Genomic DNA, 72,089 nt, shown 5'->3' with positions numbered 1-72,089 from the left:
TCTGGAACAATATTCAAGGAACTTCATTTCCGGATTAAAGCGTGCTGCGGACAAGGCTCCACTAGTTCTTCACCTCAAAAATACGTGATTTCTATAATCGTGGAATTGAAAAGTTACCCCATCGCTGGCCTACTCTTGTAAATAGTGAAGGGGACTGTACAGAGTGACTTAAAAAAAAAACCATCACAACTCTGAAAATCGAGAACAATGCAAAGAACAAAAGAAAGTTACGCTCTTTCTGTCATCAACTGACGGAAGCTCCGAAGTTTCCTTTGGTGGCTAGCAGCGCCGTTGGCCATGCAACCTTCATTTCTCTTGTGATCTGAGGCTTTCCAGGCGAATGTGCTGTATCCATGGTTCTCGGGTGTCCAGCCAGATCCTATCGTCGACGTTCCACGATATTTCGGTGAATAACCGTTCCGCCATCATCAGGTGGTGCTGATGGAATTCTATCAGCACCAACTGATGACGGCGGAACGGTTATTCACCGAAATATTGTGGAACTTCGACGATCGGATCCGGCTGGACACCCGAGAAACTTGGATACTTCATTTCTGCTGTCAGTGTAAAGAAGGCGATTTCTCAACATAAAGCTTTTTCTCTTATCGAGTACAGCAGAAGTGAATCGACGACAGTTGTTCACCGTGCATTTCGAACCACGTATGGTGTTGAGCTTCCTGAAAGGTCGTGTATCGCATGTTGATATAAACAATTCACAAGGAAAGGGTGTTTGTGCAAAGGGAAAAGTTCCGGACGGCCACGCTCGAATGGAGAAAATGCTGCCCGCATTTAGGAAGCATTTGCTCGCAGTCCAGGAAAATCGACTCGCCGAACTAGCAGAGAGCTGCAAATTCCTAAACCGACCGTTTGAAGCGTCCTAAAAAAAGGGTTAGCAATGAAAACTTATCGTCTACAATTGATTCAAGCCCTTTCCGAAGCTGATAAGGTGAAAATAATAGAGTTCTGCGAGTTTGTCCTTGAGCAAATGGAAACAGATAACCGGTTCATTTCGAAGCTGGTGTTTAGCGATGGAGCAATATTTCACACAACAGGGAAATTCAATAGAAATAGTGTCCATATATGGGGCACAGAGAATCCGCGAGAAACAATTGATCATGAACGTGGCTCACCTAAGGTGAACGTTTGCTGTGCTATTCCAGCCAAAAAAAAAATTTGGTCCTTTTTTCTTCGAAGGTGCAACTGTAACTGGGTAAAACTATCAGAAAATGTTGCAGAATTAGCTGTTCTTCATCTCAAAGAAGAAGCACGTCAATTCATATTCCAGGAGGATGGGGCACCATCCAATTGGCATGGATTCTACAATTCCTTTGTATGATACCGGAGTTATGTGGGAGCAATTCTCTACACACAGATCATACACTTCCCTTAAATTACTATCCAGTGGTTTTTAAACATGGAATTGGTGTCTGATAGCGTCATATTGAACATTTATGAACTTGTTTTCTACTGAAAAAAACTTCGTTAAGTACTCTTCACACGGATTAATTACCCAAGGTTTGATTAATTATAAATGTTTCTTTGATTAAATACAGATTTTCAAAGTTGTGGTATTCTTTTTGAATCATCCTGTACTATGGATGAGCAAAGTCTTGGTTATGTGTACCTGTGATGTTTATTAAACTTATGGAAAACGCTCTGAATGCATGCATCAGCCCAGTACTTTAGCTGTAATGGTGTCCACAACGGGAACATATCATTTTCGGAACGACAACAAGCTGCCCCATTGGATGTCAATAGTTGGATGAAATAAGCCTTTATTCTGTAGTGTAACCCACTGGGCATGTCTGACTACGTAGCTATTTTCAATTAGTTGGCTGAAACTTATACCAGGTTTATAGTTTATATCCAAATGTAAAAGCCATTGACTGCTCAGTCGAAACCCTAAGCATGAAATAAATAAAGTCTTATACGCTACAGGCTGTCAAGCAATGTTATTCTCAAAATGTTCGTCTAAACTTTTCTTAGCTGAAGCCCAGTTTCACCAATATCAATTAAAATTGAGCACATCTTAACATATGATTGTCTCTATAAGTGTTTTTGTTTCTTACAGAGCAGTAAAACCACACTCTTAAGAGGACTATAACCTTTGCTGAAGGTTTTAAATTTGGGGTTAGTTGCTACACGCATATTATTGTACAATAGGTTGAGAATGGCAGGCCGCACAAATACCGGATTCAGGCCGCATGTGACCTGCTGGTCGCAGTTTGACGACCACTGCTGTATTAGATCTGTTGCATCTTCTAAGTGTTCTGCCAATAAAATGCAGTCTTGTCGCCTTCCCCATAACGTTAACCATGTAATCGTTTCAGTTTAAGTGTTCATAATTGAAATCACTAGGCATCTAGTTGAACTGACAGACTTCACATTTTTGCGATTTGGCTTGTAAGCGGAATATAACGAATTCCTTTTAGTACTCTTGTAGATGACCTCACACTTTTCAGTTTTTACTGTCACAATTCCTTTAGTATACTTCCCCAGCAGTGTCAAACAGAATATTGCATCCGCTTATTTACAATTTGTGGAAAGACAGTTAAGGCAAAATTAAATTTAAGGGAATTCAATATTCCGACATTCACATTGCCCAAGTGTGTCGAGAATACCAAACTGTAAGCATTAATCTTACCACTGACTATTCAGTGACCGACAGTCTTCACTTAACGATCGAGATTATCAACTTTTGCCTATATTTGTCACTGTTAGCAGACAAGCAACACTGCATCAAATAATCGCAGAAATGAATGTGGCACGCACGACAAACGTATTCATTGAGACAGTGCAGACGACCAACGCGAGTGACTTTACTACCTGCACTACATCGCCTACAGCTCCACTCATTGGCTGGACCCTAGACGACAGGGAAACCTTGGCTTCCTCAAATGAGTTCCGATTTCAGTTGGCGGGAACTATGCACCCACGGCCTAGGGGTAGCGTCTTTGATTAATAATAAAAACGTCCTCCGTCCTGGGTTCGACCCCGCCACCGCTTAAACTGTGAATAAACTCATTAGTACTGGTGGGAGAAGATTTCTGGTATAAGAAGTCACTCCTCATTCACCCAAAATACCATGTCAAAAGAGGACGACAGCGGGTCAGAGCACTCTCTTGCCCTTGGGGTGGGAAAAAAATGTGTGTGAAATCTTATGGGACTTAACTGCTAAGGTCTTCAGTCCCTAAGCTTACACACTACTACATTATCCTAAGGACAAACACACTCACCCATGCCCGGGGCAGGACTCGAACCTGGGGTGAGAAACTGCCATTAAAAGCGGATCAATGGCTGAGCATGCAGAAGGCAATGAAAAGCACTGCATTAATGGCAATGGAAAACACAGGATGTCGCCTGTAATTGAAAAGTGTCATGATGATCTCTCTATTGGCAAAAGATACCGGTCTGGCTCCCAATTCGGATCTCTGGGAGGGGACTCACCAGGGGCAGGTGACTACGATACAAATACTGAATAAAGAACGAAAGGATAACGTCCTTAGAGTTGGGGTGTGGAATGTCAGGTCGGAGGTCGTGGGGAAGCTACAAAATACGAAAAGCGAAATTCTAAGGCCTAGTCTAGATATTGAGGGAGGCAGTGAAGTGAAATGGAAAGAAAACTGATTTCTGAACAAATGAATCCAGGATAATATCAAGAGCCGCGGAAAATGGAATAACGGAGGTAGGATTCGCTATGAATAGGAAGTTAAGGCAGAAAGTGAATTACAGTGAACAGTTTGTCCTCATCAAAATCGACAGCAAAATAACACACCGACAACGATATTTCAAGTACGGATGCAAATGTTGCAATCCGAAGATGAAGAGATAAAAAAAAGGATATGAGGATATTGAACGGATAATTCAGTACATAAAGGAAGTTGAAAATCTAATAGTTATAGGGGAGTGGAATGCGGTTGTAAGAGAAGGAGTAGAAGAAAGAGTTGAAGCGGAATATAGGCTTGGCACTAGAAATGAGAAAGACTAAGTGAGAACGGCAATAAATTTCACCTAGTAATAGCGAATAATCTGCTCGCGAAGAAGTGGGGTACGGGAGTACTAACAAATGAAGAGGTACATTTGATGTTCTCTGATGTTATAGATTGGCAATAAGGAATGGTTTAGTAGGCACTATAGTTAAAGAGGAATGGGCATCACTAAAAAGGGCAATAACAGAAATTGGAAAGAAAAACATCGGTACAAAAACATGGGGAACAGAAGATATACTTCAATTGGTCGACAAAAGAAGGAAGTACAAAAATGTTCAACGAAACTCAGGAATACAAAAATACAAATTACTGAGAAATGAAATAAACAGGAAATACAGGGAAGCTAAAGCGACATAGCTGCATGAAAAATGTGAAGAAATCTAAAATTAAATGGTTGTTGGAAGGACTGGCTCAGCACATAGAAAAGTCAAAACAGCCTTCTCTGAAACGAAAAGTATGAGTGGTAACATTAAGAGTGCAATAGGAATACCACTGTTAAATGCAGAGGACAGAGCGGATAGGCGGAAAGTGACATGACCCCGCAGGCGTTAGCTGGGATTGATACCGGTGGAAACATCAGACCACGCCCGAAGGCCAATGCTTTGAGTACGCGTTAAGTTGAGGGGAGTAAGGGCTGGCACAGTTTCTCTAATAAAAGGATTTTTTTACCTTTAAAATTTCACAGCTTTGTTAACTTGATTTTAAAATAGTAAGTGAACATTCGATATTACGAACAACAAGAGTTTCAAGCGTTGTAAATCGATTCTGAGAGCTGTTCTTTGAGCTGTTAAAATTATACTTCAGGAACTTTCATTAACGAACTATGTTAGTTCGTAAATGAACTATATTAGTTCATTGTTGTTGTTGCTGTTGTCTTCAGCCCTGAGACTGGTTTGATGCAGCTCTCCATGCTACTCTATCCTCTACAAGCCTCTTCATCTCCCAGTACATAATGCAACCTAATCCTTCAGAATCTGCTTAGTGTATTCATCTCTTGGCCTTCCAATACGATTTTTACCCTCCACGCTGCCCTCCAATGCTAAATTGGTGATCCCTTGATGCCTCAGAACGTGTCCCACCAACCGATCCCCTCTTCTAGTCAAGTTGTGCCACAAATTCCTCTTCTCCCCAGTTGTATTCAATACCTCATCATTAGTTATGTGATCTACGCACCTAATCTTCAGCATTCTTCTGTAGCACCACATTTCAAAAGCTTCTATTCTATTCTAGTCAAAACTACACTACTGGCCATTAAAATTGATACACCAAGAAGAAATGCAGATGATAAACGGGTATTAACTGGACGTAACACTTGTGATCACATTATCACGCAGTTTGGGTGAATAATTCCTGAGAAATCAGTACCCAGAACAACCACCTCTGCCCGTAATAACGGCCTTGATACGCCTGGGCATTGATTCAAACAGCTTGGTTGGCATGTACAGGTACAGCTGCCCACGGAGGCTCAACACGATACCACAGTTCATCAAGAGTAGTGACTGGCGTATTGTGACGAGCCAGTTGCTCGGCCACCATTGACTAGACGTTTTCAATTGGTGAGAGATCTGGAGAATGTGCTGGCCAGGGCGGCAGTCGAACATTTTCTGAATCCAGAAAGGCCCTCACAGGACATGCAGTATGCGGTCGTGCATTATCCTGCTGAAATGTAAGGTCTCGAAGGGATCGAACGAAGAGTAGAGGTTCAAATGGCTCTGTGGGACATAACTGCTGAGGGCATCAGTCCCCTAGAACTTAGAACTACTTAAACCTAACTAACCTAAGGACATCACACACATCCATGCCCGAGGCCGGATTCGAACCTGTGACCGTAGCGGTCGCGCGGTTCCACACTGTAGCGCCTAGAACGGCTCGGTCACACCGGCCGGCAATGAAGGGTAGAGCCACGGGTCGTAACACATCTGAAATGTAACGTCTACTGTTCAAAGGGCCGTCAATGCGAACAAGAGGTGACCGAGACGTGTAACCAATGGCACGCCATACCATCACGCCGGGTGATAAGCCAGTATGGCGATGACGAATACACGCTTCCAACGTACGTTCATCGCGATGTCGACAAAAACGGATGCGACTGTCACGATTCGGTAAACAGAACCTGGATTCATCCGAAAAAAATTACGTTTTGCCATTCGTGCACCCAGGTTCGTCGTTGAGTACACCATCGCAGGCGCTTCTGTCTGTGATGCAGCGTCAAGGGTAACCGCAGCCACGGTCTCCGAGCAGATAGTCCATGCTGCTGCAAACGTCGTCGAACTGTTCGTGCAGATGGTTGTTGTCTAGCAAACGTTCCCATCTGTTGACTCAGGGATCGAGACGTGGCTGCACGATCCGTTACAGCCATGCGGATAAGATGCCTGTCTTCTCGACTGCTAGCGATACGGGGCCGTTGGGATCCAGCACGGCATTCCGTATTACCCTCCTGAACCCACCGATTCCATATTCTGCTAACAGTCATTGGATCTCGACCAACGCGGGCAGCAATGTCGCGATACGACAAACCGCAATCGCGATAGGCTACAATCCGACCTTTATCAAAGTCGGAAACGTGATGGTACGCATTTCTCCTCCTTACACGAGGCATCACAACAACGTTTCACCAGGCAACGCCGGTCAACTGCTGTTTGTTTATGAGAAATCGATTGGAAACTTTACTCATGTCAGCACGTTGTAGGTGTCGCCACCGGCGCTAACCTTGTGTGAATGCTCTGAAAAGCTAATCATTTGCATATCACAGCACCTTCTTCCTGTCGGTTAAATTTCTCGTCTGTAGCACGTCATCTTAGTGGTGTAGCAATTTTAATGGCCAGTAGTGTATTTATCGTCCATTTTTCACTTCCATACATGGCTACACTCCATACAAATACATTTCAGAAACAACTTCCTGACACTTAAATCCATACTCGATGTTAACAAAATTCTCTTCTTCAGAAACGCTTTGCTTGCCATTGCCAGTCTACATTTTATATACTCTCTACTTCGACCATCATCAGTTATTTTTCTCCCCAAATAGCAAAACTCCTTTACTACTTCAAGTGTCTCATTTCCTAATGTAATTCCCTCAGCATCATCCGACTTAATTCAACTACTTTCCATTAGCCTCATTTTGCTTTTGTTGATATTAATCTTATATCCCCCTTTCAAGACACTGTCCATTCCGTTCAACGGCTCTTCCTTTGCAGTCTCTGACAGAATTACAATGTCATCGGCGAACCTCAAAGTTTTTGCTTCTTCTTCATGAATTTTAACACCACTCCGAATTTTACTATTGTTTTCTTTACTGCCTGCTCAATATACAGATTGAATAGTATCGGGGACAGGCTATAACCCTGTCTCACTCCCTTCCCAACCACTGCTTCCCTTTCATGTCCCTCGACTCTTATAACTGCCATCTGGTTTCTGTACAAATTATAAATAGACATTCTCTCCCTCTATTTTATCACAGCCACCTTCAGAAGTTGAAAGAGAATATTCCAGTCAACATTTTCAAAGGATTTCTCTAAGTCTGCAAATGCTAGAAACGTAGGTCTGCCTTTCCTAAATCTACCATCTAAGATAAGACGTAAGGTCGGTATTGCCTCGCGTGTCCAACATTTCTACGGAATCCAAACTGATTTTCCCCGAGGGCGGCTTCTACCAGTTTTTCCGTTCGTCAGTATAGAATTCGTGTTAGTGTTTTGCAAACATGATTGACAGTCCAGTAATTTTCACACCTGTCGAGACCTGCTTTCTTCGGGATCAGAATTAGTATATTCTTACTGAAGTGTAAGGGTATTTTACCTGTCTCATACATCTTACTCAGCAGGTGGAAGAATTATGTCATGACTGGCTCTCCCAAAGCTATCAACAGTTCTAATGAAGTGTTGTTTACCCTTGGGGCCTTGTTTCGACTTAGGTCTTTCAGTGCACTGTTAAATTCTTCATGCACTATGATATATCCCATTTCATCTTCATCGACGTGCTCTTCCATTTCCATAATATTGCCCTCAAGTACATAGCCCTTGTATAGATCCTCTTTATACTCCTTGGACCTTTCTGCTTTCTCTTCTTTGCTTTGGACTAGTTTTCCATCTGCGCTCTTGATATTCATACAGGTGGTTCTCTTTTCTCAAAAAGGTCTCTTTAATTTTCCTGTAGGCAGTATCTGTCTTAGCCCTAGTGACACATTCTTACATTTCTCCTGTAGCCATCTTTGATTAACCGTTTAGCACTTCCTGTCGATCTCATTTATGAGACGCTTCAATTCCATTTCGCCTCCTTCATTTATCGCATTTATATATATTTTCTCATTTCTTCAATCATATTCTATATCTCTTCTGTTACCCATGGATTTCTACTAAGCCTCGTTTTAGCTACTTGATTCTCAGCTGCCTTCACTATTTCATCTCTCAAAGCTACTCATTTTTCTTCTACTGTATCTCTTTCCCCTGTTCTTGTCAATCGTTCTCTAATGCTCTCTCTGAAACTCACTACAGTCTTGGTTCTTTTAAGTTGTCTAGGTCCCATCTCCTTAAATTCCTAGCTTTCTGTAGTTTCTTCAGTTTTAGTGTACAGTTCATAACCAATAAATTGTGGTCACTGTCCACAACTGCCCCTGGAAATGTCTTACAATTTAAAAACTGGATCATCAGTCTCTGTCTTACTATTATATAATCTATCTTAAATCTTCCAGTGTCTGTAGGCCTCTTCCAAGTGTACAACCTTCTTTCATGATTCTTAAACCAAGTGTTAAAGTGCGCGTCATTTATGAAGGCAGTCGAGTTTAGGTTCGTTCTGCGCTTCTGATGTCACAAAACACAGTCAGCCAACGAACAGAGAACGACGTTGCCAGAGCTCGACTGCAGTGCAGAGCACGGACGAGTGTCTTCAGTTTTAGAAACATTCAGTCATAAATAAAGTAATTGAACAAAAGCAATGTCTTGATAGCAGACTTTCTTTTATAGAAAGTTTGGAAAAAGCATTCTTTATACCAGTTGCTTCATATTCTATTAATTAATTAAACCAAACAAGCAATAAGCCTCCAAATTCAGGCGATAGCAAGGAAAGGTGTTTGTATCACTCTCACTAACTGTTTTTCGCAATAAAGAACAGCGGTAATTGTTTATTTCCTATTGGACTTCGACGAAACGTGAGTAATTCATGATCATACCAACAGTGTTTGTCGATATTTTGCGTGAAATTTTAACGTCCTCCGGGAGACATAATGACTGACGAGCTGCGTTAACGTAATGGTTCAAGTGTATAGCTGCCTAGTGAAAGGTTCTGAGTTCAAACCTTGGTCGGTGCTTCATATTTTCTTTATTTAAAAACAATATCGAAATGTCTTACTTTATGAATTTTATTCGTTTGAATGAAATTTTTTGAAATTTCTAGTCGCAACTAAAATCGACCATACGGAAAGTATACACTATGCACTTGTGCCTCTGCAAACTCTTCAAAATTTCGTGCAATGGTTTACTACATCTAATGCTGCACAATAACTGCGTTGAACATCGAAACAAAATTAAGTCATTTATGGGGGGAAGGTATCAGTCAAGAAGATGTGTAAAAATCAAATTTTTGAGCCAAACAGTTTTTGTGAAATCGAGTGATAAAGTGTGTCAAAGCAGTCGAAACACCATGTGTCTGCACAGGCGAGCAGTGCAATGATGACAAAATCGCGCACATCGCGGAATGCGGGGAGCACGTCTCTGTAGCAGCGGAAGGGTTAATGCGGCAGTGGTGGCTTTACTTCACAAACTGCACGCTCCCCCCTAAACGTAAGTGCTTCTATTGGTGCGTACAACTGGCAACGCAGCAATCTCCCGCGTCTGGGCGGGCATGCGCGAACCGCCAAGATAAAAGAATTGAGCTATAGCTATAATTCAGTTATGCTCTGTACGGAATTCTACCAGTCGGCTTCCTCTTTCATTCAGTACCCCCAGTCCATATTCACTTTCTACTTTTCTTTCTCTTTCTTTTCCTACTATCGAATTCCAGTCCCCAGTGACTGTTAAACTTTTGACTCCCTTAATTATCTGAATAATATCTTTTATCGCATCATACATTTCTTCAATTTCTGCATCATCTGCGGAGCTAGTTGGCACATAAACTTGTACTACTGTGATAGGAGTGGGCATTGTGTTTATCTTGGCTACAACAACGCGTTCACTAGTTGTTCGTAGTAGCTTATCCACTTTGCTATTTTTTATTCATTATTAAACCTCTTCCAGCATTACCCTTATTTGTTTTTGTATTTGTAACACTGTATTCACTTGACCAGAAACCTTGTTCCTCCCGCCACCGAACTTCACTAATTCCTACTCCATGTAACTTTAACTTATGCATTTCCCTTTTGAAATTTTCTTACCTACCTGCACAATTAAGGGATCTGCCCTTCCAATCGTCGATTCGTAGAACTCAATTTTTGTTTCTGCTAATAACTGCGTCCTCCTGAGTAGTCCCCGCCAGGAGATCCAAATGGGGGACTATTTTGCCTCCGGAATATTTTACCCAAGAGGACGCCATCATCATTTAACCATACAGTGAAGCCGTACATCCTCGGGAAAAATTACTGCTGTAGGTTCCCTTTGCTTCCAGCCTTTTACAGTACCAGGACAGCAACGCCATTTTGTTTTATGTTACAAGGCCAGATCAATCATCCAGACTGTTGCCCCTGCAACTACTGAAAAGGCTGCTGCTCCTATTCAGGAACCACACGTTTGTTTGGCCTCCCAACAGACACCCCTCCGTTTTGGTTGCGCCTACGGTACGGCCATCTACATCGCTGAGGCACCCAAGACTCGTTACCAACGGCATGGTTCATGGGTGTGGAATTAAAATTCAAGATGACAGGAATTCAGCGATAAGATTCTGTGAAGACAGCTATCCGCAGTGAAAGTGAAGAAGAACTAGAGGATGTGCTGAATGGAATGATCAGTCTAATTAGTATGAAATATAGATTGAGAGTAAATCGAAGAAAAATGAAAGTAATGAAAAGTAACAGAAACGAGAACAGTGACAAACTAATATCAGGGTTGGTTATCATGAAGTAGATGAAGTTGTGGCCTCTGCTACCTAGGCAGCATAATTACCCATGACGGATAGAGAGTGAGGACATGAAAAGCAGACTAGCACTTTCAGAAACGGCACTCATGGCGAAGGGAAGTGTGCTAGTATCCAAAATGGATACTACACTCCTGGAAATGGAAAAAAGAACACATTGACACCGGTGTGTCAGACCCACCATACTTGCTCCGGACACTGCGAGAGGGCTGTACAAGCAATGATCACACGCACGGCACAGCGGACACACCAGGAACCGTGGTGTTGGCCGTCGAATGGCGCTAGCTGCGCAGCATTTGTGCACCGCCGCCGTCAGTGTCAGCCAGTTTGCCGTGGCATACGGAGCTCCATCGCAGTCTTTAACACTGGTAGCATGCCGCGACAGCGTGGACGTGAACCGTATGTGCAGTTGACGGACTTTGAGCGAGGGCGTATAGTGGGCATGCGGGAGGCCGGGTGGACGTACCGCCGAATTGCTCAACACGTGGGGCGTGAGGTCTCCACAGTACATCGATGTTGTCGCCAGTGGTCGGCGGAAGGTGCACGTGCTCGTCGACCTGGGACCGGACCGCAGCGACGCACGGATGCACGCCAAGACCGTAGGATCCTACGCAGTGCCGTAAGGGACCGCACCGCCACTTCCCAGCAAATTAGGGACACTGTTGCTCCTGGGGTATCGGCGAGGACCATTCGCAACCGTCTCCATGAAGCTGGGCTACGGTCCCGCACACCGTTAGGCCGTCTTCCGCTCACGCCCCAACATCGTGCAGCCCGCCTCCAGTGGTGTCGCGACAGGCGTGAATGGAGGGACGAATGGAGACGTGTCGTCTTCAGCGATGAGAGTCGCTTCTGCCTTGGTGCCAATGATGGTCGTATGCGTGTTTGGCGCCGTGCAGGTGAGCGCCACAATCAGGACTGCATACGACCGAGGCACACAGGGCCAACACCCGGCATCATGGTGTGGGGAGCGATCTCCTACACTGGCCGTACACCACTGGTGATCGTCGAGGGGACACTGAATAGTGCACGGTACATCCGAACCGTCATCGAACCCATCGTTCTACCATTCCTAGACCGGCAAGGGAACTTGCTGTTCCAACAGGACAATGCACGTCCGCATGTATCCCGTGCCACCCAACGTGCTCTAGAGGGTGTAAGTCAACTACCCTGGCCAGCAAGATCTCCGGATCTGTCCCCCATTGAGCACGTTTGGGACTGGATGAAGCGTCGTCTCACGCGGTCTGCACGTCCAGCACGAACGCTGGTCCAACTGAGGCGCCAGGTGGAAATGGCATGGCAAGCCGTTCCACAGGACTACATCCAGCATCTCTACGATCGTCTCCATGGGAGAATAGCAGCCTGCATTGCTGCGAAAGGTGGGTATACACTGTACTAGTGCCGACATTGTGCATGCTCTGTTGCCTGTGTCTATGTGCCTGTGGTTCTGTCAGTGTGATCATATGATGTATCTGACCCCAGGAATGTGTCAATAAAGTTTCCCCTTCCTGGGACAATGAATTCACGGTGTTCTTATTTCCATTTCCAGGAGTGTATATTGAGGAAGAATTTTCCGAGAATGTTCGTTTGGTGCACAATATTGTATGGTAGTTTAACATGGACTGTGGGAAAGCGGGAGAGAAGAGACTCGAAATATCTGAAATGTGATGCTACAGAAGGATGTTGAATATTAGGTGGAATGATGAGGTAAGGAATGAGGAGCGACCCTAGCGAATGGACGACGAAATGAATGTATGGAAAACACTGAGAAGAAGAAGAGACAGGGTAGTATGACATGTGTTACGACAGCAGGGAATAGCTTTGATTGTACTATAGAGAGCTGTAGACGGTAACCCATGACATTTGTCACCTCAGTTTATGTGTACAGCTACAATACAGTAACTCGTTACAGATACAAAAATTGTAATAACTTACTGTGTTACATTTTGTAGTGAAGGTGCGTTAAAAATAGCCGAAAGGCGTCATTATTAAATTTGACCTCCACACTATTAAAAGCGTGTCCAATACGATGATCGTTAATGAGTAATACTTCACCAATGAACAGTACGTGTACCAGCGTCGAGTACGTAATGGTTGGGCTAAGGAAAGCTTCCGCATGAGAGAGCAGTAGCAATATGTGCGAGGATGGTGCGCATTACTTTAATGAAGATTAGCATGCTAAACCTCCAAAAAGCGTTGAAATTAAAATTATAACAATAAAAATCACATTTTGGCTACGTAAGTACGTAAATTTATAAAATGACTGTAAATAACTAGCTACTGTGAAGAAAAGTTACTGTAGTCAAAGCAAATTACATAAAGTGTGATACAGTGTAAATAAAATACAGTACAATATGACCACAGGGAGGAGACGTGGAAACTGGGAGGGCGGGAGAAGGGAGAATGGTAAAAACGGGTATAGTTAAAAAAAAATACAACATACCTGAGAAATTGTGAACATAATTGTTTAACATTACTTTCATTGGCTGCTTATTATTTCTTCACAAAGATTTCATCCTGCAATTGCTGCTCCATCCATGAAAGGAATTTTAAAATAATTTTAATATGCATATGCCGTATTATGGTTTCAGCAGTCTCAGTAGTTGGATAGGAAGCGTAGATGGCTGCCAAATGGAGAACCCGGGTCCGATGCCCATTACTGGAAAGGAGTTCTCGTTGGTGGGAAGAATGATACGGGATGCGTTCATCCTCGTTATGTCAACTTGTCCGGGAAGTAGCGGCTCCACGTTTTGGAAAGTGTGCAAAGCAGCTGGGAGGACAGCTTCCTGACCACATGCCCCTGCACACCTCATTGGGACGGCGCCACAAGGCAGAGGATGACACGGCCATCGTTCGACGTCCCATTGGTATTCACAACCTGGACAAGGAACTCAAATTACGGATCTTGGTCGGTGTAGCCTCGTATACTTACGTTTTAAACGTGCTTCTGCAGCGCTCTCTTGTTGCATTATGGCTTGAAAAGGATGGACTGTGCACCTATCGAAATATAGACTTTTGTATCCCGCCTGGAAGGGGCGCGTGGGTAGGAGCAGGATCAGGAAAAGATAATACACGTCGGTACTACAAGAAGGTAATAGTTACTGGTGCAGAAAACAAGTTAATACATGGTTACATAATTTGCAATTAGGTGCGATGCTGAGACCCGTCGTATGTAGAGCGAAGCTGCAGCGAAGTGTTCCGGCCGTCTGCTCTTGATCAAATGGGCTGAGTCCTACAGTGGTGCTCATAGAGCTGAACAGCGCCTGCTAGATGGCGCTGTCGTCTTTGTCTGTCGTAGTACCAACTTAACTGGCAGCTACGCCGTGGTTAAAAAAAAAATGCCTCTGAGCACTATGGGACTCAACTGCTGTGGTCATAAGTCCCCTAGAACTTAGAACTACTTAAACCTAACTAACCTAAGGACATCACACACATCCATGCCCGAGGCAGGATTCGAACCTGCGACCGTAGCGGTCACGCGGTTCCAGACTGTAGCGCCTAGAACCGCACGGCCACTCCGGCCGGCAGCCACGCCGTGGCATCCTAGCCATCGATACCACACAGACTACGCGTTCTGTGTGGGAGTACATATGCGTGACAAAGGCCCGCTGCCTGGTCCCTGACCCCTCAGGTGTTTGGCTGAGTAGCAGCTGCAACCAGTGGCAGAGAGCCCTCCCACGCAGGAGTTGCTGCCGAGCCGGCCTGTCATCCGCTCCGGCCAAGGCGGCCGCTGCCTCCGCTGCTGAATAATTCACCGGCCGCGCTGTCTCTCGACCGTCTCACATCCTGAGTTAGCCTCCCACTCCCCTTGCTGCTGCTGCTGCTTGCTAGTTTCGCCAAACTCTGTTGTTACAGCTGACGACCTCATCTTTTTCCACCACGTCTTCACGACACATTTGCTTCATTTTATGTCCGAGGGAACAAGACAACGCAGTCAGATGAGAGTGCCTTGTTTAACATCCGCTCTTGCTCCCCATCAGATACGTAAATTGTGGACGGGAAAAAGAAGACAACGCTGTAAGTCAGTAGCACAGCTCCACGGCACACGAGCATTTCCTACTATCAGTGGAGGTAACTGCCCGTAGACTTCGTGAAACGGCTGTATTTTTCACAGCCCACCTCCGTTGCTGAGTGTGCAGCCACGCGAGGGACCCGGCCAGATGACAGCTAGATCTTGCACTCAGTTTCCTTTCTTACACAAGATACGTTGATGATATTCTAGTCATCTATAACGGACACGTCGACAGCATTGATCATATATTTAAACTTTTTAACGACCTCCATGAAAAGCTTTCTTTTACTATTGAACTCGAAAACGAAAACCGCCAATTACATTATTTAGACTTGACGCTTACAATAGAAGACAATAACATCATTTTCAATATTTTTCGAAAAGAAACATATACTGACCGAATCGTGCCTGCTTCCTCTTTTCATCCCCAGTCTCAAAAAATGGCCTTTTTTCACTCTGCCGTCCACCGAGCCACCACTATACCATTTTCAACAGAAATGTTTAATGAGGAGATTCATTTACTTAAAACCATAGCAGTCAATAATGAATATACGCCTAACATAGCGGACGATATCCTTAAAAAGAAAACTGCAAGAACTACTACGCTCAACTCCTCACGCGCTGAAGTTAACCCAAAAAAACGCTTTCCTGTTCCTTTCGTAGGACCCATTTCCTATTAGATTCAGTGCATGCTTCTCAACAAATACAACTGCAATGTTGTCTTCTCTATTAATAACAATCTGAAGAGAAACTTCATTCATAATTTGAAATCCATTCGCTCCCCTACAGAAAGTTCTGTCGTTTATAAGATCATCTGTCATACCTGCTCCTCCTATTATATAGGGCAAAGTGCTTTCACCATCGGATATAAAGAACATCTTTTGAGAAAAAACGGCACCAGTCCCCTAAATTCTTCCTTTGCCGTCATCTCATAATTACTGGACACGTGCCTAAAGCCACTGTCGATAGCAATATTCTGCATACCGAAAAGAAGGGGCGTAGGTTAGATGTTTTAAAGGAATTGGAGATTTTCAAACATCTATCTCGTCATGATGGCCACATTCTTAACGAACAGCTGCAGCTGCGAAATAACTGAATAAGCAGTCGCTTGACCTTTGACTCATGCAGTTTGCCGAAATGTTATTTTCCTGTTACGTCTTTGCTGTTTTCTTGTATGTCATAACTGACCTTTTTTTACGTTACAAGATGTATCTCTGTTTAAAGCAGATATATATATATGCAACTTCATCTTATTATTATTAGTGCTTACGTTATGTCTGAATCAGCTTCATTACAATTTCATGTGTCTAATTTTAAAAGTACAGTACCGTAATTGTTTCTGCGGCTACTAGATGGCGCTCGTAGCAACACCTTGTTTACTTGCCCACACTTTGTAACGTGGGCACCTCAGTTTTGTCGCAACCCGTGTTCACTCAGGTACGAGCAGCCCTTAGCGGCTCGCCATCTTATCTTATTTACAACTTTTCATGACGTCACCTTTCCGGTTTAGATTTTTTTAGAATGTGACTTGTAAGTACTGCATCTCTTTCCAGTCAGTACACACTTTAGTTTATTAATGTCTTATATACCTATTATGTTTTAGAACAGTTCGTTTAATTCTGAAGACGACGCTCATAGTAGCGTCGAAACCTGGTCAATTTTGACTTAATATTTGTGACCGAGGGCTTATTTGTTCTGATATAATTCTGACACGGTCACTGAACCTTGGCACCTATGTTCAAAGTTTTATTAGCAAAATAGTTGAAAGCATCAATAAACAGAATGAACACTTCGTGCAGTCAGAATTCCAATGACACGTGTGAAATTATACTCGTAATTTACACCAAACCCGCTGGGCAGTAACCCACGACAGACATCAAGGCCTCATCCTGAAAACTTTGTTCAGAAACTTATATAAACATACGTGAATTCGGCATAGGTCGCAGCAGGCCGCACAAAATAATTTAAAGATACACTAGGGCAATGAAGCTTTAAAGCTGTAAAACAGGAAGTACAGCAATATTTCCGCCATAACATCTTCCAACAGTTTTGCACCACACTTTGGCAACATAAATGAATTTGTCAATAACTACACGTCCTTTCCCCGAGTCGCACACGTTTAAACCTCAGGCAGCTTAACACAAAAGCCGTTTGCGGCAAGATGTCGCCCAGGCGGTGCAATAATTACAAGTAAATTTAAATCACCAAAACACACAGGAAATTACTGCTGCCACTCTCACTGGAATTTAAATAAAGGAAGACATATATGACGGGGCGGAGAATTTCCACGACCACTGCCAATAATGGTGCATAACAGTATTATTTTCACTCACCTTTGGGCCAGGTAAGTAACACAACAGACAGGACGTCACCGTTGCCTTCCGTTCCATTATGATAATAACTTCCACAATTGTCCGGCAGCAGGTACGCCACAGTGAAGTACTTTCGTGGCGGAGATAGAACCTGGATCCAGCATAGAAATGCTTCAAACCAACAACGGAAACGCCACGAAGGAACCGATGACTTTATATGCGGCCATCCATCACGCAGCCACCTCCAAACCTGAAAACCTGCCACCTTTCCCAGTTAGCGCTCGCCACTAGCCTGGGAAACCTTCACATGCCTGCAGTTGCTAGCAGACTCTCTGTGCAGAGTACCTTCCCCGCTCATGGTCTTCAAAGGTGGAGCATGCGGAAATCGAGTCCTCTCACTGTGTCGTGATTAACAGTAGAGCAGCGATTAGCAGTCCAACAACACTTTATTCCATAGTCACAGAACATACAATATAACAAGTCAAAGATACATTGTCCTAAGAGTAAGCAAACAGTCTCTCACTTGCGAGAAGTACATCACTCTGTGACATCCTCCCCACCCCGGTCGACCTCCAAAGGTACGGCCAGCTGCACAGGACGACTAATGATGTGACCTTCTGGTGTCCGCAGTATTATCGTCCTTACCCTGCCGTCTCTTCCTGGTAGTACCTTTTCTATCCTGGCCTTCTTCCACATATGTCGCGGACGAAGGTCCTCTTGGATCAGCACGATGTCGCCAGGGCGAAAGGTGGTGACTCGTCCCGATGGGCGTTTAACTTCATGGTAGTTCCGGAGCTCCAATAGGTATTCTTTAACTCAACGGTTCCAAAAACTGTCACAGAGTTGCTGTCTCAGTCGGAATTCCTTTGTTAAATTCGTACTCGCTGAAGGCTCTGGTCCCGTCGGAATAGTCGTAAGTTTTTCTCCCGCCAGAAAATGGGATGGTGTGAGTGCATCACAATCATCTCCTGGTGTGATGGGCCTGGAGTTCACCGCGGCTTCAATACTGATCAAGGTGGTGTTCAGTTGTTCCTCAGTGAGCTTTGCGAGTCCCAGTACCTTCCGTAGGCAACGCTTTATAGTGCCCACCATTCTTTCCCACCATCATCCCCACCAAGCCGCGCGGGAGACAATGAATTTCCAAGTAATACCGTGGTGGGCGTGGAACTGATAAGATTTTGTGGTGGTTAATGCCTTCCAAAGTTGGGCTAGTTCCATATTCGTGGCGTGGAATGTTTTCGCGTTATCTGTATATATCGTGTGGGGTAGTCCGTGTTTTCCGGCGAATCGCTGAAGTGCCATAAGAAACTTGTCCGTTGACAAGTCTGTACAGAGTTCGAGGTGTACAGCTCGTGTGGTAGCACATGTGAAAAGAGTGAAATATGACTCGTGCGTTTCCTTCCCCACTTTGATGAATAGTGGGCCAGCAAAGTCTATTCCGGTTACAGCAAATGGTTTGGCAGGTGAAACTCGTTCAGGTGGCAGCGGTGCTTCGATCTGTTGCCCTCGTGGATTCTTCAAGATCTTGCGTGCAAGGCATGAGTATAGGATTCTTTTGATGGCGTGACGAGCTCTAAGGATCCAAAATTCGGTTCGCAGTTCGGATAGTACAGAGCGAACACCAAAGTGATGAAGGCGGATGTGTGTCTCTCGAATAACCAATTGTGTGAAGTGGTTGGAACCGTCAAGGAGTACAGGATGTTTTTGTTCCCTATTTAGGCTAGTGCACTGCAGTCGACCTCCTAGACGTATCAGTCCATCTTCTAGGAAAGGATTGTATCGTGCGATTTTTGACTCTCTTGGCAGTGGTAAGTTATTCTGAAGTGCATGTAAATCGTTGGGGAAGGAATCTCTCTGGCCCACTCGAATCCAATAAATTTTGGCAGCTGATAATTCGGTGGCTGTAAGTTCTCCTGAAGATTTATTCTTCTGACGAATGTTGTGTAGGAAACGGAGAGTCCATGCTGTGATACGAATAAGCTTCCAGTATGAGCTGAATTTAAGTAAGTTCAAAAGGCTGGTTGGCGTAGATATCGACAAAACTTGGCTCTGCGTTTTCTTCCTCTTTTCTTCGGGAGGAAGTCGTACCATCGTTGGAGTATCGTTGTTTGGCCAGCATTCAGGGGGGCGTGTAAGCCAAGGCGGCCCATGCCACCAAATGTCCAAAGAATTCATTTGGTAGCCGAGGAGTCCACGTGAGAGGTGGTCAGCAGGATTGTCTGGTCCTGGGCAGTGTTTCCATTGCATGGGAGTCGTGTGTGTTTGTACCTCAGTTACACGATTACAAACGAAGGTCTTCCATCTGTTAGGATCACAGCGAATCCAACTTAGTGTTATTGTAGAATCCGTCCACAGCATCGCACGGGCAATTTTAAAGTCTGTTGCGCGGCAAAAGTAACACAATAGTCTGGTCCCAACTACTGCTGCTAAAAGTTCGAGTGGAGGCAATGTCACCTTCTTAATAGGACCAAGTCTGTTCTTGCTACAGACTAAATGGGTTACGACGTCATCATCTAAGACAGTACGAATGTACAAAGCTGCTCCATTTGCCTTCTCCGAGGCATCACAGAATACGTGCAGCTGAGAGTCTCTTCCATGAGCTGTAGCTATCCATCTAGGGACACGTATATGTGACAATGAAGGTAAGCTAGATATCCAAGTGCGCCATCGTGCCCCTAAGTCCCAGGGCATAAGTTCATCCCAGCCAATTCCTCGGCACCATGTGTCCTGGAACAGCAATTTCCCAACAAGAGAAACTGGGGAAAACAGTCCGAGTGGGTCATAGAATTTAGCCGTACATTGTAAAAGGAGTCGTTTGGTGGCTGGCTCTTCTGACGACCTTCTGATGATTTCGCTAGGATCGATACAGAAGTAGTCACCTGCGGTGTTCCAGTCTACACCTAAAACTTGAGTCTGGGTGTGGAGTTCTCGCCCTTCTGCCCTCTAGATAGTGTGGAGTTGTTCGCAGTTGGTAGCCCATTTTGATAAGGGGGGACTGATCAATTTCATTAGGGTTACAAGTTCATAGTATATAGTTATCACCAAATTATCACCTTCTACTGAGATCACAAAATCGTCCATGTACGCAGTCTTGTTTATAAGTGGCGCTACGGTGGGAAATGCTGTCATACACTTGTCGGAAAGTTCTCTTAGTGTTGCAGAATGTAAAAATGGGCTGCAGGTCAGGCCGAATGGGAGTCTGTTAAAAACGGTATTCTGTTAGTTCGTCCGTCGTTTGAAGATTTCCTGATTGATCCTGGCTAATCTTGAACCAGAAAAATCTGGTCAAGTCTTTGTCCTTTTCGTTTAAGGTTAATTGTAGGAAAGGTTGTGTGATGTCCGCGACGATAGCCGTAGAATATAATCTGAAACGCAGTAAAATTTCCAGAATCTCTGGTAATAGGTTCGGTCCTACTTCTAATACCTCATTCAGAGAAGGTGCATTGTTTTCGTGAGATGAGGCGTCAAAGACTATTCTCCACATAGTGGTTCCGTATTTCTCCTTCCTCACTGCATGATGAGGGAGATAAAATAGCTCCTTTCCTGAGAGTGGGGTGGGAGCTACCTCTACTTGCCCCTTCGTAATGTAGTCTAGCATAAGATCGAAATACATTTGCTTAAATGTCTCTTGACGTTGAAATCTCTCCCTGAGGTGCTTGAATCGTTTTTCCGCGACAGGTCTGTTACTCGAAAGAACTTTATGTTGCATTTTGGGAAGTGTAACGACTGCTCGATGATCCTTTATAGAGAAAGATGCTCTAAACTCTTCAAGAAGTCTCGTATACTTGTTGTTCACAGGTAGATCCTGATCGGCAGTAATCCCTATAGTTTCCAAGTCCCAAAAGCGTCTGAAATCATTGTCAGAGTGCAGAGAAGATCGGTCAGTCTTAGCAAAATTTACCACGGTTGCATGCACACAGGCTTGTGACTTGTTACCACTAAGTATCCAGCCAAACAGAGAAGGAACTAACACTAAGGTTTCAGAGATGCGTATGGGCGAATTGTGCTTCACTATCTTCCAATAAAAATCGCCTCCTACAAGAATCTCCACGGGAAGATCTTCTGTTGAATCGGTTTTCGGATCTGCTAGCGTAATCTTACGGGCATCTGGTAAACTCTTTATGTGGTGTCACCGCCAGACACCACATTTGCTAGGTGGTAGCTTTTAAATCGGCCGCGGTCCATTAGCATACGTCGGACCCGCGTGTCGCCACTATCAGTGATTGCAGACCGAGCGCCGCCACACGGAAGGTCTAGAGAGACTTACTAGCACTCGCCCCAGTTGTACAGCCGACGTTCATAGCTACAGTTCACTGACAACTACGCTCTCATTTGCCGAGACGATAGTTAGCATAGCCTTCAGCTACAATTGCTACGACCTAGCAAGGCGCCATAATCCTTTGCTATATATATTGTGTTTATAACATGTATCATCAAGAGCGATGTTCTACAAATGTGGATTAAAGTTAAGTATTCTAGAAGCTACGTACTTTTCTTTATAGCATTCATTACGTATCCTGTTTCAGACCTCTCGCCAGCCTGCGTGAGTTTAAACGCGTGCCTTTCGGTTACCCGTCACTGTGGACTGGCTGTCTAGTCAGTCCACAACATTTTTGACGACGAGGACGGGGTGGTCGTATTGCTCTCATTTACTTGTCATGGCTTCGCCACAATCTCCAGATGTACTGTCCGAATTTTATCGCTTGCGGAATCAGCAGACGCAGGCGTTATTGGATGCCCTTGGACAGCTCGTCCAGGGTCAACGTGCAATGCAAAACGATGCGGCCGTCGCCGCTCCACCGCTACCGCACCCACAACATGCAGTTGCACCACCGTTTCGACACTTCGGTGCGGCGATGGAAAGCTGGACGGAGTGGTCACGCCAATTTGGATTTCATCTCGCCGCCTACAGAATTCAAGGTAACGAGCGGCAGCCTCATTTATTGGCGTGTGTAGGGGTGCAAACGTACCGTGTGATAGTGAAACTATTTCCCCGACGCGACGTAGCAACTATGTCCTACGAAGTAATTTTGTCTGCTTTAGATGCCTATTGCAAGGAATCAGTTAATGTAGTTGCAAAAAGGTATACGTTCTTTCGTACAAAACGTACGGCCGGTCAAACTAATCGGGAGTGGGTTGCAACTTTGCAAGGCCTTACGCGGGATTGTGCTTTTGAGTGTGAATGTGGACTCCCTTATTCAGATACTATGGTACGTGATGCAATTGCACAGAACGTTTCTGATGTTCGTATACGGGAGCAAATTTTGAAACTAGTCAATCCCTCCCTTCAACAAGTGATAGACATATTGGATAGGCAAGACACACTTGACTTGGCTCAGGAATCATTTGAAACTTCGCCAGCTGTGTGTCACATTAACCGGCCCGCCGGGCGAGCTGCACGGAACTGTAAACAGCCCTCGCGCACGTCCGCGCAGCCACGTGTCCCGTGCCAGCATGCAAATGCAGTGAAGTCATGCCCGCGGTGTGCTACTAGACATTCGCGTGAGAATTGCCCGTCACGCCAAGCTATTTGCTTTTCCTGTAATAAAAAAGGACATGTTCAGAGTATTTGCCAGAAAAAGCTCAGAACGGACACTAAAACCCATTCCAGGCCCTTTGCATCGCGCCGGCATCGAACCAAGAATACACAGGCTCGTGAACCTTCGCCCATGGACATTCATGTAGTTAATTCCACTCCGCCCAGTGCCACTCTCTCTAACAGTGACGGTGTTCGTCCCACAAAAAGTGTGCGTCGACGTCGCCGGAAATCACGTCAATTAGCAAGTGATTCTGTACCAGTGTCTGTTCAAATTGCACAAAACAAGCGCTCTTGTCGTCAACAGGACAATAAACTTTTTGTGGACTTGGACATTCATGGCAACGTGATCCCATTCCAGCTCGATACCGGCGCTGCAGTTTCATTGCTCAATAAAGACACGTACAAACAACTGGGCACACCTCCGTTGCATGCCGCAAATGTTACGCTAACTACATATTCAGGTTACAAGATCCCTGTGTTAGGACAGTGCAGCCTTCTTGCAACATACAAGGGACAAACAAAACTTGTGTCATTTTACGTAATTCGTTCTTCTGCTGCAGTGAACTTGTTTGGTTTAGATTTATTTCAGTTGTTTAACTTGTCTATAGTCAATCAGGTCCTATCAGTGAATCGGACTGTGCCTTCAGCCAGTGTTTCTCGTCTATGTGAAGAATTTGCAGACATTTTTGCACTGGGCCTTGGTTGCGCTAGGAACTATGAAGCACATTCGGATCTGAAAGTAAACGTGCAACCAAAATTTTTCAGAGCGCGCAATGTTCCCCACGCATTGCGTGATGAGGTCGCCAGAACATTACACGATTTAGAATCACAAGGTGTAATTGAATGTGTGCAGGCTTCTCTCTGGGCCTCACCCTTAGTAATTTTGCCAAAACCTTCTGGAAAATTGAGACTTTGTGTGGACTTCAAGGCAACAGTGAATCCACAACTAGTGATTGCATCTTTTCCTTTACCCCGCCCGGAAGATCTTTTTGACAAACTGTGCCCGGGTAAATCTTTTTTGAAGTTGGACCTCGCAGATGCGTACTTGCAAATACTGGTGGACGAAGAATCCCAGCGTGTATTGGTGGTTAACATGCATCTTGGTTTGTATCGCATCAAAAGACTGCCATTCGGGTGTGCATCTGCCCCTCCATTGTTCCAGCAATATTTACAAACTGTTTGTGCGTCAGTCCCTACTGCAGCAAACTATCTGGACGATATTGTGATCTCCGGACAGACAGAAGACGAACATTTAGCCAACCTCCGAACATTATTTCAGGTCTTGCGACAAAATGGTCTTCGCTTGCGGAAGGACAAATGTGTGTTTTATCGTGGAAATTCTTTGCAAGGCCGAAAGCCACTTCCCCTTGGCAACGCTTACACATAGATTTTGCTGGTCCATTCTGGAATGCTCGATGGTTGGTTGTGGTAGATTCATTCAGTAATTTTCCTTTTGTTGTCCGGATGTCTTCCACGACGTCATCTGCCACCATCCAAGCGTTATCCGCTATCTTTTGCATTGAAGGTCTTCCACAGACTATTGTTTCCGACAATGGCCCACAATTCATGTCCGCAGAATTTCAGTCTTTCTGCAAGGCCAATGGTATTCAACATCTGACATCCGCGCCGTTTTCGCCTTAATCCAACGGTGCCGCTGAACGATTGGTCCGGACTTTCAAGTCACAGTTGTTGAAGTTGAAAGAGTCGCATTCTCAGGAGGACGCGTTATTGCTCTTTTTGTCTTCGTATCGCTCTCAGCCCCGAGATGGTCGCTCGCCGGCTGAGTTGCTCCTTGGTCGTCCTCATCGAACCTTGATGTCTTTGCTGCATCCGCCGCATCAGGTTCCTGTGCAGCGGCAGCCACCTGCTTTTGCCCCTGGCGACGTTGTATACTATCGCAACTATCGAGGTTCACGGCGTTGGCTCGCAGGGCGCATTCTTCGCTGCCTCGGCCGCGCTATGTATCTGATTTTGGGGGCCTCTGGTGAGGTGCGTCGGCATCTCAATCAGCTGCGCCTCTGTCGTCGCCTGGGTTCTGCCACTCCCCGTCTGTTTTCAGCGACGGTGCCGTCCGGTCGGCGCCCTGGGGACCCATCTACTGGCTCGCCTCATCCCAGGTGTTACCGACGCTGCATTCCATTTTGCCCCATGGCGTCGCGCCGCCGCCGCAGCCGCCGCCGGCGCCGCCCGCAGTGGACGCGTCGCTGCATCCGCCGGGCGCCTCCCTGGGTCGCGCGCCGCCGATCGCTTCCCGTGACCAGCTGTCCTCCGACTTGGAACTCTTGCCAGCTCCGGCCCATCTGTCGTCTTCGCCCGTCGGGTGCTCCGACTCGAGGGCGGTCGACCCTTCGGCCCCTCCTGACTGTCTTATGGCGCATACACCGCATGTTGGCGTGCACCCTGGACTAGGTTTTCAGGCGTTTCCTAGCTCCCCTCGGACCGAATGGCAGGGTGCGGGTGGCACAGCCTCGCCTGTTGTTAGGCTCCCCACCTCGTCGCATACGCCAACATGGGGTCCTCTCCACGGCGGGCGGAAGCCTTATACCACAACCGTCCGCCGATTGGCGGGGGAGGAATGTGGTGTCACCGCCAGACACCACACTTGCTAGGTGGTAGCTTTTAAATCGGCCGCGGTCCATTAGTATACGTCGGACCCGCGTGTCACCACTATCAGTGATTGCAGACCGAGCGCCGCCACACGGAAGGTCTAGAGAGACTTACTAGCACTCGCCCCAGTTGTACAGCCGACGTTCATAGCTACAGTTCACTGACAACTACGCTCTCATTTGCCGAGACGATAGTTAGCATAGCCTTCAGCTACAATTGCTACGACCTAGCAAGGCGCCATAATCCTTTGCTATATATATTGTGGTTATAACATGTATCATCAAGAGCGATGTTCTACAAATGTGGATTAAAGTTTATTCCAGAAGCTACGTACTTTTCTTTATAGCATTCATTACGTATCCTGTTTCAGACCTCACGCCAGCCTACGTGAGTTTAAACGCGTGTCTTTCGGTTACCCGTCACTGTGGACTTGCTGTCTTGTCAGTCCACAACACTTTATATGTTGTGGAACTGAAGGCTGGTGAGAAATAACGTGAGTACTTTCGAAGGCAGTAAGTGGCACTGAAGAATTCTGCCAAAGCCCCTTCATATTAAACTGAACAAGCCTGCGGTGGCGTGTAGGGGCGTGTAGGGTTTGATTCAAAGGAACAAACGGTTAGTTCTTGTCGGTGTACCGTTTGCAGTTTCAGATCATCAATCAGCGATTTTACTATGAAGCTGGACTGACTACCTGCGTCCAGTAGACATCGCGTTGTCCTGCTCAATCCTGTAGGTCCTGAGACGCATACTTGGGCTGTCTGAAGGTACGTGTAACCGTGGGGAGCGACAGATACCTTTCCAACGGAAGTAACGTTTGTCTGACCCGCAGGGCCCCTAATATCCTTTAGTTCCTCACAAATGGACTTATGATGCAGTCTTTTACAGTTAACACACCGAGCCTTTTCTTTCTTTTTGCAATTTGACACTTTGTGTCCACGTTGAAGACAAAGAAAGCATCTGTTTGCTAGTTTCAATTTATCTGTTCGATCATTAACGCGTACGATCTTCTTACAGTCTTGCGCCCAATGACCGTCAGATTCACAAAAGACGCAGAATGGTTCCTTTACGCTGGTATCCTTCGGAGTCGATCTTTTAGATTTCGCGTGTACGTGAAGTATGGACGCTGTGGGAAGGTTACTAGAAGTGCTTGAAAATTCACCGCGTATCTTCTGCGTGGTAAGCGCCTCGTCGACTTCCTCGTTCAGAAACTCCATCAGTTGCAAAATGTCCCCTTCGGATATTCCTGTACGCTTGGCGTGAATTATCCAGCGGCGGCAAATATCATCCGGATAAGCGCGTAAAATTTTCGGCGCAAGGACACGGCCGTATCCGTTCACGTCTTCCCCAAGTGCCCGGAGAGCTTGAATACGTCGCTGGCATTCAATGAATGTTGAATTAAGTTCCTCTGGGGTGGACAGCTTAATTGGTTTTATGGCTTCGAGATACTCTAAGTGGGCTTGAATTATTCGATCCTTGTTGCCATAACGCGCTCGGAGAATCCTCTTCGTTTCTGCGTACGTCTCGGCCGTCACCGCAATACCGTCCACTAAATGCTTTGGTTCTCCCGAGCGATAGCCGCGAAGAAAAATGTGTTTATTGATTGTAGTTACCGTCGGATCTTTGTCAACCGACTGCTCAAACTGCTCCCAGAATCGCGCCCATGTCTCAATATCGCCTGAAAAATGCTCAAGTTTGATAGGCGGAAGTTTTACTGAAGCTGTGGGAACACTCATTATTACAGATTGTGCCGGCGGATTGTCGGGAATCTTTATGTCTGCTACCGATTTCGCAAGCTGTTTCTCTATTTCGTGAGACAATCGGGAAATTGTGAGTTTCGCGGTGTCTATATAATCTTCGCATTTAGGAACATCTTCTTCGTATTAGCCATCGTCTAACAACTCGTGAATATCCTCATCTAATTTAACGAGGCGGTCCAGAACGCTTCCCAATCTGTCATTGTAATACACTCCTGGAAATTGAAATAAGAACACCGTGAATTCATTGTCCCAGGAAGGGGAAACTTTATTGACACATTCCTGGGGTCAGATACATCACATGATCACACTGACAGAACCACAGGCACATAGACACATGCAACAGAGCATGCACAATGTCGGCACTAGTACAGTGTATATCCACCTTTCGCAGCAATGCAGGCTGCTATTCTCCCATGGAGACGATCGTAGAGATGCTGGATGTAGTCCTGTGGAACGGCTTGCCATGCCATTTCCACCTGGCGCCTCAGTTGGACCAGCGTTCGTGCTGGACGTGCAGACCGCGTGAGACGACGCTTCATCCAGTCCCAAACATGCTTAATGGGGGACAGATCCAGAGATCTTGCTGGCCAGGGTAGTTGACTTACACCTTCTAGAGCACGTTGGGTGGCACGGGATACATGCGGACGTGCATTGTCCTGTTGGAACAGCAAGTTCCCTTGCCGGTCTAGGAATGGTAGAACGATGGGTTCGATGACGGTTTGGATGTACCGTGCACTATTCAGTGTCCCCTCGACGATCACCAGTGGTGTATGGCCAGTGTAGGAGATCGCTCCCCACACCATGATGCCGGGTGTTGGCCCTGTGTGCCTCGGTCGTATGCAGTCCTGATTGTGGCGCTCACCTGCACGGCGCCAAACACGCATACGACCATCATTGGCACCAAGGCAGAAGCGACTCTCATCGCTGAAGACGACACGTCTCCATTCGTCCCTCCATTCACGCCTGTCGCGACACCACTGGAGGCGGGCTGCACGATGTTGGGGCGTGAGCGGAAGACGGCCTAACGGTGTGCGGGACCGTAGCCCAGCTTCATGGAGACGGTTGCGAATGGTCCTCGCCGATACCCCAGGAGCAACAGTGTCCCTAATTTGCTGGGAAGTGGCGGTGCGGTCCCTTACGGCACTGCGTAGGATCCTACGGTCTTGGCGTGCATCCGTGCGTCGCTGCGGTCCGGTCCCAGGTCGACGGGCACGTGCACCTTCCGCCGACCACTGGCGACAACATCGATGTACTGTGGAGACCTCACGCCCCACGTGTTGAGCAATTCGGCGGTACGTCCACCCGGCCTCCCGCATGCCCACTATACGCCCTCGCTCAAAGTCCGTCAACTGCACATACGGTTCACGTCCACGCTGTCGCGGCATGCTACCAGTGTTAATGACTGCGATGGAGCTCCGTATGCCACGGCAAACTGGCTGACACTGACGGCGGCGATGCATAAATGCTGCGCAGCTAGCGCCATTCGACGGCCAACACCGCGGTTCCTGGTGTGTCCGCTGTGCCGTGCGTGTGATCATTGCTTGTACAGCCCTCTCGCAGTGTCCGGAGCAAGTATGGTGGGTCTGACACACCGGTGTCAATGTGTTCTTTTTTCCATTTCCAGGAGTGTATTTATAATCCGCGATTTCCGATGTGTCGGGCAACCTTGCAACTTCCGCCACGAGTCGTGTAATGTTTGCTCTTTCTCTCATACGTTTTCTCTTTAGAGAGTGTAATTGCGCTTCTGGTTTGTGGTCTCGCACGTCCATTCCGTCCGATTACTCGAATGTTTAAAGCAGTGTCGGCTAGCGATCAGCTGGTCCTAGTAAGGCGTTATCTTTGGATCGCTAGTCGAAGTAGTTCAATTGATGGTCGCTAGATGGCAGCACTAGTCATAAACAATCTACAGGCGTAACGTAGGATCTGATAATTCGTTAAAGCGCTAATCGAACAGCTACAATAGCAGTACACAGCGGCAATAATGTAATCAGTTGCCTTTACAAATGGCACTACAAAACATGTTGCGTGATAATTCAATTGAACTTAGCTGTGTATGATGGCGGTTGTCGTCGAAGAGCTTGTTGCGTGGTGTAACAAATCGCTGCAGTAAACCCCGTCGTAGTATTGCCGCGTGACGTGCGTCCAGAATTCGGTTCACTACGACAATCGTGGAATTGTCTCGGGCAAAGTCTATCCCGGGTTTCGGCACCAAATTCTTATGTCGTGAATCACAGTAGAGCAGCGATTAGCAGTCCAACAACACTTTATTCCATAGTCACAGAACATACAATATAACAAGTGAAAAATACATTGTCCTAAGAGTAAACAAACAGTCTCTCACTTGCGAGAAATACATCACTCTGTGACACACGGTGTCCCAAGGAAAATGCAAACACTCAAACTCAATGTATCGCTGCTAGCTTACCTACAAATATCGATGCAAACATATCAGCATATAAAACTGAAATGTGTTTCTGCACCTGTAACGCACAACTGGGAATTTCCAACGAACAGCTAAATAGGAAGCCTAATACTCACACATTCCGGCCTTAGTACGTTACATCGGGCAATCATACAAACACAGTACAATAAATTATAAAATAATAATTGGGTGTAGCTCTACTACCAAGAATTTCCACCATCAGCACACTGTTACTACATACTACACGGCTATGAGGGCTACTTAGTCCATGGACAATAGCTGCAAGAGACGTTGAGACAACTGGTAGTCACTTTCAATAGCTGAACATGTCTTTAGCATAATTGCAGTCATAACGCAGAATTCTGCTGTACAGCGGTAGAACACGCTCTCACCATGGAGGTAAGACACAATACAAAAGCACCCTCTTGCCACAGCCACTGTCAAGCTTTGTAATATCGGAACTTATAACGAACATTCGAAACATATACACCAACCATAGGCTGTCTTCACTGTGCACTGTACCGCCGGTACAATTATCTCAGTCAGAAAACCTATCAGCTAACCAGCAAAGACTATGGGTCACTAAAGCACACTCCCAATGCTCAGTATTCGTTGCCATCCTATTTGGCCACCAGATAAAAGCACGTCCACCGTCCAGGTAGACGATGTCCACGACAGCTTGACCAAGGTCGTTGACTGCACAATCTGCAAGACTCCATGGCACAGCATGTTGCAGACGAACTTCCATCTCGGCTGCTGACTACCAGCCAACTCTCTGGTCTGCTCCAACCGTGTCCTGCTATGACAACTTGGGCCCGCCACGCCGCCCCCAAAATAAGTCTGGATAGAGTCCCGAAGCAGGAGCAGCCCCGTCCCATTCTTCATCCACCACGAGCTACTACGGCTTGCAGCAGTGGTTGAAGTTCTAGTCGCCCCATCTCCCCGTCTCTTGACCGACACATCCAGGCCCAGCCTGCCAATATGGACAACCTCAGCCGCTACGCCAATCCTTGGCCACAACGGTGTGCTGCGGGTTTGTCCACTGCTTCCACTTTTGGCCTCAAGACGATATTTTTATCACCCAGTCGAGGCCCACGAGATAGACTTGTCAGGGTGCGTACGTCACAGCACGCGATTCTGCATATCTTACGAGTGCCAGTAGCCGTCTCTGGTGGGGAGAGAGTAACTATCTTAGACGAGCTTAATAATTCTTGACTACCCGCTTAAATTCAAGACCTTCAGTGGGCAACTTTTCAATTGGATGCTGATTTCCCCAGAGCCCTGCACGGAGCCGAGTGTTCGCCAAGTGTGGCGGACAAGCCAACTAGTGTGATGTCACAAGTTCGTTGCAAGGCCCGTATGTCTCGACAGCCCAGCACTCGATGCACCTAAGGCGACTACTTTCTTTGACGAAGAAATGTGATCAACTATTCATAAAATGTTATTTCAGAAAGATATCTGATGTGGTGGAAATAGGATTATTATACTGCCATCATATTTTACTTGACAAAGATCTTTGATGTCATCGTTCCTCTAGCGTAGCCGACGAAGACTTATTACTGTGCTCTGCAGTTGCGTCTACCGCGACGGCATTGTATTTACATTTGGAAGAGGAACAGAAAAAAAGAAAAATAAATGCACTGGGACGAAGCCTTGGGTTTCACGGCGAGATGCTAAAAGCATCCAACAAAATGTGTTACGTGAGCTGCAAGTCGGGGACGTAACATCGTACGAAAATTAGTTACGTATGGATGATGGTACATTTCAGTACTCGCTCAAAAAGTGGCTCCTCATATTACGAAACGGAACACTCACCTCAGAAGTGGTGAAATAGGCAGACTTATCGTAACACTGTAATTTATTGTAACAGGATAAAGATACTCTATTTTACAGTACAGCACTCGAATATCGCAGTGCACACTGACGGACATAATACCATAAACGTGTGAATCTATTTATAAAGTACTGAAGGAGGAACATCTGAAGACAAGCAACTGTTTAGTACATACTATAGCCATTAAGAAGTATTTCCGTTTCTATAGAAGTTGTAATTTTTTTTTCTTTATATCCTCGGGGGTGCTTCCTGGCCATACTTTACTACCAACGCTGTAGAAATTTCTTCATTGGTCTCGCGTCTTCTTAATCTATTTTTGTATTCCGAATGCCGCAAATTACACTTGCTTCGTACTTGTCTATCAGTATCGTTGTAGATGCGACGCACCATGTTAATTTTGAAGCCATGTTGATGAACATTGGATGCCAGACAGCTGCGGCGATACTAGCGCCCCAAGCGGCTAAGTATCTCCATACAATAAACACAAGATGGACGCTTTGTTTGATCAAATCTAAGGCGAGGCAGTAGATTTAATCAAATAAAATTTGAATAAGGCCTAACTTTGACGAAGTTCCTCATTATTTGACAAGAAACTTTGGCAAAGGAAATTTGATAGATTAATACTGGCCTAACTAACTTCTACAGTATTGTGCCTCCCACTTAGGTTCATAGCGTCGCTACTGTTGCTCAAACGTCATCCTAGGTTATCATATTTTCATTCTTCATACCACTAATTATGTCAAAATGTTCAAATGTGTGTGAATTTCTAAGGGACCAAACTGCTGAGGTCATCGATCGCTATTCTTACACACTAATTAACTAAGAACAACACATTCACGCATGCCCGAGGGAGGACTCGAACCTCCGGCGGGAAGGGCCGCGCAGTCCGTGACATAGTGCCCAAGACCGTTCGGCCACTCCGCACGGCCTAAATATATCAGGGTATATTTGTCGCTACCTATGGAAGCAATCGAAGCTTCTTTATAAATACACACGCATATCTTTCAGAGTTTGCTTCTTTATAAATACACATGAATACCTTTCAGAGTTTGACAACATATGCCATAAACGAATGAAAATAAACAAAGTAGACAAATTTTAGTCTTGGCCAGTCACTTACTGCAGACACTGCTCTAATGGTAAAAATAGCAGCATTCAGTTTTTCAACGAGATCCGAAAACACGGTTTTTTCATGATGGCTTACGACGTATTTAAAAGCCTAAGAGTTTTGAATGTTCAAACTCACTAATCATGCCCCAGTTCTGTGTAATGTATTAGAAACTGTGTAAACTGAGTCTTACATCAACTTTGTTTCTACAAGCCACCAACTTGTGTATCGAACTGCACCATTTGGTATATTGGCTATGTTGCACTCAACATCTTGCACTGCCGAGCTAGGATAATCACAAAACGGAAATATTTTAGAATTAAGGTCATACGGGACACTTCAGTTATACACTGCATACAGAGTGTTCCCGCTAAGAGACGTCATGCACATTGTTTCATCAGATATAGGTAATTTAGTTTTTGCAGTATGTAACTTAAGTCAACCAAATCAAATACTGCTCTTCAAGTCTTTCAGGCACCATCCAGTGTTGACGAAATGCTTCAATTTGTTCCCCGTTACAAGGAAAGTTATTTTTTAAAGTGAAATGTTATGTGCCCATTCGATATAACGCTTTCAAATTAGTCTAGCGTTGTGTTTGTTCTATCGATATGTATTGACAGGGACAGTAAAACACGAAGAAGAGCAGCGACCGCTCCGCCCTGGCCAACGCTGACTTAGTGCCACGCAGCAGCGCTGCTCAGTCGCTGCAGGAATGTCAGGTTTTCCGCTCAGTACTGGTTACATCACACTGGACTAATCTGGGACCGTTCTTTCGAATGGTATACAAAGTTCAGCTGTAAAAAGTTTGTAATAGGAAACAAACTGACGCTTTCAATAGACACTTGGCATTGCACGAAAGATACGACGAACAGTGCTTATTTTGTTGTTTGGGGAGACTCCAGTCACATATTGCAAAAACGGATCGCTTCTTTCATAAGCGCCTTAACTCCACTCTTATGACATTTTGTGCTACGCACATTTTTGTGTTTTTTTGAGGTTGACTCATCGTTGAGTCTGGGAAGGACCACATATTATCAAATTGCCGAAATATACAGCAAAGAAATTCAGGTTGATTTAAATATGTCTGGGACATAGGGCGCATTTGCACTCGGCAGTTCTGAACAATAAGTCCATGTACTCTATAGAGAAGCTCTGACTGTCAGAAAAGGAGGGAGAACGACGTAAATAATGTATCTATGGAATGTTTCAAAGTCAATGTTGTAGAGCAAACAGTAGGATGCGATATTGTGTCGTCGTAGTATATTATGTCAATATGAGTGAATCTGTGGAGCTGAACCAATATGTAAGTAAAGGACGAGGAAAGCTGCATGTCATCTGAGCAGTACGACCGAAATGTAATCAGAACTGCCCAACTAAAGGAATTGGAGCATACTTATTACCGAGGTCATCCAATATCAGCAAAATCTGTCGGCCAACCTTGTACAAACAGTTCTAAGTGATTTGAATGCCTTAGTCAAGATGATCAATTATTATATTTTTTTCTGGATTTTAATAGTAAGGATGAACAAGTTATTTAGCTTCAGAACCTAATAAAGGCAGATAATGTAAAGCGACATAGGCAACGCAAGGAAAAGTGCAAAGGCAAATTCTTTCAAATGTCGTTGCATGGTGCGAATAAATCGTATCCAAATTTGTAGACAAACGTTTGTAAGCTTATTTTCAGCTGGCGAAAGATGAGTGAGAAGGATAAGACAGCTACTGCTGCTTGGAGAAAACCCTTTGAGGTAACGGGCGAGTGGTGGCGCCCTGGAAATATTCTATGTTCTGTACTTGCTTCGGCAGTACATATACTAAAATTGGAACGATACAGAGAAGATTAGCATGGCCCCTGCGCAAGGATGACACGCAAAATCGTGAAGCGTTCCACATTTTTATGCCGGCACGGTAGATCAGCGTGTTCGGACAGAGGGTTACGTACCCTCTGTAATAAAAAAAAAACTGAGTTAATCGATCATCAAAGAACTTAATCGGATGTCTTACGACGTCCGTCCCGATCAGATACAACGAACAAACGCGGACAAAATGAGAATTAAAAAAAAAAAATGTTCGGGGTTGGGGCGGCCACACAGGACGCTCGTCAAAGCCGCGGCTCGTTAGCAACCGCGTGATTCCGCACAGTAGTTGGACCACGTGGTGCCGAACGTTAGCCGGGGTCCAGGCGTGGCGTGGCTGGGAATTCCTTGGTGACGAGGACGATGCTTTGTGTCGATGAAGGAGATGTCTATGCCAGGAGTGCCAAAGATGGCGGACATTGCGAAACCTTAATGGCAGACATTTCACAGTTCGTATAGAAATTAATAGTAGCCGGATGAATCGTGATACCTGAAAAAGAAACTTGTACATTACTATTATCTGCATGACGAATCGGATGGTGTAATCAGATTTTCAATATATTTATTAGTTTACAGTTTAGTATCTGACGGTAAATTTACAAGTAACACCCAGCAACGGATTTCCAAAATCTAAACAGTTCTTCAGATTTTGTCGATCGACGTGTCTTTAGAAAGATATTAGTGTAAACCTAAATTGATATGAATTACAGGCATTTAACATAAATAGTACATGAGTTATTGGAGGTCAAAGTGGCTGATTACTATCGATCGTGTTAGGCCATAAGTACTCCACAGTGACACGAAAAAACGGTAGCAGCTTGCTTACAAATATATTTATTTATGTATGTCTTTGTTTATATCCGATATATATACTATTCATGAAGAAATTGGTTAAATATTTACTGTGTTTTAGAAAGCACAGAGACATTAGGCTACTGGCCTACCTTTTGTTCTGGTCCTTTGATATATCTTTATTTAATTTGTTTATGTATCTGGTGAGATTTCCGTGGCTTCTACAGTGAAGACATAGTGTTCACTTAGAAGTAAATATCCCGCGAGCTAGGTTGTTGTTCATAACTAATTACGTGCAGTAGGAATCTATTATTTCCCTCTTATTCAGCTTATATTTTGTCTAATTGCTGAACCATCGGCACCAATAAACCTTTTGCAGAAATATACCGCATTCTCAAAAGTACTTCTACCGTCGTACTCAACATTTAAAATCATTAACATAGTACCTGCAGATTTTATTTAATTGCAATCTTTCATTTATCAATTTATATGTTACATTCATAATTCGCAATTTCCGAGTGATAGAAACCTTCGACAATTCGATTCATGTGTGTATTCTTTTCGTATACTGTAGACTGAGGAGTATTTGGCCTGTAATGCGGTAATTATGAATCCCAGCCACTAGACAACAAAACCAGCCAAAACTTTTAGTATTGTAACTCTGAGTCGGAGGGTGCGTAGTTATTATGAGAAAGCCCGCAGCCCTAAAGATGAACAAGGGAAGTCAAAGAGAGGTAATTCAAAATTAGAGCTTGAAACTGCCGAAGTTCATGAGCACCTATCATCACCGAGCGAGGTGGCGCAGTGATTAGCACACTGGACTCGCATTCGGAAGGACGACGGTTCAATCCCGCGTCCGGCCACCCTGATTTAGGTTTTCCGTGATTTCCCTAAAACACTCCAGGCAAATGCCGGGATGGTTCCTTTGAAAGGGCACGGCCGACTTCCTTCCCCGTCCTTCTCTAATCCGATGAAACCGATGACCTCGCTGTTTGGTCTCTTCCCCCAAACAATACAATACAATCAACATCTCGTCATTTTCGACGAAAGGATCTCACTACACTGGTAAAGTGTACCTTTACTTAAGTGCTGACGTGAAAAGAAAGATCGTATACGTGCTTTTTAGAGAAGTGAATCCTCTTTCTCCGATCAAATACGAATACTAAGTGAAAGTATTTAAACAGGGTTTTGACCTTCACTTCGGCAGACCACAGGCAGATGTGTCTTGTGAATGTCAGCAAATGGTTTAAATAGCTCTGAGCACTATCGGACTTAACATCTATGGTCATCAGTCCTCTAGAACTTAGAACTACTTAAACCTAACTAACCTAAGGACAGCACACAACACCCAGTCATCACGAGGCAGAGAAAATCCCTGACCCCGCCGGGAATCGAACCCGAGAACCCGGGCGTGGGAAGCGAGAACTCTACTGCACGATCACGAGCTGCGGACGAATGTCAGCAGTTAATGGTGAAAATTAAAAGCAAAAGGTAGAATGAGGCATCTCGACGGACTGCTGTTTGTGATTTAACGGTGCAAAAGAGAAGAGTCAAGAATTTCTATACTGATTTGAATGGAAATTAAACGCTGTGCAAAGAAAATAAACATATTTCGAGTCTGAAGACTCCATGCATTATCTTCTTCGACCAAGGATACCAATTCAAGACATATTTCATCTCCGGAAGCTGGCGGTTTATATTTTCGGCATTCACATTTTGAAAGGTAAGACGGCATTTCATTACCTTTATCATGGAGGTGTCACCCACAAAGGCCCTAACGAAGTGTGCACCTTCTTGTACCACTACCTTACCACGTACATCCCCGAGGACATAAAACTTGTTCATCTCTTCTCTGATAAATGCTTAGCGCAAAACAAAATTCAATGTTTAATGAGCATATGTCAAGCTTTCATTGATGTTGGAAAACTTCACAAAATAGAGGGATTGTTTTCTGTCAGGGAACACTCTTTGTTACCGTCTGATAGAGCTTTTGGCACAATCGAGAAAACGCTGCTAAGAACTGACAGAGTGGACACTGTTATGGATTACGCTGACGTGATCACACCATTGTGTGCAAGACAATTCTCTATAAAGGTTATCTCAGCAGATGAACTCACAAACTTCAAGTCCTGGTGGACAAATGTTGAGAAGAGGGCAACTCATTCACTACAGACAGTTACACCACGAAGAGACAAGAAAGTAGCATTCAGTGTTTCAACATTTCATCATTTTGTCTTCATCAGTAATGTATTTAGGACTGTAACAGCCTGCAGCATAATCAACGGTTTAAATACCCACACATTCAGATTAGGACTAGCAGGAGTTTCTCGAGCCAACGTCTACTACCCAGTTTTCGAGCCTTTTCAGATTACTATACTCCTACTAACACAAATAAGATGATAGACATAAAGAAGTCGGCTGCTTATGTAGTGCAAGAAGAACATATCCTGGAATTCTGGAACGCTGTCATCAGTGAGCAACTGCTGCAGGAGCACTGGATGCAAAAGGTGTGATTTCCAATACTGATAAACACTTGGTTCTCATGAACAAACATTGTGAATTCTTTAAACATTGACTCTAACATTTACTTACATGTCCATTAAACTGTTTGTGTGATGTAAATGTCTTAAGATTTTTATTTCTCACTAAAAAAAAAAAAAAAAAAACCTGTTCATAGTTGTTTTATCTCTTCAATGTCTTAAATGGTCACTTCAAACAATAAACGAAAGGCCCTATACAATATTAAAACTTTTTTCTTGTCTCAAAACTAAGTCAGAGAGACATAGAGCACTTCTGAAATAAGCGATTCAACTGCAAATCTGTGTCGAAAGGTCAGACGAGTTTTAAGAGGGACTCGTGCTATACTAGAAACAGTAGTGGTCCCAGCGCTGGCACCTAAGGCACACCCCTTTATCCATGACCCAGTCAGACGCTGCCTCGTAGTTGTTCTCACTACCGTGGAGAATGATCTTTTGCTGTCTATTCATAAAGTATGAGAGCAACGAAATGTGAACTACTGCTCTTATTACAAAATGATTCAACTCCTAGAGCAATACGTTGTAATCAACATTATTAAATGCCTTAGTTAAATAAAATAAGATTATAATTTTTGCAAATTTTGATTAATTTGTCCAGTGCATCACACAGAAAGGAGAATATATCGCTTTTAATTGTTAAACCACTTCTAAAATCAAGCTGTACGTTTGACGTCAAACGTGAACTGAAACGATCACTTGCCCTCATATACATGGGGTTTCCAGTCATTTTCTGAAACATTCTTATTTTTTATAAAGCAGCTGCACTAATGAATACTTTCATCTTTCAGGGAACTGACCATTCCTAAGTGAAGAATGACAAAAGTGGGTAATTACTGTGCTAATATACACAGGCATTTCCATCTCTTTCCACTATATTTTGCTTTTAATTTATACTCCAGAGTTACCTTCAGAATACGACACATGTATCTACCTTGGTCGCTTCGTCGTGATTACTCTGCGATTAAGAACGGGGCAGTGTGCTTGTTTGTAGTAAACTGCATTCTTGTAGGTTTCTAATATTTGATTGAATGGAAGCTGATTATAGGACATTATATTTGCTTTCCACTTCATCGCGCTGTAAATTCAAAGCCGTCATCCTCTAATGATTAATGAAACAGTTTTTATCAATGACTAGGAATGTGATACGCATATTACTTGTCGTGAAATTGACTTACGTACCTGTCGTTTTCAGTTCACATATGGGGTTATAAATCACTTACTTGCTTTCATTAAAAATATAATTGTTTATCAGTTTACTCTGTCGTAAGTATTACGATATTCGCTACACCATTCTTTGTCATTAATGCATAATATTATGTCAACGTTGCACGTTGCGGCATGTTGTGCGTTTGTATCACCACCCATAACTATTCCTGAGATGCAGTCAAAAGACATTAGTAATAACTGGTTTTGGTTCCATTCCATCGGTTCCAGCGTGTGACAAGGTAGATCGACCGTTGCTGCTTCTTCGATTATTGTTTAATAAATATGCATAGTGATCCCCATGTTACTATGATGCTATGTAAAAACGATATTCATAATTTACTTGTTCATTCAGAGGGCTCAACTATTTTTTATGTTTCAAGTTAATGATCTGAAAACTGACCAGACATTCTCACTGCACAGCTGGACGCTAAACGAGACAGTTAACACTTGTTCAGTTTGGGCCATTAGTTTTATAAACCAGTACTCACTCTGCAATATTCAAATATCCACAGTCAAACAGCAAAATTCGTAGAGTAATTGAAAAGGCACTGAAAAATCTCGGAAGTACCATGTGCGCACCACAGCAATAGAGGACGCTCATGGGATTCCCTCACTGTTTCTGGTGGACTGACAGAGTTTAGTTTGACTAGTATTTATCGATGCGTAGACTTGTTGTTTGTGCCAGATAGTAACGTTTCTCTTGTTCTTTAAATTTTGCATTAATTATCGTTACCGAACCGAACTCAACAACTTTCTAAAATTTCAAGAAGTATTGATTAACGTTTATCTTGACATTTCTTAGTTTCTCTTAATAGCTTTCTAGGATTTACTATTCACAGACAAACACCCTGCTGCCCAATGATAAATTTTCTCGCGGGATGTCAGCTGTGACGTGTTTTAGCTTCTTCGGTTTTTTAGTTAATGTCACTTATTTTCCACAAGTTTTGTCATTACCTTTTGTACCATCCTCTTCCAGTATTCCCTGTACCAGCATCCAGACTGAAATTCACTCGACATCCTCTGAAAAATATGGGTCCATTCAGTATAACACTTTGAGCTGTCCCATTTGTACCACGTTTATTTTCGAGGCTTAATATGTGTTTGTAGACAGGCATGCGGTGGCGGCGTTGACGATACCTGAGCAATACCCTACCAGAATATAGGCAAAAAAAGTGGCGCCATAAATAGTGATACGTTTTTATACACGCAATTACCGACTTTTCCGAACACTCATTAATACTTAATTCACGTTTTGTAATGAGATCATCACCATAGACCAAAACAGGGAATCATTAAAACTAAATTCAAAATAAAGCAATAGCAAATTAACCGTACCGTTTCGGATCGATCGCTCGATCGCTATAGCAGTGCGGAATCTTTGACGTCTCGCCGCGCTTTGCCCTATGACCAGCATGTGTGTAGACAGCTGAAAACTCAAGTAAGATGGAAGCAGCACCTAGGGTCGCGAGGACGGTCTACGGCCTTTCAGCCCTGACATATGAAACTCTGTCTCGGTGGGCGGAGACCTGATCTGTAGGAGGACAGTGTTTTGACCAATTTCGGAGCGTTGGTACACTCTGGAAATTTGCCTCAGCCGAGGTTGTGGAGAACTTGACTGCCCCGTCACTATTGATTCATCAAGTATTTTGATGAGTTTCTTTTTGTGATCTGTGTGCTTGCCGCGTTAACGCGGTGAGACTGCCACCAGTTTCCCCTCCAAGGTATTCCTGTAATTGTTGCCCGTCCAGGTTAATTCCGAAAGAAGGGAAACTTATTCCAGAAGTGAAGCTTACTTTAATCAGATCTGCCCCTTTCTCTGCAATTATTACAAGCAACATTTCGTTAAATAATTTTAGGAAATGAAATTTTTTCTTCCTACTATTTAAAAACAGTGAAGTTTATTTTAATAGGAGTTGCTGTTTCCACTGCCGCTACTATGGGACTATGGGCATGCATATCCAAAAAGTTTTTCGGCATCCAAAGTTTGTTAAGACTATTAAAAATAGCGAAATTTATTTTGATAAGTGCTATTCTTTTCAGGGCAAACGTTTCGGTAAATCATTTGTTGAAATAACTTTGGGGTATTGAAGCCTTGTCTCATCGCCAACTCTTGTAATTCTAGACTTACCCAGTTGTTAATGACTGTATAGCCCACAGAAATTCTGAGTTGCACCGTGGAGTGACAGTTTGCCTATCAACATACATAGTCATTGGGCAGATGTTTTTACCAATTTATGTTGCGAATGCAAGTTGATATGTACAGGAATGTGCCCTTCCTTTGTTGTAAAAATAGTGCACTGATTTAGTTTTTAAGGTTTTTAATCTGTTGTAGCTGACCTTGTATTGGACCAACCCATCTACCAGTACGGCTTTGGACGGCGAGTCTGCACCGCCCGTCCCGTCCTTTAGACTATCAACTCCTGTAGTGGAGTTTGTAATGTATTCAGATAACTTTGCTTTATTCTGAACTTACGTCACCAACGGACGTAACGGTTTTGTTGTCTATTTACTTTTCATTTTGTGGTGAATTTTAATGGCTTTGTTTAAAATTTATATTCAAACCCATTCAAGAATTCTTAAGTTCGTAAAGAAGGAAATTTTCCTGTCACCGGTAGAGTTTTATAGCTAAAGGACAGATTTTGATAACTTGAGAAACTTTCGTGTTAAAATTTTGTGAAATTCTTGTTTTTTTCTTTTCCTTTTCTTAAATTTTTTTCAAGGAGGGGGGGCAAATAAATTTGAATTGTTCTATTAAGTTTCTTTAATTTACGTCTATCGTCACAATCTTTTTTGTTTAACAGATTACCGGTTTCGGTCTTTAATGACCATCATCAGATCTGCAGCAAAAATGGGAAAAATATAAATACACTCGCAAACTGTATACAGCTTAAGAACAATACATAGAGCATATTGAAAAGTAGTACTGACAAAATTTACATTTGTGCGATTTAAATATGAAGAGACATACCTGTTCCATAAAAACAAAGTCCTAATGTACTGCAGCCATAGTGGCATCGTCAAATGTTAAATGCAGAATCAGCACCAGCATCGTCAAATACATATAAATCACATCACATGCACGAGTCATGTTGTCAGCGAAACTACTGTTTTAAACAAGCTGCCTTACAGTAGCCACTAGATGTTTGTGCTGTAAGTTGACCAGATGTCTATAATGTCGGCATACACAAGTTTTCAATAATTATTGAAACAGCGAAAATAGAAGGGGGATACAATAGTTAAAGTCTGTAATAAGCTTATAAAGTATAAAAGGTGTTACAGTAATAAAAAGAACACGACAAAAGTAATATTGTTAAAAAGACGAAGAGTTAAAAAACAGTGGTTGACATCTGTTCTAGCGCCAATATTCTATACAATGACATAAATATTAAACACCATTGATATTGCACCGGGTGAAATTAAACAACATAAAACAAATCGCTAAAGGAGCCACAAATGAAAGAAAATATAAATCTACACATAATCAGCGCCCTCTGTTAGCGCTAACGCCAGAATTCGGCACAGGCGGGAAGTGGTTGGAGGAACGTGACCGGCAGAGGCCCCCTCGTATCCTGCGGCACTCCGTTGCAAGAAAAGAATGATAAAATTCCGTAACAGTGGATGATCTACATTATCTGATTAATGCAGTCTATGAAATGAATAAAGAAGGAACAAGAACCTACTAGAGTCATGCGTAAAATGTATGAAAACGTAGTAAATATGTAATGCACTCAATTGAATAAAACTGGTGTCGTCAACTGTGAATGTCGTTCATTGTTGTCTGGCCCAGTCCAACCACTCTACAGCGTATTAGGTGGGTTAAAGGATGTGCAAGACCATCCCACCGAGGAGTATTTTTTCGTAAGTATTATTTCATATAAAGAGAAGAAGTGCAGAAAAACTCTGTTTTCATAGGGGGAAAAAATACACAAATTCGAGGCTGGAAACAATCGAAGTGAAACGCGTGTGTAGGGCCGTAGAAGGTTTCAGCCGTAAACCGCTCCCAGGCGAAACAAAAGCGGGGCGACCACGTTGCACTGGCGGCTCACCTTGTTGGAAGGAACAGCCGGGGACTCGAGTGTGCCCCGGCGAACAGTCGGCTGCGCGGAACTGCGCCGCACCCTGACTTTCATTTGCAGCGAAGGAAGCAGAGCCGCGAGGAAAACACCTTTCTCTGGAATACAACACATTGAAGAAGTCCTGACGGAACAGTACCGCAGTCTTCTGGGTTAGGGATGAGAATACACGGATACGACGCTCCCTCTGGAGTAAGGTCTAGATTACTTCGGGCGTAAGGGAACACTCACTCTGTTGCCCAAACACACAAATGCGGTTGTTCAGAACAGAGCACCGAGAAAGATAATGAATGTTAAAACGCGAGCCTGTGTAATTACTAGGGCCCATATTTTAATTACCTAAAAACAGTGAAATATGCAAGCATTTATGACCTAAAACTTACATAAATATGACCTTAAAAATAAAATATGACTTAATAGAAGTTTATTTAAAGGATTCTTGTTTGTTTACTTAACTTTTTATTCACCATAAAGTAATACAAAATTCACTTCTCAAAATATTGCAGGTATAGTTCTTTCTTTCTGTAGGGTTTGTGGCTAATTTGCACCTATTTTTTGAATGTCTGAGTGTTTTATTTTCTAAACACAAAGTACAGTTAAAAAGATCATCGATTGAAACAGTAAAACAATGTTCTACATGGTATTTAAAGCGTTCCACATTATTTAATAGCGTATGTCAATCTTCAGTATCTGCAAAGTTGCACTGGACCACAAGGTGCGTTTTCAGGTTTTCCATTGTCAAAGAACTATGGTTGTCACTGAGGATAGTTTTGTACCTGGAAAACCTCCTCTCCACTTCACAAGACGTCAGTGGAGCGTATTTGAAGGCAGCCAGGTCACTGTAGTTCAGCTTCGTTTCAGTGTCTTCAAATGTTGCGGCATTCCCTGAAAGACTGTCACTAATTTTACACAGTGTAGAATATCCAGGATTCCATTGGAGAACACTCTGCAGTTTGGTTTTCACATTGTCAGCCACATGACCACGAGCTCGACCCAACTCACTCTGCACATGTTGTGAAATACTCAGGGCCTCACATAGCTGAGTGCCAACAGCTTCCAGTCGTTTGATGGCAATTGATATCACTGAAAAATTACCGTTTCGAGACAATGCATCTGTAAACACTTGATAGCACTTGATTCATCGCCATCAAGCCCACAGAAGATTGTCTTTATTTGGGTGTAGTTGGTGCAGTAATACTCAGCAGCATTAAGCCAAGAACCCCATCTTGTAAGAACAGGTTTAGGTGAGAGGGGCGTTGAAAGTGCTTGTTCCTTGAATTTCTGCACCCCTAGCCGAGCCTTCGCATAGATTTTCTTGCCACAGGAAATTAATTTGTCCACGTCAGAGTAATTTGATCGCACCTCTTCGGCAACTCTGTGCAACGCATGTGCGAGGCAAGTGGCGTACACCATACTGGGGTAGAGATTCTGAAACCCTTTGGTTGCTTTAGCCATATATGAAGCACCATCTATTACAAGCAACAAAACTTTGTCTCTTTTCACACCATCTGGCCACAGTAGCTCCAAAGAGTTGTCAAACAAAATAGCAATCGTCGAATTGTTTACTCAATCGAGAGCTTCACACGTTAATAGGAACATATCTCCAGGGCCATCAACTTTTAGAATACCAACAACATTTGCACTAATATCCGTAGTTTCATCTATCGACAGCCAGATCTTTTGCTCAGCAGTAGTGATTCGTATTTTGTTGAGCACATCATTATAGCATACGGATAAATAGTTCTTTCTCAGTGTAGATTCATCTGGAACTGGATGTGTTGTGTACTTCTCCAAGAACCGTCCGAAGCGTGGATTCTTCAGCTTTTCCAATGGGATGTTGCAGGACACCAGCATCTAACACAAATCCTTGCAGAATGATTGCACGGTTGACGGTTGACCTGTCTGTTCAAATAACAGCGTTTTCCTGCTGTTATTTTCAGCACTTCGTTTCACACAGCTGCTGTGTTTAGCGGTATTACAGTGTTGTTGCACATTAAAGCGCTTTTCTGTACTAACTTTAACTTAACACAGTTTACAAAATAATATTTTCCCGTCAGTAGTAAAGAACTTCTCTCCAAAATCTCGAACGTATCCTCGCAACTTCACGCTGTCGGAGCTCTTTGCTTTAGGCATGTTCAACAAGGCAAATGCTGTATTCAAACTGGTTACTGGGAACACCTGTGCGACTGCGATGATTATTACGGCAGAAGCCGCCTTTGTTGGCTCTGAGAGCGTATTGTCGACTCTGCGCAACAATGTTTTATGTTCGTGAAACGACTGTTGTGGTACACCAATTTTCTGCTACAGTCCTGAGAAATAAATCTGTGTACTAATTTATCTGTTTATCTTTTATAATAGCACGTTAAATATAGTCTCGTGACCAACATATTCATTTTCTTATTCGTGTGTCCCATAAGATACGAGAAAAACGGTATATGCATTTTTGGCTAAAGTTGACGGAAATATGACCTACTATGTTGAAAGTCAGCCGCAATATGACCTATTATTAAAATTTGTTGAAATATGATTTTATATGCACAATCAAAATACATTTTTCGACACTACAATGCCTAGATTTGTGTATAAATTGTTCTAAAATTCACCCTATAGTTCAGAAAAAAATATGACTTGTCATTAAGTTCCGGGCCCTAGTAATTACCAACGCAACTTCTCAGGTCTTTGTTCCTAGGTTATACAGTGAGGGCTTTCTTGGGTATTTCTTAGTTGTTTCCTGAAGTGGGATCCCTGCTGCAAGCATCCGAAGAAAGGGTGTTTATATGAATTAATCATTCAGAAGTAACCATTAACTGTGAACGAGGTAAATAACTTACAGGAATGTTTGATACAGCTTTGAATACAGTATATCTTCAAAGTTTTATTTTCAAATATTCAGTGTGGCTGCATTTATACCACAACAAATGACCCATCTGTAATCAATCCCCTGCCAAATCCTGTCAAGCAAGTCTTGATATATTGTGGCAGCTTCTTGTGTTATGCGCTATTATAGCTCATCGACTTTTGCCGGAAGCGGAGGAACACACGCTCAGTATAACCCCGTACACAGAAATCCACTGGGTTAAATCATATGATCATGGTGGCCAGGATACTGTTCCACCATGTCCAATCCAAGTCCACACATTCCTACGGAGATAGGTGAAAACTTCACGACAGTAAGATGGTGGTGCGCCATCTTGCTCGAAAATAAATTCTGTGCCCATATCGCGTTGTAATCGAGGCATTAGATAACTTTCAAGGGTGTCGAGGTACGATTCGCCAGCTACAGTTGACTCGGCAAAAGAGAACGGGCAGTAAATCTTGTTACAGCTTACAGCACGAAAAGAGAAAGGGCAGTAAATCTCGTTACAGCTTACAGCACAAATAACATTTACCATAGGCGAGTTCCATACATGTCCGATTGTGTGACGTGGTTTCTGCTCACGCCAAATAGGATTATTATGCCGATTCATTTTATCGCAGGTGTGGCTGACGCTGACGCTTTACAAACGAGCCTTGGCCTTGGCCCGAGGTGTAGGAGTTTAGACTTATTACAGTCGTTCCTCCTGTTCCTGGTGATGCGATGGTGATGTGGCCTCACTGTATGGTTTGTCCTGTCGTTGTCCGGTGTCTGTCCTGTCCTGGCTACTAGCATGCAGGCATACTAGTGGACTTTGGTGTTTTAGGTCTTCTTTGTCTCGCGAGAGACGTTCTACAGAGCTGTCTGCAGGTCTGCAGACAGCTTCCTCGTGCCGTCGCGAATCTCGTTCCTCAGCCGCACGACTGCGTCCTCTAGGATGTAGTCCCAGTCGCGCGGCGTGAAGACCGGGTTCGCGTTGATGCTGTTGAGATCTTTCTTGGTGACGAACCCGAGCAGAATTGGCCGATGCCCGCCACATATCTCAAACGGCCTGTGCGGGAGCGACGGCTTCCGTACCCCTTCCGCCTGGGCGAAGAGGCACAGGTTCTTTTTGGCGTTGAAGCGCCCATCCCGTACCATGGTGGCAATCTTCTTCAGCACGTTTGGCATGTTCGTGCTGTCCGGGAAGGGTATGATGTCCGTGCGAAGATTGCCATCCTCTTCTTGCTTCCCCTTCTGTGTTGCCTTCCCGCCTGGGGTTGGGGAAGGAGAGGACGGTGCCACGTCCATGGGCGTCTCCCCGGTCTCCTGTATTGCTACAGGTTCCGGGGCGACGTCCGTTTGAGTGGCCACGTCCTTCTGCGACGGTAGGTCCTTCTGCGTGACGGCGTCCACCCCCACCGGGCGCACCGAAGGGGCGGCGGGCGTGGGGGCGGGAACCATCTTCTCGTTCAGAACCCGCATCTCCTCGCGCCGCTGCTGGAGCTGACGATGAACTTCCACAAGTTCTTCTTTGAGCGCGGCCCGTTCTGCCGCAAAGGCGGCTCGGAGGCCGGCCATGGCGTCGTCAGTGGCGGCTTCTGCTTCTTGACGGCGCGGCTCGTACCCCTCGCCGGAGCGGGGGGGCGGGGCGGCCGTCGTGGCGCTTGACACCACCGCAGGGCGTGGTGCGGCGGGCTGACGGCGTAACTCCCTGAGGTAGCTCCAGCTACACGAGTTGGCAGCGTGTGGCCCGCCGCAGTTCGCGCAGCTGCTGGCCGCCCCACGAGGCTTCGTGCAACTGCGCGTGTCGTGAGCCGCCGCGCACTTCAAGCACGCGACGGCTTTCTTGCAGTCACGCGCAGTCTGCCCCAGCTGTTGGCACTTGTAACACTGCTGAATCTTGCTCTTCTGCTGAGTGCGCTTGCGTTTTGGCTGCCGTTGGCGGCCGCTGTTATTCCCCATCGCATGGATGAGAATTTCCAGTGCGGCTGCCGCCTGCTTCCCTTTCCGTCCAGCCATGGCGTTGGGCTAGTGGCGTTGGCGTGCGCGAGCGACGGTAACGATGTGAGCCGCAGCGAGTCGAGCAGCGGAGTGCGTCGCGTGGTGCGTATCGCAGGTGTGGAAGACGGCCTCTACGCACAACACAATTTTATTAAGAAAACTGTCTTCAGTCTATATTTCATTAAACATTTCTACACAAAACTCAGATCGTTTTTCTTTGTCACTCCTCTTTAGGGTTGCAATAGTTCCATTCCACAGTACTCCAATGACAGGTGTTTGCATAACATCTGTCACTCTTGTAACACTAGGAATATTCAATGCTGAGGTAACACGTCTCCTTCATTTACCCGGACTACCAATATAAGACCGCCGACTTTTTTCAATTCTTACGTCAGAGACTGCTGGCCGGCTCTGACCCGGCGCCCTGTACGATACACAACCAGTTTCGGTGAAATGATTGCACCAAATAATAACGGTTTGTCTTTGAAGTGCTCTCTTGCGTTATTTAGCTCCGAATTGTTTATGACTGTACTAGCGGATTTGTATTCATGAAACCATAAAGGAGACTGCTGTAACACCCCAATTATAGAACCCAAAATAAACACCCTTTAGTTGCGAAAAGAAATAGGAAAATCAGTCATCCTGACAGTGAAGGCAGCTACTAACAACATAAATGTACGCTCTTGACAGTTTGATTAACAAGAATCTTATGTACATACTAATGCTTATCATAAAGAAAGGACTGAATGAAAAAACACCATATGATACGAAACAGAAACTTTAAAGAGAGAATTCAAAAAATTTTATGAAGGTTAACGGCCAGACCAACGATAACATTTATCCTAGAAGAGAGTTGTAGCCGCATCGAGCTGTAAGTTCGCTGTGACTACAGTGTAACTCGGCAATGGAGATGTTAACTTAACTTCTCTCTTGTACTCTTGCAATAGTAGTACGCATGTTAAGCGCTACTAGATTGTTTTAAAACCGATCTGAGGTCTAAATGCTTTACGGTTGGAAGTATTAGTCAGAAGTCGGACTGACGTAAAATCATCTTTACCGTTTAGACACATAACAGGATAGTTGACAACTGTGACAGAGAAATAACTCGAGTGACTGCTGATTTGTGATGGGACTTAGCCTTCGTGATACTTAATAGTCACGAACAACAAAGGACACAGAAAGAGACTGATCGCCGACAAAAACTCAATTATTTGACGTGAGTAGGCAACAGATAAGCGCAATCACGAAGAACTCACAACTGAACCGTGTTGTCTGAAGCTATCGTAAAAGTCAGAATTTCTGATGCTAACAGACGCAATTACCTGAATGAAAAATCGGTGTGTGTGCTCAGTGTAGGGAGAAACAATCGAAGAACAATAAACTTTAAGTCAACTTTAATTCTTCGTGTCACATACATCATTTAATGCACATTTAAAGTGTATTTGTGGAATTAACCGATTCTTCGGATAACATAAAAGTGAAAAGTGATTTAGTGACTATTGAACTGTGAACGGCAATAAGTTTACACCGAAATACGACGCATTCTGAACATTGCTCAAGGGTATGTTATCTCTGGAATTACGTCGTGTAGTTGTTGAGTACGCGACGTAGCGACGCCTTGACGACGGAATAATAATTAACAACTCAGTATCCTCGCAAAAATCATGATGTGACATCGGCTAGGATGATGGACTCATGATTCAAGAAATTATATTTTCAACGTTTGAATACCCATTCTCAAACTGGGCATAAGAACTACAGTCAGCAAGTTCGCGTAAACTGAAAAGTCTGTGGCGAACACCCAAAGGACTTTTGGTTATCATTTCAGATCAAGGGAGTCATCGCGTTATCGAGTGCTGCAGTCGCTATATTTATAAGTGGAGAAGATCGATAGGCATCGAACTTCATTGCTTTAATTACAAGCAAGGGCGGCACACATACTCCGGCATGCTGCTCCATCGAGACGTTCATATCAGTTTTGAGAGAAAGTATCTGAAAAATAACCAAACCGCGCTAGGAGTTTGATTTTATAATAGTTACAGATTGGCGTTGTCGTGATCGACGGACGCCGTTTCAAGTCATCTTGACTAGGACAACCATCACCATCGAGCCGAGACTAAACGGGACGTCACAGTGCGCGCGCTTTGCACCTTTACATGACTCCATGGTGGCTGTTGGAATAAGTCATCCACATATGCCACCTAGCGAGAACGCTGGGATTTCTTAGGTGGAAATAAAACTTGAAGATATATCACATTTAGTGCTGCATCAAACATTTCTGTAAGTTATTTACTCTTTTTACAATTAAAGGTTACTTCCGTGTAAATTACTTATAAACAGGCTGTATTTCTGACATTCGTTTTATCTACCACATAAAGTCAACCAACGGCTAAGTACCTGGTAACCGGTCTACGCTTTATCCAGTTTGTGGAGGTATGAGATCAGGGATTTCCTCATTCCATAATGCACAGCGTTCAGCCTGCTTTCAACAATCAACAAATAAGTGCTGTTGTCATATCCAATAAAACCCCATATTAGCTGGAGGGGTTTTGGCTCCAGAATCGTAGACTCATGTGAACTTTCAGCAAATTGTGTCTACGGATACTTCGGAGCCAACCCCACGACGAGAAGCCGAAGCTAAACTCATGGCCAAACATCACATAGTGCCGCTCAGTATGGCAGATGGCTCCGGCTCTACACCATGCTGGTCTCCATCGTCCGTGGTATGAAGCTTGGATTTCGCTGCTAATGACGCACAGAAAGTCGAGATCTTAAGCCAGTTACCAGTAATCTGTTCCAAACAGTTCGCCTACGATCTTCTCGTGGTGTAGTCCCTGTGACAGGACTCGTGTCGGTGCTTTTTGCCAAATTGTCGCCCTGAAGACATCTCGCTACAACTCGATTTTCAGTCGTTGCATTACGGCCAACTACAAGCGCGATCTGCCGGTCTGATGTTACGCCCTTAATATTGATGATGCGCGCTTTCTCAAAGTCTGTAAGATGGTCATAAGCTGAAAGTGGACCTCCTCTGGGAGTGCTGGGTTGTAATCTTCATCTTAAAAGTTCCAGTAACTTTAAACGTACTTACATGTGCTTGCATGTACTTACATGCACTTAACACTATTCTGTATTTGTAGGAATATTGAAAGCAATCCCGCATAGGGTGAAGGTTTAGTAACACTACTGTACAAATATGGAAAATCTGGACTATTTGATTTTTACATTTGGTCAAGGTGTTCATAATGTATCACTTTCCATTTACGTCAGTGTATTCTTCCTCGGAATGTAGTCGAATGAAGTCGGGTGATGCTGAGGGAATTAGATTAGGAAATGAGACACTTAAAGTAGTAAAGGAGTTTTGCTATTTAGGGAGCAAAATAACTGATGATGGTCGAAATAGAGAGGATATAAAATGTAGACTGGCAATGGCAAGGAAAGCGTTTCCGAAGAAGAGAAATTTGTTAACATCGAGTATACATTTAAGTGTCAGGAAATCGTTTCTCAAAGTATTTGTATGGAGTGTAGCCATGTGTGGAAGTGAAACTTGGACGATAAATAGTTTAGACAAAAAGAGAATAGAAACTTTCGAAATGTGGTGCTACAGAAGAATGCTGAAGATTAGATGGGCAGATCACATAACTAATGAGGAGGTATCAAGGATCTGAGGCATCAAGGGATCACCAATTTAGTATTGGAGGGCAGCCTGGAGGGTAAAAACCTTAGAGGGAGACCAAGAGATGAATACACAAGCAGATTCAGAAGGATGTAGGTTGCAGTAGGTACTGGGAGATGAAGAAGCTTGCATAGGATAGCGTAGCCTGGAGAGCTGCATCAAACCAGTCTCTGGACCGAAGACCACAACAACAACATTCTTCCTCGCGTTAACAGAATACCCTTTGTCGCTCCCTTAATACAGGCACTGTTGGAATCATATTCAGAAACACATTACCTTGTATCCTAGAGAAATGAAACACTTCTCCAGCCCCAGATTATTTTCAGTGGTGAGACTCACACACAGATCCTTTCCATAATCCCTTACATCCACTAATCTTTTATAATCCTCCATCTTTTCCACCGAGCTGCGCAGCAGGCCGAAGGCATTATGGTGCCCGCAGTGGGATCTGCTGAGGAATCAACTTCCACAGCTTGGACAGCCAATGGGTACAAAGCTGAGCCAAGAAACAAGGACTGGGACTTCACTAACGGGCGACGTGGGACGCGGCCGCTTTATGTGTGCTCAACAGACCAAGAGGGCGGGTGGGTCTTCCTCTAGTGAGAGGAAGCGCTGAAAGTCTACTTTGCTGTATGGTAGTGGGATATTAGTCGTTTCAGCTGAGTCAAGCTGTGTTAGGATACAGTTAAAGGTGCAAGTGGCGTGGACCAAGTGTAACGATTTGTCAGCCTTATTCCACATGGAAATACCGTGTGCATAATATTGTCCGTTGAGAGCACTCTGTTCCCTTACACACTGGTCATGTGTTGGATTTCTCTAAAAGAGAGCGATGTTAATTTCAACTGTTATTATTACGTTGTGAGTTTAACCAGAAGTGTATACAGTATCGCACTGAAAATTACGTATGCTAATTTTGTAAAGGTAGTATTTTAGTGCTTGGCAGTAGGATTTCTAAAGGTGAGTACTGGTGAAGGGAGTGCTTAGTGGATACAGTATTTGATTAAGTGCAAGAATAAGAAACCCCAGATATATCTGAGGGCTGCTTTGTGAACTTCGGTGTTCTTGTCATTTCTCCTAGTGTTAGTGTTACTGTCTGACAGTTTACTGTACCCCATCCCTCCCAAATCCTAAACCACAAATATTTGTGGCTTCGTGTTGTGGTTGCGGCACTGGTTATGGCACAAACGCCGCGCGAGACCAGCATGTTGTGGACGGCTGGGTAGCGCAGGAAGAGCGGCAAGCCGTGTTTTTCAGTTTCATGGGACGATCTCCCTTCAACAGGAGTGGTCACCATCTCTCCATCAGAACAGGGCAACACAGACACTGCAATCCCAGACATAATAAAAAATGGCTCTGAGCACTACGGGACTTAACATGTGAGGTCATATGTACCCTAGAACTTAGAACTACTTAAACGTAACAAATCTAAGGACATCACACACATCCATGCCCAAGGCAGGATTCCAACCTGCGACAGTAGTGGACGCGCGGTTCCATCCAGACATAATAAACATGACAATCAAAACAGAAACCCGCCATGGCGTCAGTACACTTAAACGACACAAACAGCGTAGTAATGAAAGTATGTTGTTGTTGTTGTTGTTGTGGTCTTCAGTCCTGAGACTGGTTTGATGCAGCTCTCCATGCTACTCTATCCAGTGCAAGCTTTTTCATCTCCCAGTACTTACTGCAACCTACATCCTTCTGAATCTGCTTAGTGTATTCATCTCTTGGTCTCCCCCTACGATTTTTACCCTCCACGCTGCCCTCCATTACTAAATTGGTGATCCCTTGATGCCTCAGAACATGTCCTACCAACCGATCCCTTCTTCTGGTCAAGTTGTGCCACAAACTTCTCTTCTCCCCAATCCTATTCAATACTTCCTCATTAGTTATGTGATCTACCCATCTAATCTTCAGCATTCTTCTGTAGCACCACATTTCGAAAGCTTCTATTCTCTTCTTGTCCAAACTATTTATCGTCCATGTTTCACTTCCATACATGGCTACACTCCATACGAATACTTTCAGAAATGACTTCCTGACACTTAAATCAATACTGGATGTTAACAAATTTCTCTTCTTCAGAAACGCTTTCCTCGCCATTGCCAGCCTACATTTTATATCCTCTCTACTTCGACCATCATTAGTTATTTTGCTCCCCAAATAGCAAAACTCCTTTACTACTTTAAGTGCCTCATTTCCTAATCTAATTCCCTCAGCATCACCCGACTTAATTAGACTACATTCCATTATCCTTGTTTTGCTTTTGTTGATGTTCATCTTACATCCTCCTTTCAAGACACTGTCCATTCCATTCAACTGCTCTTCCAAGTCCTTTGCTGTCTCTGACAGAATTACAATGTCATCGGCGAACCTCAAAGTTTTTATTTCTTCTCCATGAATTTTAATACCCACTCCGAATTTTTCTTTTGTTTCCTTTACTGTTTGCTCAATATACAGATTGAAAAACATCGGGGACAGGCTACAACCCTGTCTTACTCCCTTCCCAACCACTGCTTCCCTTTCATGTCCCTCGACTCTTATAACTGCCATCTGGTTTCTGTACAAATTGTAAATAGCCTTTCGCTCCCTGTATTTTACCCCTACCACCTTTAGAATTTGAAAGAGAGTATTCCAGTCAACATTGTCAAAAGCTTTCTCTAAGTCTACAAATGCTAGAAACGTAGGTTTGCCTTTCCTTAATCTTTCTTCTAAGATAAGTCGTAAGGTCAGTATTGCCTCACGTGTTCCAGTGTTTCTACGGAATCCAAACTGATCTTCCCCGAGGTTGGCTTCTACTAGTTTTTCCATTCGTCTGTAAAGAATTCGTGTTAGTATTTTGCAGTTGTGACTTATTAAGCTGATAGTTCGGTAATTTTCACATCTGTCAACACCTGCTTTCTTTGGGATTGGAATTATTATATTCTTCTTGAAGTCTGAGGGTATTTCGCCTGTTTCATACATCTTGCTCACCAGATGGTAGATTTTTGTCTGGACTGGCTCTCCCACGGCCGTCAGTAGTTCCAATGGAATATTGTCTACTCCGGGGGCCTTGTTTCGACTCAGGTCATTCAGTGCTCTGTCAAACTCTTCACGCAGTATCGTATCTCCCATTTCATCTTCATCTACATCCTCTTCCATTTCCATAATATTGTCCTCAAGTACATCGCCCTTGTATAGACCCTCTATATACTCCTTCCACCTTTCTGCTTTCCCTTCTTTGCTTAGAACTGGGTTTCCATCTGAGCTCTTGATATTCATACAAGTCGTTCTCTTATCTCCAAAGGTCTCTTTAATTTTCCTGTAGGCGGTATCTATCTTACCCCTAGTGAGATAGGCCTCTACATCCTTACATTTGTCCTCTAGCCATCCCTGCTTAGCGATTTTGCACTTCCTGTCGATATCATTTTTGAGACGTTTGTATTCCTTTTTGCCTGTTTCACTTACTGCATTTTTATATTTTCTCCTTTCATCAATTAAATTCAATATTTCTTCTGTTACCCAAGGATTTCTACTAGCCCTCGTCTTTTTACCTACTTGATCCTCTGCTGCCTTCACTACTTCATCCCTCAAAGCTACCCATTCTTCTTCTACTTTATTTATTTCCCCCATTCCTGTCAATTGCTCCCTTATGCTCTCCCTGAATCTCTGTACAACCTCTGGTTCTTTTAGTTTATCCAGGTCCCATCTCCTTAAATTCCCACCTTTTTGCAGTTTCTTCAGTTTTAATCTACAGGTCATAACCAATAGATTGTGGTCAGAGTCCACATCTGCCCCTGGAAATGTCTTACAATTTAAAACCTGGTTCCTAAATCTCTGTCTTACCATTATATAATCTATCTGATACCTTTTAGTATCTCCAGGGTTCTTCCATGTATACATCCTTCTTTCATGATTCTTAAACGAAGTGTTAGTTATGATTATGTTGTGCTCTGTGCAAAATTCTACCAGGCGGCTTCCTCTTTCATTTCTGTCCCCCAATCCATATTCACCTACTATGTTTCCTTCTCTCCCTTTTCCTACACTCGAATTCCAGTCACCCATGACTATTAAGTTTTCGTCTCCCTTCACAATCTGAATAATTTCTTTTATTTCATCATACATTTCTTCAATTTCTTCGTCATCTGCAGAGCTAGTTGGCATATAAACTCGTAGTACTGTAGTAGGTGTGGGCTTCGCATCTATCTTGGCCACAATAATGCGTTCACTATGCTGTTTGTAGTAGCTTACCCGCATTCCTATTTTCCTATTCATTATTAAACCTACTCCTGCATTACCCCTATTTGATTTTGTGTTTATAACCCTGTAGTCACCTGACCAGAAGTCTTGTTCCTCCTGCCACCGAACTTCACTAATTCCCACTATATCTAACTTCAACCTATCCATTTCCCTTTTTAAATTTTCTAACCTACCTGCCCGATTAAGGGATCTGACATTCCACGCTCCGATCCGTAGAACGCCAGTTTTCTTTCTCCTGATAACGACATCCTCTTGAGTAGTCCCCGCCCGGAGATCCGAATGGGGGACTATTTTATCTCCGGAATATTTTACCCAAGAGGAAGCCATCATCATGTAATCATACAGTAAAGCTGCATGCCCTCGGGAAAAATTACGGCTGTAGTTTCCCCTTGCTTTCAGCCGTATAAGAAGTCTAAACCAAATCCATCCGCCTACCCTGCATGGAAGGCGAGGTAACAAATTCCACTGTCCAGTAACTTGTTCAACGCATACCTAGCTTTCCCGAGAATTACTGACCACAAAGTGGTAATTCCAATTAGGTAACACGTGGCCCTTGCTTGTAACCAACGTACCTGGCCCCGAGAAGGTGACTCACCTTCGAAAAACTACACTGCTAACTCATACGTCAACATGACCAAAGTAATAGTGTCCACTTGACTAATCACGTCCGTCCACTCTCCATCGGTAAAAGTTGGGACATGGTTCATTGTAAGGTGTGCGACCACCACAGACAGCGATCTGCAAAGTGATCCCATGATCGCTACAACGTTGGTGAAGAATTCTTGTAGTAATGTGTTCCAGTCGTCCCCAATAGTTATTGACAAGTGCTGGATGGTCGCTGGTGCATGTGGCCTTGCTGTAATACCTCTCGCCGTGACCTGCCGCAGCTGTATGAGAGAGCTCTGTAACCGTGCCCTCAGCTACTTCACCACATTACAGCTATTTCACAAGGCAGCTTCTCCTTGCGAAGCAATATTACGCCCAGAATGTCTCTAGTTACCATACGCCTAACAGCATACGGGAAAGCAAAACGATCTCTCGTTTACAATCTGATATACTGGGCATATGGGCACCAAGCTGGCACAACGCACAAACTTGCTTTGCTACCAATTGTAGCGTAGGATTTTAGAGGAAGGGTGAGGGAGTGCGGGCTGGTGTTTATGCAAACTTTGGCTAAGTTTCTATCTGTTGGCATTTCCACTACTTCTCATTACCTTCCTCATCAGCGAATCGCAACACTGATATCATTTCACCTTGAATTTTAATTCCACTCCTGAACCTTTCTTTTATTTCCATCATTGCTTCCTCGATGTACAGACTGAACAGTAGGGGCGAAAAGCTACATCCTTGTCTTACATACTTTTTAATACGAGCACATCGTTTTTGGTCGTCCACTCTTATTATTCCCTCTTGGCTGTTGTACATATTATATATGACCCGTTTCTCCCTATAACGTACCTCTACTTTTTTCAGAATTTCGAACATCTTGCAATATTTTACATTGTCGATAGCTTTTTCCAGGTCGACATATCTTATGAAGTCATGATTTTTCTTTAGTCTTGCCTCCATTATTAACCTCAACGTCAGCATTGCCTCTCGTGTGCCTTTATCTTTCCTAAATCCAAACTGGATCCTCTATATCTTCTAAATCGACTCCTGCTGTTTCTTCTATCACATCATTCAAATCTTCCCTCTCATAGAGGTTTTCAATGTATTCTTTCCACCTATCCGCTCTCTCCTCTGCATTTAACAGCCCATCCTCAATTTTCTTTTCCGTTCTTAAGTACATTATTCTTGTCAGCAACTTGGATACATGAGCATTTAAGCTGACTGTGCGATAATTCTCTTGCTGTCCACGAAATTTTATGGATCATGCTTTTCCGAAAGTCAAATGGTATGTCGCCAGACTCATACATTCTACACAGCAACGTGAATAGTCGTTTTGTTGCCACTTCCCCCAATTATTTTAGAAATTCGGATGAAATGTTATTTATGCCTTCTGCCTTATTTGATCTTAAGTCCTCTAAAGCTCTTTTAAATTCTGATTCTAATACTGGATCCCCAATCTCTTCTAAATCGGCTTCTGCTTCTTCTCCTATCACATCATTCAAATCTTCCCCTCATAGAGGTTTTCAGTGTATTCCTTCCACCTATCCGCTCTCTCCTCTGCATTTAACAGTGGAACTCCCGTTGCCCTCTTAATGTTATCACCCTTGCTTTTAATGTCACTGAAGATTGTTTTGACTTTCCTGTATGCTGAGTCGACCGCTACGGTCGCAGGTTCGAATCCTGCCTCGGGCATGGATGTGTGTGATGTCCTTAGGTTAGTTAGGTTTAATTAGTTCCACGTTCTAGGCGACTGATGACCTCCTGAGATTCCCGGAACATTTTTTACCACCTCATTCCATCGATCAATTGAAGTATTTCTTCTGTTACCCATGGTTTCTTTGCAGTTACCTTCTTTGTACCTTCGTTTTCCTTCCCACTTCTGTGATGGCTCGTTTTAGAGATGCCGATTCCTCTTCAACTGTACTGCCTACTAAACTATTCCTAATTGCTGTACCTGTAGCCGTAGAGAACTTCAACCGTATCTCGTCATTCCTTAGAACTTCCGTATCCCACTTATTTCCGTATTGATTATTACTGACTAATGTCTTAAACTTCAGCATACTCTTCCCACTACTATGTTGTGATCTGAGTCTGTATCTGCTCCTGGGTACGCCTTACAATCCAGTATCTGATATCGGAATCTCTGTCTGACCATGATGTTATCTAACTGAAATATTTCCATATCACCCGGCTTTTTCCAAGTATACCTCCTCTTCTTGTGATTCTTGAACAGATTATTCGCTATGAGAAGCTGAAACTTGTTACAGAACTCAATTAGTCTTTCTCCCCTCTCAATGCTTGTCCCAAGCTCATATTCTCGTGTAACCTTTCTTTCTACTCCTTCCCCTACAACTGCATTCCAGTCCCCCATGACTAATAGATTTTCATTCCCCTTTACATACTGCATTACCCTTTCAATATCCTCATACACTCTCTCTGTCTCTTCATCTTCGCCTTGCGACGTCGGCATTATCGGTGTTGGTGTTGGTTTGCTGCCGATTCTGATAACAACCATGTCACCGAACTGTTCACAGAGACACACTCTCTGCCTTGCCTTCTTATTCGTAACGAATTTTCTGCTGTTGTTGGTATTACCCTATACTCCTCTGACCAGAAATCCTTGTCTTCTTTCCACTTCACTTCACTGACCCCTACTATATCCAGATTGAGTCTTTGCATTTCCCTTTTCAGATTTTCTAGGTTCCCTACCACGTTCAAGTACCTGACATTCCACGGCCGTTATCCGTTCTTTGATTACTCAATTTTTGTCTCATGGTAACCTCCCCCTTGGCAGTCTCCTCCCGGAGATCCGAATGGGGGACTATTCCGGAATCTTGTGCCAATGAAGGGATCAGCGTGATACTTCTTGAATTACAGGTCACATGTCCTGTGGATATACGTTACGTGTCTTTAATGCAGTGGTTTCCATTGCCTTCTGAATCCTCATGCCGTTGATGATTGGTGATTCTTCTGCCTTTAGGGGCAGTTTCTCACCCCTAGGATAAGAGAGTGTTCTGAACATCTGTCCGCTCCTCCACCGTCTTTGACAAGACCGTTGGCAGAATGATAGTGACTTCTTATGCCGGAAGTCTTCGGCCATCAATGGTGATTATTAATCAAAATTTAAGCAGTGGCGGTATTCGCACCCATGACCGAAGCCGTTTTGATTATGAATCAAAGGCTACCACTAGACTCGATGTTAAAAAGTTTATCTTCTTCAGAAATGTTTTCTTTGCCAAAGTTTTAGTAGTCGACCCCCATAAAGATGTATTTGGATTCTGTAGGAATGCAGGAACACGAGATGGAATACTGGCCCTACGACTTATCTTAGAAGATAGATTTAGGGAAGGCAAACCTATGTTTAAAGCATTTGTAGAGTTAGAGAAAGTTTTTGACAATTTTGTCAGTTTTAGGAATGGTTTTTCTGTTTCGTCCACATGCGACTTTTCTCTTTGGAAACCATGAGACAATATGCCCTAATAAATCTTGAAACGCTAGATTTTTCCCACGCCAAAACGGAAGCAATGTCTCAAAGACGTGAACAACAACTATTTTTGCCCCCGTCTTAGGTGAAAAACACAAAGTTTTCCTGACACGAACAGAGAAGAACCACGCGCCTTTGCTACACGTACAAGCACTTATTTGAACGGGAGGGGACCTATAATTGTTATTCACAGTCAGGTTATCAAATACTCCGTGGAGCGTGCAACAATTGCACGGATAAAGTTGTTTACAGCTAAACAACTACAATTCCTTGTAAAATATGAGCTTGTCCCTGTATTAATTTGCACACTGCTGTAGACTAGCAGAGGCAAAGAGGGCATTCCCAGCTTTTGGAGGTCTATAGGTATGCTGTGACAAACATCGGCCTTAGTCTGAAGAAGATACTTCTGTTACCGTACTTTTGAAATGCAGGATTGTATGGAACAGAACTCTGGGAAAACCGGAAAAGAAGAGAATCGAAGTGTTTGTGACGTGGTGCTACATAAGGATGTTGAGAATTCGTTGGACTGATAAGAATTTAAGAGATTCTCCGAAGTATCGACATGGGGCAGATTATGAGGAAAAGATTGAGTAGAAGAATGGAGCAAGCGCTAGAAGATATGTTAAGACACATGGAATAACTTGTACGGTTGTTGCAGTTAGTCTGCCACCTAAACCCACTCAGAAGGCTGACGTCCCAGCAGTAAAAAGGAAGAAACTGAGATCCATGCTCATTCTCCAAGCAGCTGAATGTTGTCTTGCGTCACACTGGAGTCGGCCATTGTGCAGTGACATAATGTAATACAGACGCACGGAATAGTTCTCTAAATATGATCACTGACATTTAATTCGCTAATCAACGTCCGACGTCAGTACTGTTCTTTTTCTTCCCGTCCCGTCTTTATACCAATATTAAGCGTTACAATTTTTATTTGGCGCTTAATTACGGGTGATATCACGCTGTGGATCCTACCCACTCTCTCGGATGAACTGCAAATCATCTGTCGACGCTGTGGCCCCCACTGCTGTGCAGTGGCGCAGTGTGCTCGCTGGCCTTTTGCGAGCGCCGCCGTGTATCGGCTACTTGCTGGCGCACTCACACGCGCGGCCCAGTTGCGCGCAGTTGAGCGAACAGGCCTCCATCACTGATAGAGCGGCGCCTGCTGCCGGGTACCCCGTATGCAGTGCATCCGCCGCACCGCATCTGTGGCCCGCTCTCACATTTGCGGCTTCCGTTGGCACCCGCGGGCAGTTTTATGGCGCGCGGGTAATTGGATACACTAAGCCGGAGCGCCGCATTTAATTCTGCGGCAACAAACTGTTATTGCTATTTCAGATCGTCGCCGTTCCCGATTATGTCTCTGTTTTGTGCCGGGCCAACCGAATTGTGAAATCGTCCCGCCTGAGCGCGCCAAGAACGCGGCGGTTCGAATTTGATTAGAGCAAACAAATAGCGGGTTGTACAGTTGCAAGTTCTAAACCGCGTAACATTTTCGCCAAAGAACGACGTAGTTGCTATTTATTTTGCGCTACTCATCTGACCGTTAACGGGTGTTGTTTACTTCAATCCACAATGGACGAAGGCTTAAGCTCTCTGTTAACGCGAACCACATCTGTCGATACCACGTCCACCCTCTCCACAGCACTGCTCAAAATCTTGTATATTCAGTTAAATATTGTTCGATCAAGTAACATTCATGTGGTCTCCTGTCAAAAGCCTGGAAAACCATCTATTACAACGCGGACGCTCTAACAACCCTACCACAACAAAGGTCAAAATTTAATAACGATTGTGGTGTTGCTCACGCTGCTAAATACTGCATTTTCGGGCAACAATAAAGTTATTATGTGGCAGGTGTCATTAGAACACAGTTAATAAAGTCATTTCATGTAATAGTGAATAAACTAGTCACTCCTCTTTTCGTGTTTCCCACGCTGGTCTCGTTGTAAAATCATGGCTCAATCGTCGAAAATCTAGGTGGTGATGATTCCAAGCTCCGATGCAAAGAGGCCTAGGTTTTATTCTGCTATGTTCAAAAGTTTTGTAGATGCGCTTCACAAACCATTCTTGAAGATTAAACCTTTCAAAGTTAGCACAATGGTGATGTAAAAAAATAATCAGCACTCCGAATTTAACTTACACTTCCTTTTTATTGCTTTTGTTGCAATATCACGTGTAAGTAGGCTGTTTAGGTTCTTATATTGGTAACGTCACGTAGCGCTCTGTATGAAAATCACTGCCTGTGCTGTTTGCAGTCTGTGGCTGGATGGCATTGTTGTAATATTCGCCATTGTAGTGTTGGGCAGTTGGATGTTAACAGCGCGTAGCGTGGCGCAGTTGGAGGTGAGCCGCCAGCAGTGGTGGATGTGGGGAGAGAGATGGCGGAGTTTTGAAATTTGTAAGACTGGATGTCATGAACTGGTATATATATTATGACTATTAAGGTAAATACATTGTTTGTTCTCTATTAAAATCTTTCATTTGCTAACTATGCCTATCAGTAGTTAGTGCCTTCCGTAGTTTGAATCTTTTATTTAGCTGGCAGTAGTGACGCTCGCTGTATTGCAGTAGTTCGAGTAACCAAGATTTTTGTGAGGTAAGCGATTTGTGAAACGTATAGGTTAATGTTAGTCGGGGCCATTTTTTTGTAGGGATTTTTGAAAGTCAGATTGCGCTGCGCTAAAAATATTGTGTGTCAGTTTAATCACAGTCATTTTTAATTTTTCTAATGGTTGCAGTAGGTACTGGGAGATGAAGAAGCTTGCACAGGATAGAGTAGCATGGAGAGCTGCATCAAACCAGTCTCAGGACTGAAGACCACAACAACAACAACAACAACAAGGGGACGTTTCACACGTAACACACAAAACATCACTTCACAATACAAAACATACTTGAAAACATCTTCCTCACTGTTAAAGTTCACATTTTATAAGCTGACTACAATATGCATCTTTCCAACATGACGTCCAAGACTTGACTCTCTAAAGGTCCGACTTTCTAACAACCTCTTACGCGCCCAAAAATCGAGAGTTACAAGTACGTCAAAGACCATAGTGACAAAAGAAAGAGTACACATAAGAATAATATCATTGCAATACAAACACATCGATGTATCAAAGTACCTCTACATTAATGAAATCAAATCTGAATGTTGTCTCAGAAATATGTCAACTACTTTACAGAAACACAGTAGAATATTACTGGTATCGAGAGGTTCAGATGAGGTGCCGTAATGGTTACGTAATTCAAGTACCATTGCAACGTGCAAGATGAGCGTCGATGAGGTTCTAGAAGGTGCCGTCAAAGATAAGGAGCCATGGCTACACAACTGCCATGGCCAGCTCGGCTTAGGATCCATGGCCTGAAGAGCCGAGTGGAGGGGATCCCACATATTCTCGACAGGATTTAAATGTCGGGAGTTTGATGGTCAGGGGAATACAGGAAATCTCATCCTGGTGCTCTGTGAACAACGCACGTACACTCCGACCTGCGTGACATCTTCCATTGTTCTGCTGGTAGGTGCTATAGTGCCGAGGGAAAAGTGAACTGCATGCAGGGGTGGAAATGATCCCCAAGGATAGAAGCATACTTGTTTTGATACAATGCTCCTTCTAGTATGGCGACATCACCCAGGAACTGCCACTAAAAAATTCCTCACTTCATAACGCTTCCTCCTTGTGTGATTTTAAACGCTCCACGTCGTAAACGCGAATTGTCATATGTCTAATCGAGCATAAGAGTATCCAAAACCGTTTGCTTAACTGTTTTCATTTCTGTTCTATCAACTGTAAATGTATGTACCATAGGTTCTGACCCAGTGCTTGTGCAAAAGTGTATAACCAGAGTGCGATATATTTTTTTGTGACAATGCTTTTATACTTTAAAGAGAACACTGTTTCCTTAACCCAAGTTCTGTTTGTATAATATGAGGAAATTTTTTCTATAAATAAAAGGTGCGGTAGTGGAGGTGTCTACTAGGCTAGCGTATTTCGTACACTTGTGTCTCTAGCCAACATATCACTAATTCTTTGCAATTTCTAACAGTAGTTCTTACTGATGACTGCGCTAAACTGTCTCTGCATTCACAATATGCCTTTATATCATTCTGCTTTTCATAATTACGATGAATTTTGTAATTAAGCCTCAGAAATAGTTATAATGTGTAAACATGTACCAACGGGACGAATGAGATGTGCGTATTATCATATCGTTAAATACGACAAAAAATTGCTAGTCTGCAGCCTAATTTTTTTTAAAGCATAATGTGTTTCATGACATTTTGACCTGTTAATCGTGACATATATTGTACAATCACCACTATTTATGTATTTGACTTCTTGGTTGCACCGTAATATTTTATGTAAATTAAGAGCTTTGCACCTCTGACTTACCAGGCCAGATGGTGTTTACTGTGCTATAACAAATTCTTTTATATTTGATGTTATGTTATATGTATATTTTTCTTTTTTACTAGTCCTGTAATCTGACACCTTATAATTTTACCTGTTGATTTTTATTCTTGCATTATTTTTGTTTTGAAAATAACACGCCAGTGTATGTTGGCAAGATGTGCATTTCACCCTACCTTTTTGCCATCCATTTTTAATGTACAATTTTAAATTTAAAATATTCAATTAATAATTTTCAGGAGCACATTGGGTATTTTGTGATAATCTCTTGCCAAATAAGGTAATGTTAAGCCTTCATGTGACACATGCCACACACAGGGCGTTGCAAGCCCCCGTCACTTCGAGGTCTGCTGTATAGGTGAATGTAAACAGCGGCTTCAGTTATTGTGATAGCTTCTGTTACTCCTAATAGCTAGACACCGGTGCCTACGAGCTTTAATTTGTACGCTAAAGATATGTTCTTACCAACAGTTGGTTTATACTCAGGTGCATTTGTTGTCTTTTGTTTCTTAATCACTGATCGTCACGTTAAAATTTTTAACTTTCAGCACAGAAGATGATCATTATGTAATCGAAAATCGATTTTGCTGTTAATAAATCATCAAAACTACGGCGAACGCTGACCTTCCTTCTAATTTTATTTATCATATGATCGTAGGGCACACAGCACTCTATGGAGTCGCCAATCAATGAGCATAAAATGTGATTCATCTGAAAAGACCACTCAGTGGATTGCACTTGCGCTGTTGGTATGCAAATTCCAGCTTTTGCCTCCGCTAAACAAATCAGCACGGGTCCATGAACTAGGCGCCTTCTGCGCATGCCCGTACGCAGCAACTTTCGCTGAACGGTCGTTGAAGCGACACTGTTGGTAGCTTCTTGGTTTATCTGGGCGGTCGGTTGCTCAGCAGCTTCACATCTATTCGTCAGAACACATTTCCGCAGACATCGTTCGCCTTTGTCATCTATGGTCCGTAATGTACCACAGTAGCCTCGGCGCAAGTTTTAGATAGGGACATTTTGCCATCCGTGGTACACTTTAACGACAGCGGAAAGCGAACAGTTCACAAACACTTGGCCCGAAAGTCAGTGTCGATCCCCTGTTGGACGTCATAAATTTCTCCGTTTCTGCATTACGATAACGACTGCATTGTAACTTCCTGGCAGATTAAAACTGTGGGCGGGACCGAGAAGCGAACTCGCAACCGAGCGAGGTGGCGCAGTGGTTAGCACACTGGACTCGCATTCGGAAGGACGACGGTTCAATCCCGTCTCCGGCCATCCTGATTTAGGTTTTCCGTGATTTCCCTAAATCGCTACAGGCAAATGCCGGGATGGTTCCTTTGAAAGGGCACGGCCGATTTCCTTCCCCATCCTTTCGTAATCCGAGCTTGTGCTCCGTCTCTAATGACCTCGTTGTCGACGGGACGTTAAACACTAATCTCCTCCTCCTCCGAACTCGCAACTTTTGCCTTTCGTGGGCAAGTGCTTACCGACAGGGCCATCGAAGCACGACTAACGACCCGTCCTCGCAGCTTTTCTTCCGACAGTACCTCGTCTCTTACCTTACAAACTTCACAGAAGCTCTGTTGCGAAACTTGCGAGACTAGCACTTGTGGAAGAAGTGCTTGGATGGCTCTGTCGGTAGAGCATTTTCCCACGAAAGGCAAAGATCCCGAGTGCGATTCTTGGTCCGGCGCACAGTTTTCATCTGCAAGGAAGTTTCATAACAGCGCACACACTGCAGAAGAGGGAAAAATTCATTCTGTCGACGACTGCACTGTTTTTCGCGTCCCCTAATACATTTTATATACTATTCAATGCTATTACTGTCACCCACCTCCTGTGAGTGGTTATGCCTGAAAAATTCATTCTGCCAACGAGTTTTTCGGGTTCCCCCCGACAGGTTTTATATACTTTCCACTGCTAATGCTTCCACCTATTAGTTAATGATTAATGTACGTTGAGATCGAACATAGGTGATGGTCACACTAATATGATTGGAGTGTATGTTTAGAACAGAAGCCAATATAAATGAAAACACAATACGTTACCCGTTGTTATTCTATTCCCTTTCTTTTCGTCAGTGATAATGCAAAATCCTAAATCAAACCATCATCGGAAAATAGTGTAGTCAATAATCACATTCCTATATCTCTGTCATTAAATCCTCGCAATAATGAAGAAAGAAATGAAAATAATAAATCTGAATGCTTTTCCATCAAAACAAGAGGAGATTGAGTTTAAATACAGGGTATCCATAATGTCTCTCTATCATTTAATAAAATCATAGATTGGAAATTATTTACGATATAGAATCTTTCTTGTTGCGGAACGTTTGGCAGCTTTCAAAGTTGTTTCCTTTGTCGTTTGTTCTCGAATGCATCAATGTGGTGACAGACCAGTAGAAGTCGCAATATGTCATTTGATGTGTAGAATACGTGGCAATGGAACTGCGGAATTATCCACGTCAGTTTGAAAGGCTCCCAAAAAGACAGTCGTAATTAGGTGATTCAAAAATTTTAAAGGCGAGGTGGACGTTCACCTGAGTTGCATCTCACCGTTAGGAGGCTCTACATCATTATGTGCGGTCGAAAATGTGCTGAGTGGCTAACGTTCACTACATCGTAACGAAGGCACCTGAGTCTAGAAGTAACATTATCTGTTGACAGTCGTCTGCATCTTGTCTCTTGGCCCAAGTAACGATGCTCACTTGTTGGCTAAAGCTTTGTAAATAGAAGACTTATAAGTACTCAAATAGAGTGCTTCGCGGAGATTCAGGTATGAGTAACCGCGATGTGCTAAGAAATAATCTTCGAGTGCAACAGATCTCTAATATCGTGACAGACTGATCTGCAGTGTAGTCATAGATTTGACTGGAAGATACTACTTGAAACCAGTGAATGTAACTAGGACTTATAATTCGAATGACAGCCTCATTTTAGCAAGCAGTGTGGTTTGGATTACCAGCTTACATAGACGACTTATAAGTACACTGTCATTAGCTCCATTTCCTTGGAGCTCTGATTCGTTTGTGGATATTTCATTTTCTGAAAATGCGTAATTATGATTATGGTATAGTTTCTTAGGCCCACATACTTCAGTAACTGCTTTGGTCCGATGACGGTTAAAATCCGCGTTCGTCCATCGAAATTTCCCTAAATCGCTCCATGCAAATGCCGGCATGGTTCCCTTGGAAGGGCACGGCCGATTCCTTCCCCATCCTTGACGCACTCCGAGCTTGTGCTCCGTCTCAAATGACCTTGATGTCATCGGGACGTTAAACCCGATCTTTTTTCCCTTCTTTTTTGAGAATCTGGTAAGTGATTGAAATATGTGACTGAAATATGTCAGATAATAATAAAAATTAGCTGTATGCTACTTTCCTCGTATTACTCATTGTCTCAATCATTAACAATACAAGTGCAATAAACTGAAGCATCCTATACCACTTCGTCAGGTCACAACCAGAGTATCACATTTCAGCCTATCCTAGACTTGAGGTAAACTACAGGTATGTATGCCAACACAATTAAGTTATCGTATTCACAATTCACATTCTCTTGGTTCGCTAACATACGGTAAAACTGTACTCACAGGAACTTCATCCTTTAATCAGACATACGACACAACACGAAAGGTACTCATCCCTGAAAGAATGCGGTCTTATATGTAAATAACATTGAATATTGAAGAAAATACTTAAATGAAATAATAATGAAATCTTAGATATTGTCACAAACCGGAAGACGGAAAAAATGCCTATAGTGGAACAGAAACCTACAGAACCGAACATCTCTAGACACATGATATAGGTGAATGCAAACACATCTCAAGAACATTATCTTGTATGCTATGATCTGTTGAAGGTTCTTGGCGCCAATGCGTCGTTAACTGACAATTATGAGAAACAGTACCACCTCTAACGTGTTTGTGATGATCTTCAATGTTCCTCTGTCTTGAAATGACACACTGCCGTAACACTGAAGTCATAACACAAAAACCATGAAATGCGATGAAAGCAATATAGGGTCTCCAAAGATGTCGACTGTTGTGATCACATTGAGTGACACGTCATTTTGACGTCAATTCTGAGTACGCCGACCGGGTCAAGAACCATAGACATTGATACACAGCTTCGCAACGGCGAAACGCAAATGTCTCCCTGCGTCTGAAACACAAGCTAAAGAACGCAAGTTACGTTTCAACCCAGCACCCAGAAGTAAACTCAGTCGTGTATGACAAGAATTGCAGGAAGCTAGATCGACTGTCCATGATTGTTACATAAGCGGTTACTCCTCTAGGCGTCCAATGTGCAAAGGTTTCAAGTATTGCAGCCAAACCGTTGTCTCCTGAAATATGCATTCGCGTGCTACACGTTGACCCAACAGATGGCTGATAATGACTACCTGAAAAAAAGTCGGTATTGACATGAACCAATGTTCCACATTTCTGGACATGCGAATTGCCACTAAATTGAGTTTGGGGTACCGAAACCCCACACAACACAAGTGAAGCCAGTGACAGCTCAAAAACTGGCTCTATGAACTATGAGTCTTAACATCTGAGGTCAGCAGCCCCCAAGACTTAGAACTACTTAAACCTAAGTAACCTAAGGACATCACACACATCCATGCCTGAGGCAGGATTCGAACCAGCGAGTGTAGCAGCAGCGCGGTTCCAAACGGAAGCGCCCAGGACCTCTTGGCCACAGCGGCCGGCTCCAGCCCAAAGCCTAATGATAAAGCACTATGGGTTTATAGGCACATTTTTCTTCGAGGAGAAAGCTGCGACCACAAATCAAAGAGCTATAGCAAAGAGACTCCTGCAACATATTGAGTTCTGAATCTGCAGCATGCGCTCATTGTCAATTTCCTGACCTAGTGCTCTCCCGATGTCGCGCCGTTAGACTATTTTTGTGGAGTTAGGATGAGGATCGGATGTACAGAACACCAGTCTATGACACAGGTACTCTTCGTGCACGAACCAATGAAGCAATCCGAACTGTTGATGCTGAAATACTAACCAATACGTGGACACAGCTCGAATGTAGCCTTGATTTATTACGAGAGACTTGTGGGGCACACAGTGAAATTCTGACGTAACAGGAAAAGAAACTGCTTTGAGCTTTTCTAAAAGTTTTACAACAAACCACGATGCTCTATCTCTAATAGTTCCAAAGATATGTTTTTTGAAGTGAGAGCCGACATCATCGGCAGTGAATGTGTTTAAGGTTCATTTTGAAATTTTTGATAATACGAATGAGAGAGCTGATTTTGGAAACTTGTGTAATAGCCGATGCGAGAGAAAGGTCAGCACTAAAATCTCATTAAACACAGTTGGACAATTCTGTCAGAAACGCATCCGTACCAGCTCTCAACATCTCAGTGTTCCCTCTAAGATTTATTATTTGTTGTTTATTTGACTATTCAAATCACAACTAGTAACGTGGGCTCATTCTGCTCCATGTTATCTCAACAGAAGTATACAATTATAAAAGTTATCAGTTCATTGTTAATCGGCCAAAACGGTGCCGACAATGACGACGTACTCAGTAGGTCATATAAATTCTTAGCCGATGGCTGAATGTAGTAGGAGCCCATACCTCCTCAGGTCTCCAGCTAGAGAGCCAGTCACGATGGCCCGGACTCTAGGCCCGGAGATGTTCCAGGCTGTCTGAGATTCAAATCTGACACAAAGAAATGAAATAAAATGTGAGGTCGATTATCAGGTCATTCGAGAAGAGTACCACACTGATAGCGAAAGGATGGAGCACAAAGTTTTAATCTTCCAGGAAGTTTCATAAATCTCGACGGTGTGACTGGGATTTGAGCCGCCACTCTTCCAAAAGTGATCCAGGATCCTCGGAATTAATGTATTCAAAATTAGTGGGTTCAGGGTAACACCTGCCTTCGATAATACGTAGGAAAAGCTCGATGTAAGGGAGTGTGAAGAGCATAGAAAATAGTTTTCTTTAAGTTGGTTCAAATTGTTCAAATGGCTGTGAGCACTATGGGACTTAACTCCTGAGGTCATCAGTCCCCTTGAACGTAGAACTACTGAAACCAAAATAACCTAAGGACATCACGTACAATCATGCCCGAGGCAGGATTCTAACCTGCGACTGTAGCAGTCGCGTGGTTCCAGACGGTAGCGCCTAGAACCGCTCGGCCACCGCGGCCAGCTTCTTAAGTTGTTACTGGTGTATAATGATTCCAGCAGCCTTGTATTTGAATATGGAGCCATTTGGCTTAAAAATCGATAGGATGTGAACAACAAATCACAGATTGGCTAAAAGGAACATAAAAAGAGGACAATGAGGGTATATAATTACCCCATGAAGGAAAAGTAGGTATTTTCTCAGGAAAGCCACTGTCGTTTCGTGTCGGCATATGTTAGTCGTTTCAGTACGAATTTAAGCGGTTGGTACAGCTCCTACAGGGAATAACCCTGTATTAAAGCTTCATGCCAATCAGTCCATATAGTTGGTTTGACGTCACTACAGTAAAGAGCCAAAACATTATGACCATCTGATATATACTATGTTGGTGTCAGGATTAGTGTTATAGGGGTAAAGTGGAAACCAAAATGTCGGAAGATCGAATCCCGATCGCCAGCCGAAATTTTCAGTCTGCCTTTAATCCAGCCTTCACGTCCCTACAGCATGAGTCGCGAGGAACAACAAGTGGTTGAAATTCCACGTCAAACTACAGTTCATATTTTCCTGGTTTGATAACACGGTTGGATTAGAGACACGCAAGTAGCCGAAGTGGCGTCGAGTTGAAATACACGGTTCAGTCACATTAACGTGACCACCACCTACACTCGGTGTCAACGTGCGACGACGATTCACAGACGGCGGTGACAGGTGTATAAAGCGTCTCTGGATCCACGCGGAAAATAGTGCAGTCGTTGTCGTAATGCGGAAATGTAGTGATTTATCTGATGTCCAGACGGACATGATCGTTGACTTTCTGGAGAGGCGTGGAAGCATTTCCGAAACGTGTGAGTCTGTAAGCTATTCGCTTGCCTCCGTGGTTAAAGTATACCACGCATGACAAAATGGCGTTATCTAAACCTCGTACTGAGACAGCTGTGGTTCATCACGGGCCATAGATGAAAGGAGTGAACGACAGCTGCAGAGATGTGTACGGGAGAATAGACATGCAACGGTTGAGCAGCTGACCGCCCAGTGAAGCAAGGGGTTACCAACAGTGTCTCCTCAACGAACATCCAGCGAGCGTTGCCCCATTCGGGCTTCCGCAACAGGTGTCTGGTTCATGCACCCATAGTGAATGCTGTTCACTGGCGACGAAGGCTGGAATTTGCACACCAGTACCACTGCTAGACGTCCACTGAGTGACTTTTTCAGGTCAATCTCGCTTTGCACGGACATACGGCCATTGGTGTGTACGGCGTGAAACGCCTGAAAACAAATATCCTGTAACTAGGAGGGGACGTTATGGTCTAGGGAATATTTATTGCCGGCCAGGGTGGCTGAGCGGATCTAGGCGGTACAGTCTGGAACCGCACGAACGCTACGGTCGCAGGTTCGAATCCTGCCTCGGGCATGAATGTGTGTAATGTCCTTAGGTTAGTTAGGTTTAAGTAGTTCTAAGTTCTAGGGGACTGATGACCTCAGAAGTTAAGTTCCATAGTGCTCAGAGCCATTTTTGAATATTTATTTTCGTAGCATTCCCTGGGTGATGTGTTCATTCTGGGAGGCACAATGCAC

General features: G+C 43.8%; 1 non-coding gene across 1 annotated transcript; it reads left to right on the top strand.

The window, feature by feature from the left end:
- Positions 1–34,423: 34,423 nt before the first annotated feature.
- On the top strand, positions 34,424–34,530 carry LOC124721601. Its single transcript, XR_007006355.1, has one exon. It is a non-coding gene; the product is annotated as a U6 spliceosomal RNA (small nuclear RNA).
- Positions 34,531–72,089: the final 37,559 nt, after the last annotated feature.

Source organism: Schistocerca piceifrons, chromosome 1 (assembly GCF_021461385.2).
Source record: "Schistocerca piceifrons isolate TAMUIC-IGC-003096 chromosome 1, iqSchPice1.1, whole genome shotgun sequence".
Classification (NCBI taxonomy): Eukaryota; Metazoa; Arthropoda; class Insecta; order Orthoptera; family Acrididae; genus Schistocerca; species Schistocerca piceifrons.
The sequence above is the reverse complement of the archived record's forward strand: the minus strand, read 5'-3'. Positions and strand labels throughout refer to the sequence as shown.